General features: G+C 38.7%; 1 protein-coding gene across 1 annotated transcript; it reads right to left on the reverse strand.

The window, feature by feature from the left end:
- Positions 1-2,503: 2,503 nt before the first annotated feature.
- sema3ab (sema domain, immunoglobulin domain (Ig), short basic domain, secreted, (semaphorin) 3Ab) lies at positions 2,504-48,530 on the reverse strand. The gene is made up of 17 exons (XM_053500151.1): positions 47,906-48,530; positions 35,039-35,199; positions 32,498-32,560; positions 27,878-27,997; positions 27,030-27,123; positions 26,432-26,551; positions 25,729-25,871; positions 23,483-23,597; positions 23,322-23,391; positions 23,085-23,229; positions 22,773-22,992; positions 22,145-22,236; positions 21,999-22,040; positions 10,608-10,765; positions 7,786-7,853; positions 6,768-6,913; positions 2,504-5,848 (listed from the first exon to the last, which is right to left on the reverse strand). Exons 1-17 carry the CDS (start codon positions 48,018-48,020, stop codon positions 5,378-5,380), a joined length of 2,343 nt encoding a protein of 780 aa, XP_053356126.1. The 5' UTR covers positions 48,021-48,530; the 3' UTR covers positions 2,504-5,377.
- Between the last annotated feature and the right edge of the window lie 23,559 nt (positions 48,531-72,089).

A 72,089-nucleotide genomic window follows, 5' to 3' on the forward strand; every position in this document is an offset into this window, starting at 1 on the left:
ACATTGTGGATTAAAACCACTTCATCCTGTATTCAGGGTCACGGAGGCCTGGAGCCTATCCCAGGAGACTTGATCCCAGGGCACGAGGCAGGGTACACAATGGACAGGGTGCCAGTCCATCGCAGGGCACACACATACATACTGTACACTCACACGCTTTTACCCCACACTACAGGGCACCATGGGAACACCAATTAACTTAACCTGCATGTCTTTGGACTGTGGGAGGAAACCCATCAAGCACAGGGAGAATATACAGATCCCAGGAGGGAATCGAACCCAGACCCTGGAGGTGCAAGATAACAGTGCTAACCACTAGGCCACTGCTGATGATGATAATGATGTTCACTCTGTGTCATATTCAGACTTATTGTAAGTTGGTACTGACATTGCACACATTAAAATCTAGATTTAGAGGTGAAAATGTTATGGGGGATTTAGCATAAAATGGGCACGCTTTTTAAGAGCATGAAAGTATTGAGCACATTATATGCACACATGATGATTTCATGACCTCAGTTTTGAACTGGTTCAGGATTTAGCACTGTTGCTGTGGGATCGAAGTTTGCATGTTATCCATATGCTTTGTAGGTTTTCTCCGAGATTGACGGTTTCTTCCCACAGTCCAAAGACATGCGTTGTGGGCTATTTTAAGATTGTGTGTATAATTGTGTATGTATTTGCCCCCTAGTACAAGGCATCCCCTACTTAGTGCGTTGATTATGTAACTTCTTTAAAAGTATCTCACACCCTACTCCATTTTTTTTGTGTGTGTGTCGTGCTGTTTTGTCTTGTCATTTGTTTTTTCTTGTGGAAGCTCTGTCACTAAAACAAATTCCTTGTACGTGCAAGCATACTTGGCAATAAAACTCTTTCTGATTCTGATTCTGATTGATCTCTCTGTGACAAGCCTCTGGAAGCCTACAGAGAATAAACAGTATGAAAAATAGATAAATGAATGAACAAATCTTCAAACTTCTTGTCACTATAAGATTAATGACCATTTACGGTTTGCACAGAATACAAAAATAATCATTTCTCTTCAATGACTTTTTCAGCCATTTTTATATTTTTATTCCTGCATAAAATTAACTTTTTTCTGTCCCTTGTAGTACAAAATATTTTTCTAGTTCAACATGCAGGCTTTACTGTATCAGTGATAATGGTTTAGGTAGCCCTATTTAACAGCATACAGTATATACTTATAACAATATATTAAACCACAATTACTAGAATAAATGCTTACTTAAAACTTAGCTTGCTTTTATACAGTATTTATTATATACAGCTGAATTCACCTTTTTTTTAATTTTATGCTTAATCCTAGTGGAATTTACATTGAGAAGTTATAACATTACTAAATTTCAAACATTTGTACTCAGGATTTTGTAGGTTCCCCTTGTGCGAGCTCTCGGCCCTTGGTTTGTGTGGGTATGTGCTGTGTTGTCTGGCACAGCACATTAGCAGCAGATCCTTTGGGTAGAGGGCTGAGGTCTCAGTGGATTGGACCTGTCTGTCTGGCACATCCCATGGGTTCTTGATTGGATCTGGATCTGGTGAGTGTGGAAGCTGTTTCAGAAGCGTTGAGTTTTTTGTCTGCTGGGTCTCATGTGCAGCAGGCTGTGATGCATTGAGTGTTTGCGCTGGGGCCTTTCTATTATGGCCAGCATTGACTTTTTTCAGTATGTACAGTAGTAGTGATGGGAAATTTGGATAATTTTGGTTTTGGTCCGAATATTTAATTTTAGACACTATGCAGTGCATTACACAGCAAACAGAATTAAGTGGTTTGGTCTGCCAGTCCGAGTCGTTTGTTCTTTTAAATCTAATACACTGCATAGCATCTATGGGAATAAGATGCTATGCAGTGACTAGAAGACTAGAAGGTAACTACTTATTTCTGTTTTCTGTTCATTTCCTACAGGAGGTTTTGCTTTATGCTTTGTTCTGTTCATGAACAACCCATCACTAGTGCTGCATTGGCTTTTCTGTGGGATTGGACCGACCAGGCATAGATCAGCCTTGGATGGGTGCCATGATCCTGTTATGTGGTGTTAATGTTATGGCTGATCAGTGTACAGTTAAGGTAGTAATCTACAATTTGACAAATTCATATGTCCTTTCCCCTTTTTTTGTAGGTTCAGTGGAAAAAGTTTATGTGTCAGGGTAGAGGTCAAGCCACAAGTGAAAAAATTGTGAGATCTACTGTATAGAACATAAGAAACCGTGTCAACCATCAGAGCATGAACTGAACACAGAAACATTACTTAACCAACTGTGAAAGTTCCGTCTGAAGCTGTTGATTATTTCTCCCTTGTATAAATATTAATATATCTAATTTGATTCTCTTCCATTGCATTCTAATAAATTGCCATCCAGATTCACAACTTATAAATATGTTCATTAAGTCCTAGTTTTTACCATCATGCCATGCATCATGGTTACAGTATGTTTTCAATATTCTAAAGAATGGTATTTCTAGAAACAAGAACACAGTAGCAAGTTCTTACAAGGGACATTTATTAGAACATTGGAATACATGCCAAAAACGAATAATTTACAGCAGCAATTTTTTTTTCTCTCTCTCTCCCTCTTATACATCCAGTTTTGCCCAACTACAAAGTGTGTCTGTTACTTTCCAAGTTTCATTGATCGTATACTGTTTTAAGTTGTTTTTCTTATTGTACATTGTAATATAGTGATAAATACACAGTGTGACCTCTGAGGTTGCAGGTCAGTGTAGTGTGTACATAATTCTTGTGAGCTACAGTGGGAGAGGGTACTATAGGTAGCAGTACAGCTCTTCGCTAACACTGTATTTGTCACATATCTAAGAGCGGGATTATGTCCACCACAGAGCAAATGTTGATTGCAGGAGTCTGCAGTCGTACTGTATGTGACACAACATTAGTAACTAGCTACTGCAAATGCTGGAGGAACAAATGGGATGATAAGAGCATTCGCATGCAGGTTGTACACACACGTTTTCTGCTTTCTTCCCAAATATTATACAGTATATTCACAGCTACATTCTGGTGTTTTTTACATACTTTTCTTTGTACGTAATTAAAACCAATATAGACTTCAAAAAAAGAGAATATTAAGGCATTTTGCCTTGTCTGTCTTTTCTAAGGTATTTTATAATTTCTGGACTAAAGGGAACTATTAGGAATAGTGGAACATAGTTTTAGCTTAGTCTTCCCAGTGAAAAACCCCATTACTTCATGTTCAGTTCTTCACAATAATACAGTGCAGGCTGAATACAGATTGGGTGTCACTTTAAATTGAAAGCAAAAGGTAACATATAAAATACGCATAAATGTTGGTTTAATGAGGTCTGATTTAGTAATGCTTTACCTTTTTAAAAAAAAAGAAGATTTTTTTTTTGTAAAAAAAAATTAATAAATAAATCACCGTCCAAACATTTAACCCCTGACAGAATAAATTGCACAATTTCAGTAAGGAATAAAATGTGTGCGGTTATAGGAAAGGAATCAGGTAAGGTGTGATATGATGTGGCACAATGTGAAACAGTTAATGTTACCCCCCCTGAAGTTGATTATTATTATTATTATTATGTTTTTATAATTAATGTAACATCATGGTTTTGGTATTTATATATTGTATTATTGTTGTGTTATGGGACAGCTCAGGGCTAGGTTTGGGTTAGTTTTTTTTTAGGTCCAGGTTTAATTCCCACCGAATGCTCAAACCCAAGCTACTGGATGCAGTGCGGGTCTCAGGCCCAGATAAAACGGGACAGTCGCATCAGGAACGGCATCCGGCGAAATAATGTGTCCCAAGTTATCTGTGGTCCTCTGTAGTGACCCCTTGACGGGAACAGCTGTAAACAGTCATTTCTTCACTTGTAACCAGATTTAATCATTTTGAAAAAAAAAAAAAAAAAAAAAAGGCCTTAAGATTTTCCCATGATGAAAAAAACCTAATGAACCTACCAGTCAGATAATGCAAACTGACCTCCCTAAAATTGCTTCGGATTTTTTCCTGTACACTGCTTTACTGATTGTAGCTTTAAATGAGCATATAAAATATCACATATCCCTTTGTGGAAGCGGATTTTTAGCCAAATAGAATTGGGAATTACTTGAAAGCGATGGCCAGGAGTCAAGCTAGAGGAGGGGCTATGCAAATTACCCCACCCCCACAGTTGTGTTTTCATCTTGTCTAGGATGACATCATACCAGCCAGAATGTTGATTGACATCATGACAACCAAGCCAAACCAAATTTGAACGGCACATTTAGGCACATGTATGAACCAAAAAGGGACAAATAAAATATCAGGATATCATTTTCTCTCATATTTTGTCTGTGTAAACACAATATCCGAAAATAATTAAAAAGTGAATTCTGCATGATAAATGCCATTTAAATAACAGCATTTCCTTTTTTTAAAATGTCTAACATTATATAGCGTGTGCACCACATAAATTGTTAAAATGCATTTAAGTGCGTGCATTACTACAGTATAAACCTGTGTTTTTTTTAACAACTTTTACCTATCAGATTCAAGCTTTCGAGAGAATCATGGTATTCATGGTATTATTTATGCACACTGATGGTGGCGTCAGTTCCTGTTGTGCCAGAAAGGTTTACTGAAAATCAAAAAGCAGTTCTGAAAAAGAAAACTGAAGCACAAAATGGTTAGTAGCTTAGAAAACATAGGCTCGAGTGAAAGGATGCAGAGATCCCATTAATAAAATAACTCTATATTATGTAATAATCTTATATATAATTCTGGCAAAGTACAAAATTAAATATTACTCTACAAAATAGCTGAAGGACGTATGCATGTTGGAAAGCTTATTGTGGAAAGGGAAGATCTTGCATATTAGTGTCAGGGCCAAATGCTTTTGGAGAAGTTAAAAGAACGGAGAAGGAAAATAGTGGGTTGGAAAAAGAGGGCACGCTGGATCATCACGGGGAAAAAGTGTTTGACTCAAGTTTTGTTCTGCAGATACATGTGTAGAGGTTTTATGCAGTCTATATGCACAGAAATGTAATCAGTGGTGTTTAGCTGTGTCTTTATTTCTGAAAGACAGAAGCACATCTTCTAGAAGTTCATTTAATTCTGTGTAATATTTACAGAATATTGTCGCTGCGTGTTATTCTCCATTCTGGGTATGAGTGAGTTTTTCCACTGGAGACTCCCAGATTTCGAGTCTGAATGAACAGCTCTGAGTGTGAGTGTGTTTTTCCTCCAACATACACTCTCTCTGCGGGAGGGGTGGAATAATGTATTCACATTTCCTGTGTGTGCCTCTCGGAGTCACAGTCAGTAGAATGCTCAGAGTCATTTCTCTTTATTTGACATTTGCTTGTTTACAGTTCAGCGAGCATGGGGGGGGGGGGGGGGGTCACACACTGCGAGGTGCCCGCGGTGTCTCGTGGGTCCTACGATTGCGCCCTTTCTTGCTCTCCTGCATGAGCTTCCACTTGCTGGAGTTGGATTGGCTGGTGTGAAGAAGCTGAGCAGCGTGTGATTGGCTAGCCTGCAGGTGATGGGCTTTTTGCCTCCGTTGCTTCCTCTCTTTCTTCCAGACTTGCTCACATAGCTGGTCCACACTGTTGGGACCGGGCGGGTCGATCAGAGACAGGAAGTCCTGGTACCACAGCTTGGCGTGTGTGGAGTGGCTGGTGTCCGATGGTGGCCGTTGGATGAGGTCGTCCAGGTGATCAGAGGGGATGATGTGGAGCGTTAGGCGCAGGAGTGTCTGGATGAAACCATGTTCCACTGCATGGCAGTAATACACACCCGAGTCCTTCGGAAGCAGACTTCGGATTAGTAGACCCTGTTCTGTTCCCACCACTCGCTCGTCTGACTTTATCTAAGGACGCACAAATGCACACGCTATTGATTTTTCTCTTTCTTTCATATACAGTACAAAAACTCATATACATAAACATGCAGATCCAGCTCAGTGAAATCTAACGAAAAATTTTTTTTTTTTTTTTTTTAAATAAATAAAAAAATAAACTGTTCACAGAAGGTTGTGACTACTACTGTAGATAACCCTAGACAGAACATTTGGTCTCTCATCATCTATACCGCTTTAACTTGTATACAGGGTCACAGGGGCCTAGAGCCTCTCCGAGGAGACTTAGGGCACGAGGCAGGGAGGACACCCTGGACATCCCAAAGGCACACACACTCACACGCTACAAGCTAGCTACAAGCTATTTGGGAATACCAATTAGCCTAATCTGCATGTCTTGGGAGGAAACCGGATTCCCCGGAGGAAACCCACCAACCATGAGGAGAACATGCGAACTCCATGCACTAAGACGTGTTTAGTCATTCATTTGTGAACTTAAGTGAAGGCAGCGTTTCATGTTAAGTCATACATCACAGTATGCCTAATTCATTTGCTGACTACACAACTGTCAATCTCGTCTCATCATCTATACCGCTTTATCCTGTATACAGGGTTACAGGGGGCCTGGAGCCTATCCTAGGAGACTTAGGGCATGAGGTGAGTTACTGTACACCTTGGACAGGGTGCCATTCCATCGCAGGACACACACACACACACACACACTCATTTACACACTACAGGCAATTTGGACTGTGGGAGGAAACCAAAGTACCCAGAGGAAACCAACCAACCATGAAGAGAACATGCAAACTCTTTGCACACAGACCCAAGGCGAATCAAACCCAGACTCTGGAGCCTTGGTTTTCACCACACTGCTATAAAACAACACCAGACTATGGTATCAACTTTCCATTTTTTTACAAACACATACCTCTTGTTTGCGGTCCTCCCCATGTCTCTGGAACTGCCAGTAGATGAGCGCACGCTGAGATTTGGGGCTGCACTCTAGGAATGAGCTGCTGTTCTCCACTCCATACACTGTCTTATCCAGCAGGGTGCTCTCACCATTTTCCTCATCTAAAAAAAATAAATAAATATTGCATTTCAAGACACATATACCCACAGGGAAAAGGCCATGTAGAGGTCAAAGAGTGAGATCTGTGGCTATGTTGATGGTCTCTCTGTGTGTGTGAATGTGTCCATATTCATTCCAATCACGTTCTCATGCATCTGTAAGAGGCCCTCACGTCCAGCAGAGAGGATATGAGCTGGTAATCCAAACCATGAACTCATAAGGATGCACAGGCACTCAAAACTACACACACACAATCTACTTATTGGTTTTGGATGTTTCATATTTTCATATCAGCGCATCAAAGTAGAATAGTGCTAGGATCTTCTGCCACTGCCCTTACAGGAACATCTCATATATTTCACCTTAATGGTAATCAGATGTTTTTTTCATTTGTGCAATTATGTGAGTGATATGGGATGAGAAACTAAAAACACAGGTGTGTTATGTCATTATGTCATGCCCTAAAGAGCACGTGATGTCATGCATTTCATGTGAATTTTCAGCAACACGTGTACTGTATGGTGCAAAGAGTTTTTTGTAAGGGTGTGGGAAACTAAAACATTTAAGTCTGTGTGGTCTCTGCTCGAGTGTATTTCTGGAGATATAAAGACTTCAGTTGAAGTTAAATATATGCCCTAAACACACAGTTCCGCTCAGTTAAAACTTTATTTCAGACCAAAGGTAATAATTGTGGAGGTTGTGAGCCAATTATGGTTCTCTTAAAGATTTAATGTCCAGCCTAATGAAAATGTAAACTTTACTTTCATTAAGGTAAAGTATATGGTGCATGTCTGATGAGGCGATGAGCAGAGCGCTCTGTGGTTAGTTATAAAATCCTGAAAGAGTGTTGGCATCTTAAATCTGTAGCTCTTACTGTTGTGTTGCAGATCCATGCACTGAGTGAGAGGATCTCCATTCCTGATGTCCTGGCGCCGAGTCCTCCTACACACACACACACACACACACACACATAGGTATGAAAGATGATTAGTGAATGCAGGAGGTGAGCTACACATGTGTAAACATTCACTAAACCCTGGCATTTTGTCTTTGTCAGAGGCCCATAAGACCTTCATCTTTCACAGCTTCACATGCAAAGCAAAATTACATCTAATATTAAGGGTCTGTGTGTGTGTTTATGTGTGTGTGTTTATGTGTGTGTGTACATGAAATGGGGCCTGTTAAACCTCCAGGCGATTTTGTTTCTGTATTATAGCACTACTTTAGTCTTTCTAAAAACATGGCAAGCAACATATGTCTTAAATCTGTCCCGGACTGTTTTATTTTCTTAACTAGAATAAAAAAAATAATAAGTGTTGTATATGGTTACAGTACAAAAGTGTAAACCACTTCAGACAATTAAATTACAATACTAGAATTTTCACATTCAAATTGCACATTTATTTTTGGGTAAAGGCTAATTGAGGAGGAAAGGTCCAAAAAGCAAAGTGCTTAAGTTACACATTCCAAAAGAATGATGGAGGTGTCAGGTATACACCAACAAACATCTTTGCTCACATATTGTACTGTTTAAACCACTTTCATGCTATTTTTATATACCAATAATTATATACTGTATTTAGTGATTATCATTTTCATATTACTGAACCTTGTCTTGAATTATAAAATGATAAAATATAATAAAATAAGATAATATAAGATAAGATGTACAAAATAGATAGCAATTTAGAATAGACAAGACAATTTACAATATGTAAAATGTATACAACAATAATCAGGTAAACAAAATATGCATAAGTAAGCAACTATACAAAACCTAGCCATTATGCTTAAGGCCTGATTTACACATTAATGAAAACTTTTTTTCCCCTTCTTCATTCAGGAATGCAAAAACTGTGCCAAACCAGCAGGCAAAGATATAACCCTGTACCGTAGGTATAAAAGCCTAAAAAACATTGTCTTATTAGTATGTCACACTGTCAAATCAAAGATGCAAAAAAATTTTTTTTTCTTTTTTATGCAGCAACATTGAAAACATTTTTTACAGTTTGTACTGTAAATATGATAAATATCCAAATCCAATATCTAACCTTAAAAGGAATTTCCCAAAAAGTCTGTTTTTAGTGACATAAAACAGAGTATGCGTGTGGAGGAAAGGGAAAAATGCCCAGGAAAACACATTTGTAAAAATAAATATTAGTAATAAAATAAAGAAAAGCAAATCCCATGCATGTATGGATAAGGCCTGAGAGTCAAGGGAAATTGCGCAATATCGTGCATATTGCTGTAAAATGGTCTAGCAATCCGAAGGAAAATATACAAGAAAGTCGACATTTGCTTGGCAGTGCAGGGACTCATTAACGAGCCTAATGGTTAAAGGTAAAAACATTCTTTCTAAGTTCCTTAGAGCAACAAACTTCTTTCTGTCTGTTACTGAATGTGCACCTTTTTTTTTTAGGATAACACAAAGTGAGTGAGAGTTACAGTATAGTACAATATGGCCTATAGTCTTGTCAAGTGTTGAACTGTAAGCCTGTTGGCAGCATACATGTCACACTGATCACAACAGACTGATAAAACCCTTTCAGAATTGACCCTTAAACATCCAAGGACTTGAGACTTTCTAGGAATATACAGTAGGTTACTCCATGCCTTCCTCTATACAGCTTCATATTTGAGCCCAATCACGTCTGTCATCCAGATGATCTCCATGGTGCCTGTAGTACCACCACACACACTCAACAGGAGTTTTGATCTTTCTAAAGTCAAAAACATGGATGGTTCAATCACTCAACAAAAGACCCCACCAGGTCTTTATATTTATTTTCCCGTCCACTCTTAATAACCCTAATCACAGCTGCGTCTCCAGAAGTCTTTTGCAGATGGCACAGGTCACTGTAGTTTCTAAAGTCAGACGTCATTCAGCTATTCTTTAATGACGAATCTTTGGATTTTCCTTTGTATGCATTAATCATAAATAGCTTCTTCTTTTTTTTTTATCTTTGCCCATACTAAAACTGATTTTTTTTTTTTTGGTAATTTATTGGATTTCAGTAATAAACCTGGATTCTTACATTGACATAATATTTTATGTTCCCTTCATAATAAGAACATCTGGATTATAATTTAATAAACAATATACTGTAATTAAAGACTAGAAAAGTGAGTCATTTGAGATGCCGATTAACATTTTCGTGTGAGATCATTTAAAACAGAACATTGAGACTTAACTCGAGCTGCATTCTTGTTCCAAACTCCAGTTGTATTAAATTATATGTCTAGCTTATTTGTACTGAAATTGATTGACATAAAATATTGCACACATCTGGGTATGATTTATCCATTTTTGACATTGTGTTTATTGATTTGAAAAAAAAATCACTGCACCATTTGATTTCAAATGTCACATTTCCTGTTGTTCTGTTCCACCCTGTCGATGCAGGTGTGTTCAAATCCCCCCACAAAAATACCAACTAAGCACTGGAAGGGAAAAAAAATAGGTTTCTGCCCGGTTAAATTAACAATACACTACTGTTAAAGGAACACTAACACTTGAATGAAAACCGAGCTCCGTGTGTAACCTTTTTGTAAGCTTGACTCTGGACATATTCTACAGAACTCTTTCATTGACTTGTTTATGTTCCCCTCCTGCAGAAAAGCAGAGCTGTTCAGCAGCACACTCATACTATAGTTTCAAGGCAGGTTAAACAAGCTGTAATCACCAGCTGGGAGTACCTCTTAGCAGTGGGGAAGTATCGGGAACACTGCGAGCCATCCCAGGCACAGTAGGGATCTCGTGCTAGACAACACTCAGCGCAGGCCTTGCCATAAACGTCACAGCGGTGCAGAGGCATCTGGGAAACGCCGATATTTGAGCCTAAATAGAGCTGTTGCTGTAGAGAGAGAGTACAATTTCTCATGGTTAGTGCAAAAAATGCATATAAACTCTGTCTGTTTGTATCTACCAGTCAAAAGATTGGACACAAGGACAATGCTGGATTTTTCAACACTATAAACTAAAACATATGGCATTGGGTAATTAAGTAACAGCAATTCAGTGATTAATTTAAGACACAATGGTCCACTCTTCCGAAATAGTTCCTGCAAAAACAGTATTGTCAAGTGCATTTCCCATCAAAAATCCCATCAAGCACCATGATGTAACTGGCTCCCATGAAGACTATCCCAGGAAAACGTCTCGGGTTACTTTGCTGTAACCCTGTTCCCTGAAAAAGCGGGAACGAGATGCTGCGCGAAAGCGCTATGGGAAACGATTCCTCGTGACCGGTTGTGAAGCACGTGTGTGTCAAACACGCCAAATATTTTGGCATGTATAACCTCAGGCAGGTGACGTCAACCGATGAGGTGCACCTGGAGGTTATAAATAGGCATAAACCGGAAACACCCTCAGGTCAATTTTGTCTGAAGGATGTCCAGTCACGCATGCAGTGCGGCATTGTAGCGCAGCATCTCGTTCCCGCTTTTTCAGGGAACAGGGTTACAGCAAAGTAACCCGAGACGTTCCCTTTCAAAAGCTACACTCGATGCTGCGCGAAAGCGCTATGGGAACGAGAATACCCACTCCGCCGCACTGCAAGTGTCTGGACCCCCGGGGTTGTGTAGTGTGCGCACAGTACCCCAAGGAGTCTTAGACATCATTCTGGGATTCTGACTCGAGGCCCAGTGAGCCTGGCATCCAACCATGAAGCCTGACAGATGTCCTGCGAAAAGGCAACCTGCCGCATGACGTACTGGAAGCACCTCTTGCCAGAGCGGTTGATGAGGCAAGCTTCCTGGTCGAATGGGCCCTAATCACTAGAGGCGAAGTGTGCAACGCGCCTCCTAGGCTTGGGCACTAGTATTTATAGCCCGACTCGTGTAATAGCAGCTGCCCTTCGGCCACAGCCCCAAGACGTATGAAACCCTGCTCTAATTTACGGCCCTGGCTTAATGCAGAGGTGCGCTGTAAATTGAAGAGCATGAGCTGGACACAGCGACTGAAGTCTTAACTGCTCCGGAGCTAGCGGCGGAGGACAGAAGGCTTCGACTGTGGAAGATAGTTGGGCTGGAGTGTAAAAGGTCCCGAGGGACAGAATTTCTCCTGTATTCCTAGGCTAGAGCGCTAGCATCTTTAACCCAACTCGTCTAATGGCGGCTGCCCTCCGGCTGCGGCCCCAAGACATATGAAATCTGCTCTGATTTACGCCACTGGCTAGTGCGGTGGTGTACTGTAAATCCTAATGAGCATGAACTAGACGCAGTTAATGAAGTCTTACTGCCCCGTAGCTGTAACGGCGGAGAACAGAAGCTTCGAAGACAACTGCAGAAGATAGTTGGGTGAGGATGCGGAATAGCTCTAGCTAGCCAATGGCAAAGCCTAAGCACAATAAAAAGGCTGATGAGGCCCGTGAATAAGCCTGCAACTAAGGGGTGCTTTCCACCAGCCCCATCAGTCAGGACGTAGGCGAGGAGCGGCTACGTATGTTCTGAGTGCACTAGGGCAAAGCCTGAGGTCAACTTTCTTGCAGAAGCTCCAGCACTGAAGCGGTTCGGCAGTGGACTGGGTCTGCATGTTTCGCCATGTCCTAGTGTAGTTTTCCACGCTAGGACATGTTAACCCCCTGACTGCTGGAGGGATTATTTCAGGGCCAGAAATAAAGTCATCGTTTCGGGGCAATTTATGTGCCACACGAGCAGATGACCTCTCCAGATCCCTTGGGCTGGGCGGCCATCTTAGGCCGCACTTCGGCCCCTAAGGGAAAAACGTCTGCCGTTAGCAACTTGCGACGACAGGACGGACCTAGAGTGGGACCCAGGGTCAAGGACGAGGGTCTGCACCACATAAAAAGGGTACGAAGCTCCCGGCGCGTAACCCTCATTACCTCTGGGGATTGGCCCTTGGATGAAATCCCCAGGCACTTAGCCACCACAGAAGCGGTGAAAGTTACTTTCTGCTTAGCTTGAACTCCTTTAGAGTGTTCAGAATAGACTCGACGCGCGCAGGAGACAGCTGTGCCCGCATTGCGGTCGGATCTCACATGACACTCCATGTATGCTTTGTGTAGGAAAGAGAACGCTTTCCGTGGCGTTGGGACTCGATCCTAAAGAAAACGAGGTGAGCTACAATGACATGTTGATGCCAAGGCGCTAGCTCCATGAAGAGGGTACGAAGCTCTCGGCGCGTAACCCCCTGTTGCCTCTCAGTTGCTGGAGGGAGTATTTCAGGGCCAGAAATAGAGTCATCGTTTCGGGGCAATTAATGTGCCACACGAGAAGATGACCTCTCCAGCTCCCTTGGGCTGGGCGGCCATCTAAGGTTGCGCTCCGGCCCCTAAGGGAAAAACGTCTGCCGTTAGCAACTCGCGACGACAGCACGGACCTAGAGTGGGACCCAGAGTCAAGGACGAGGGTCTGAACCACATAGAAAGGGTACGAAGCTCCCGGCGCGTAACCCTTGTTGCCTCTGGGGATTGGCCCTTAGATGAAATCCCCCGGCACTTAGCCACCACTGAAACCACTCTGGGAGCAGTAATGTTACCACCTGGCCTAGCTTATACTCTTTTGGAGTGCTGTATGGAATTCGGCGCACGCAGGAAACAGCTGTGCCGGCCTTGCGCTCGGATTCCGCATGACACTCAAGCTCATATCTCGTGCAGGAAGGAGAACGCTTTTGGGCGTTAGAACTCTGCCCTGAAGAGAAAGATAGGTGAGCTAGGGCGACGTGTTGGCGCCGGATGGCTTCGTCTGGGAGGGGAACATGCGCTATGGCCCCCTTTGCCAGCCAGCCTGTGATTTGAATTAACAGAGGTGCTCACTGTGGTTTCACGGAGGTGGAAAACCCACGCCGTAGAAACACAATGGCTGAATCCTGTAGTCCAGGAGACATGCTTGGCAGTAGCTTTCACGCTGCCAGCTTCTCCAAAGGGGCGGTAGCTTTTTGCTCAGCTAGGCAGAGGAGTGGTGGTGATGGTGGTGGCTGTTAGGTGTTTGGTGTCCTGAAAACACGACAGGAGGGAACCGAGCACCTAACACTTTGTTGGAAACCGCTGTCTCCCGAAACACCAGTGGCGGCGGGAATTGAACACCGGTCTCCTGAGAGTGGTGGTCTTTTATAGTGCCTCGTGCTTAAAGAGACATAGCTGGCAGTAGGTTGCCCGCTGCCAGCCTCTCTAAAAAAAGTGCACGAACTTCGGCACTCCGTCACGGTCCTGAGGCCTTTCTCCTCTCATCTAACATGGTCCTCAGGTCTGTTCTCCTCGTGACGGCTCGTAAAGTGCGGCGAGCTCCACCCCGATCTCCACGCGGAGGTGCTCGGCTCGCCACACTCTCCCTCTGAACCTCCCGCCTCTGGGAGGCCAGAGCTGGTCGGAGCTGGGTGGCCGACAACTCCGCCTGTTGAGCACGGCGGGGAAGGAACCTCACAAAGGCTTCCTCATGGAGTTTTGCATCTCGAAACTTGTTCATGACGGTTGTGACAGCGTCACCGAACAGTCCGGAAGGCGAGATAGGGGCGTCAAGAAGGAACGCACGGTCCCTGTCTTTGATGCCCGTGAGATTAAGCCACAGATGTCTCTCTGTAGCCACCAAGGCAGCCATGGAGCGGCCAATAGCACGGGCCGTCTGCTTGGTTGCCCTAAGAGACAGGTCTGTGGCTCGGCGTAACTCCAAAAACGCCGCTTCGTTAGCAACCCCGCGAGTGCTCAAGTCATTTAGCAAGTCAGCCTGGTATGCCTGTAGGACCGCCATGGTGTGCAGAGCAGAACCAGCTTGACCTGCTGCCTGAAAAGCCTTCCCCACCAGCGAAGATGTCAATCTGCACGGCTTGGAGGGGAGCATGGGCTTTTCCAGGGAGGATGACGACCCAGGAGAGAGATAGCCCGCAAGCGTCTCTTCTATCTGGGGCATCATTATATAACCACGTGTATTTGCACCCACGACATTAGAATACATCGATGTCGTTGGCACAAACACACGGGATGAGTATGGCTTCTCCCATGAACGGGTTAATTCGTCATGGAGATCGCCAAAGAAGGGGAGGGAGCGCCGATGAGGCTCCTCCCTCCGGCCACCTGACAGAAACCTGTCATCTAATTTCGACCGCTTGGGGGAGTCTTGCTCCCGCGGCCATTCGAGGTGTAGGCGCTCGACAGCGCGTGTCACTACCTCCAATAGCTCCTGAAACGCCTGCTCCTCTCTGGAGGGGCGCTCCGAAGCGACAGTTTCCAGGTCCGCGGAAGCGAGAGAGGAAATTTCTTCAGCTACTTCACAAGAGGCGCCGGCGCGCGCTTGAGAAGTAAGCGGCAACGGTACGCGATTCGGCGAAAGAGCAAGAGAAAGAGAAAACTCGCTCTGCTGTACTTCCGCCAAATCAACACGCGAGCCCCAGGAACGCGCTGCGGCTCGTAGTTCCGATTTAAAGAAGGCGAGCCGAGCACGAAGGACTTTAATAGGGAGGAGATCGCAATGCTCACATCCTCCCTCAAGCCCGAGGACAGCGTGGTTTTCCCCCAAACACTCAACACAATAAGTGTGGAAATCGCCATCCGGGAGACTCCTCTCACACGGATAAACGCATTTCCTGCAAGAATCAGCCATGGTAAGTAAATAAATAGATTTTATTACTTCCCTGAAAGTCTGCTACACACCGCACACACCACAAGACGGATCCTGAAGAGAAAATGATCTGAGGGTGTTTCCGGTTTATGCCTATTTATAACCTCCAGGTGCACCTCATCGGTTGACGTCACCTGCCTGAGGTTATACATGCCAAAATATTTGGCGTGTTTGACACACACGTGCTTCACAACCGGTCACGAGGAATCGTTTCCCATAGCGCTTTCGCGCAGCATCGAGTGTAGCTTTTGAAAGGGAACAGCATCAACTGTTCAAAGTTAATAATTGCAAAGTTTGGATGCCTGTTTTTCAATGTGGAAAGAAATAAAAATCTGGAAAGACCATGGAATTAGAAGATGCATCCAATTTTTTGACTGGTAGTTGTGTAGATGCACTACAGTATATGGACAAAAGTATTTGTCAGTGAATTCAATCAAGACCCTTATTCCCAGTTTAGGCAATCTTGGTGCTTCAGCATACCAATTCTATGCTTTCAACTTTGTGGCAACAGTTTGGTGAAGGCCCGTTTCTATTCCAACATGACCCCAGTGCACAAAGCAAGGACTATAAAGACATGGTCTGATGAGTTCAGTGTAAAAGAACTTGACTGGCCTCAACCCGATCGAGCACCTTTTGGATGAACTGAAACGCCATGTAAGCCAGGCTTGCATGTCCAACATCACTGTCTGACCTCATAAATGATGGAAGGTTGCCAGAAACAGAACCACTGCAAAATCTTGTAGACCGCCTTCCAAGAAAAGTGGCAAAAGGGGTCCAACTCCATATTAAAGTAGTTGTATTTGGATACAATGTCATTGCAGGTTTAGCCAAATACTTTTGTCCATACTGTATAGGTAGATACTGTACACAGAGCTTTATCAAGCTTTTATATAAGCAAATGTAAGAATACACATGAAACCTATCAGATTCAGTGTGGATATATGTTATTAATATTGTATGTGGCAGATATCCACACTAAGTCTGGTAGGTTTCATGTGGATTCTTGCATTTGCTTATGCAATAGCTTATGGTAATGTTGTTTTAAAGAGGCTTTAAGAATTCTATGTACTGTTCAATAATGAACCAAGCCAACCTCTCAGTGTCAGCTTGATTATTCACCTCATGCAGGAGAATTTACAGCTGCAAAAACCCACTCTCTAACCGTGTGTGTGTGTGTGTGTGTGTGTGAGAGAGAGAGAGAGAGAGAGAGACAGAGAGAGAGAGAGAGAGAGAGAGAACTAAAAACTTTCTCTTTCAGTTTTATTGAGGTACAGTACAAGGGGAATTTTATAATCAGGGTGCCATTTGTTTTCCACTGAAATTACACTTACTGTATAATGAGGTACATAATGAAAGGGCATTTTGATGACACATGAAAAAAAAGTTTTAAATGTTAAAATGGCTTAAAGAATTATTAAGTCTAATTATTATTAATTGAATATATTAATAGAAACTAAAAAACTATTTAGAAAAAAAAACATGCAATTTCTACCTGAAATGAGTTCAATAAATAATACATTCTGAATGGTTTAATGCATGTTTTCTTTAAAAATGATTGATACAAAAATAAAACTTAATTTCTAAGTGTTGCAGGGGTTAAATAACACCAAACCATGAAGTCAAGCCAAACACAGTGAACCTTTACCCCATGGAGAGAGGGTTATATATTGAAGGAGGGGCTGTGCTGAGTATTTCCCATATGGAAATGTACTATATAGACATATATAAGAAACTGATGTATATTTATTAAAAATAATTATATTAATGTTCCATATACTTTGTATACTCTATGGATATATGCATGTCAATTTATAACATTTCTGTATGGGTTTATTGGTATACGTCAGATACAGCAGAGTTCCCTTTCAAAGGCTACACTCGATGCTGCATGAAAACGCTATGGGAAACATCTTGTCATGTTGCCGGTTGTGAAGCATGTGTGTATCAAACACGCCAAATTTTGGCTTATATAACCTCGGTCGGGTGACGTCATCTGATGAGACGCACCTGCAGGTTATAAATAGGAGTGAACCGGAAACATTCCTCAGATCTTTTGTCTTCACTGACCTTGTTGTGTATGCGTGTGTGTTTAAACCAGAAAAAAAAAAAAAAAAAAAAAATCATTAGACGGCAGGTTCTGTCGGGTGGCCCGGGGGCGGAGCCTCAACAATGCTCTCTCCCTTTTTCTTAGCAATCTCCATATGAGTTAACCCTTTCATGGAGTAAGCTGTATCTATTCTGTGTTTTCCTGCCATCTACTTTATTTATTTGTTTAAATATAGTTGAGGTGGAAGCACGGGGTTATATGATGACGACCAGATAGAAGAGACGCTTCCAGGCTATCTCTCTCCTGGGACATCATCCTCCCTGAAAAGCTAATACTTCCTTTCAAGCTGTGTAGACTTTTATCTTCCCTGGAGGGAAAAGCTTTTCAGGCAGCAGGTCTGGTTGGTGCTCCATTGCACACCATGACGGTTTTGCAGGTCTACCAGGCTGACCTGCTGAGAGACTTGAGTACTGGCGGGGCTCTTCAAGATAGGACGTTCTGAAATAACGCCTGGCCACAGACTTATGGCTTGAATCTCAGCGGCATCAAGCATAGGATCGCGCATTCCTCCTTGATGCCCCTATTTCGCCTTCCGGCCTGTTTGGCGATGTCGTTAACTTGTTCGCCACTAGGTTCATGAGGCAAAGTTATATGAACAAGCCTTCGGAAATTCCTTCCCCGCCTGCTCAGGAGTCGGGACTGTCGGCCACCCAGTCTCAACCGAGTCTGACGCTTGCAAGGCGTGAAACACAAGGAGAGTGTTTTTGAGCCGGACACCCCCTCGTAAAGATGGGGTGCGTCGTGCCTGCACTTCGCAATCCGCCTCAAAAGAGCTCAGACTGGCATATTGTCTTCTTCACAAAGAAGCCCTGAGGTTCATGTGCCCAGGACCATGGGGGTGGCCCCCCAATGGGGAGAGACACGCAGAATTCCTTTTGAGAATGAAGTGTTCTCCCTGGCACCCCAGGAGGTCGGTGTTTTTGCTCCGCCACCACTGGTGTTTCGGGCAACACCAGTCTCCAATAAAGTGTTAGCTCTTCGTTTTTTCCTGCCATGTTTCAGGATGCCGAACATCTAACATTGCCCTCCCGTTTAACCAAGCCGCCGAGACTTTTGCCCCTTTCAGAGAAACTGGCAGCGTGGAAACTACTGCCAAGCATATCTCCTTGGGTACTAAGCACTGTAGAGAGAAACTACAGGATGCAGTTCTCACATCACCCTCCGTGTTTCAACGGCGTGGTCTCCACTTCCATGAAACCCGGAAAGTGCGCATCTGCTGACAGAAGTTGCTGGGAAATGGGGCCATGGAACATGTTCCCCCTACCAGACAGTGAGTCAGGCTACTACAGTCGGTATTTCTTGGTTCCCAAGAGGAACGGGGGGCTACGTCCAATTTTTTGATTTTTGCGGGCTGTTCCGCCATCTAAAATAAATAAATACAGCTTCAAAATATTGACTGTCAAAGTGATTGCTCTCAAGTCCTACCAAGCGATTGACTTGGGACAATCGATTGAAGGACGCTTACTTCATATAGAAATATTGCCACAACACAGGAGGTTCCTAAGGTCGCTTTCGGGGGCAAAGCGTACCAGTATCGAGTCCTTCCATTTGGTCTAGCTCTCTTACCCGCACATATATGAAATGCATGGATCTAGTTCTGGCGCTTACGACTCCAGGGCATCCGTATTTGAATTACATAGACGACTGGCTGGCCCAGTCTCAGTAGCTAGCGCTTTGACATCAGCATGTCATCCTAGCTCATCTTTGTTTCTTAGGATTGAGACCCAACGCCATGAAAAGCGTGCTCTTTCCTGTTCAGAGGACAACATATTGGGTGTCACATGGGATTCGATCGTAAGCGGGCACAGCTGTCTCCCGCTCGTGTTGAATCCATTCTCAACACCCTCAAGGAAATCAAGCTAGACCGGAAAGTGACCATCACTTTCATAGATCTTAGCTCTTATGGCAGCTGTATCCACGGTGACACCTTTGGGTCTTCTGCACATGAGAGCATTTTAGTTGTGGCTAAAAACCAGGGGATTTCACTCTAGGGCCAATCCCCAATAAAGGTTACGCGCCAGGTGATTCGTACCCTTCCTATGTGGTGTAGACCCCGGTTTCTGACTTTGGGTCCCACTCTAAGTTCGTCTTGTCGTCGCAGATGCTAACGACAGATGCTTCCCTTATGGGCTGGGGTGCGGTCTTAGATGACCGTCCAGCCCAAGGGAGCTGGAGAGGCCATCTTCTTGCGCGGCACATCAATTGCCTCGAAATGATGGCTCTATTTCTGGCCCTAAAGCACTTCCTCCAGCAGTTGGGAGGCTACCATGTCCTAGTGCGGGTGGACAACACTATGGCAGTCTCATATATCAATCGCCAGGGCGGACTGTGCTCGCGCCGCTAAATAGCTAGCGCACCAGGTTCCTGTCCCTCAGGGCGAATTACATTCCAGGGCATATGAATGTGGGAGCAGTTGTTCTGTCCAGTCAATCTCTGACACACGGGGAATGGAAACCCCACCCCAAAATAGTCAGTCAATCTGGGAGAGATTTCAGGTAGAAGAGGTGGACCTCTTTGCCTCGCAAGATCAGCAAATGTCCCCTTTACTACTCTCTGACTCTTCCAGCTACCCCGGGTCTGGACGCCGTGGCACGTACATGGCCCTGGTTACGCCTTTATGCGCTTTCCTGATAGCTCTGCTCCCGGGAGTCTTGGCGAGGGTCCATCAACAGTGTTTGCGCCTCTTATTGATAGTGCCCTGTTGGCCGACCAGAGTGTGGTTCTCGGATCTAGTATCCCTCTTCAACGGCTCACCATGGGTGATTCCAATGAGGTGGGATCTTCTGTCTCAGGCGCAGGGGACGATATTTCATCCCTGGCCCGAGTTTTGGAACCTTCACGTTCAGTCCCTGAACGGGACCAACTAAGTCAAGCTGGTCTTTCAGCCAGCGTAATTAAGACTTTTCTAAGTGCTAGGGCTCCCTCCCCTAGAAGAGCTTATGCCCTCAAATGGAATGGATTTAAAAGTTGGTGCATAACGAAGCAGGTAGACCCAGTCCACTGCCGAAATGTTTCAGTGCTGGCGTCTCTGCAAGAAAAATTGTCCTCGGGCTTGTGCCCTAGTACCCTCAGGACGTACGTAACTGCTATTTCAGCCTGCCACGTCCTGATTGGTGGGGTTACTGTGACACGGTCCCTTTTGTGGGTTTTATCTATCGTGCTCGAAGAGCCAATTGACACCCTTCTTTTTGAACCACTAAAGTCAGCGCCTCAGGTTTCTGACCTTTAAGATGGTTTTTCTAATGGCCGTTACCTCTTTGAGAGGTTTGGAGATCTGTCAGTCTCCCCATCCTGCCTAGACTTCACCCCTGGGCTAGTCAGGGCCATTTGGCATCCTCACTGAACTATCTTCCGAAAGTTCCATTCTCAACATGCACCCTATTGTTTTTGAAGCCTTCTGTTCTCCGCCTTTTACAGCTTCGGAGCAGGAGAGACTTACTGTGTCCAGTACGTGCTCTTCAGACTTACATCCACCGCATCAGCCAGTGGCATAAGTCAGAGCAGCCTTTACATGTTTTGGGGCCGCAACCGGGGGGGCGGCCGCCACTACACTGGGTGAGAGATGCTATTGCCCTCTCCTATGAGGCGCGTGGGTTCACTTCGCCTCTAGGAACCAGGGCTCATTTAACCAGGGGGATCGCCTCATCTACTGCACTAGCAGGAGGTATTCCCCTGCAGCAAGTGTGTGATGCGGCGGCGTGGTCCTTTCCGCACACATTTGTTAGATTTTATAATCTGGATGTTCATGCCACTCCGGGCTCACAGGTCCTCGAGTCAGCTTCCCAGATATAGTTCTGAGACCTTCTCGGCTTTGTGCGCACACGCTACACAACCTTGGGGTCCAGACACTTGCAGTGCGGCGGCGTTGGTATTCTCGTTCCCATAGCGTTTTCACGCAGCATCGAGTGTAGCCTTTGAAAGGGAACGTCTCGGGTTACTTTGCTGTAACCCTGTTCCCTGAAAAGGCGGGAACGAGATGCTGCGTCCCAATGCCGCACTGCCTAAGTGACCGGACGTCCGTTCAGACAAATCAATCTGAGGAATGTTTCCGGTTCACTCCTATTTATAACCTGCAGGTGCGTCTCATCAGATGACGTCACCCGACCGAGGTTATATAAGCCAAAATTTGGCGTGTTTGATACACACATGCTTCACAACCGGCAACATGACAAGATGTTTCCCATAGCGTTTTCACGCAGCATCTCGTTCCCGCCTTTTCAGGGAACAGGGTTACAGCAAAGTAACCCGAGACGTTCTCTCACTCCTGTCTGCAGAGCTCTCATGTAACTTTGAGACCAACTCAGAATTCTTCCCTTCAGACACATTCTGTCAAACCCACTTACTACTTTTTAAGGTTACATTTGCAGATTATGTGATTAGGGATTTTACATCATGATAAGCCTTACCTGTTTGGTGGAAAGCTCCATGGCAGTTATAGCTGATGGTTCCTGTAAGAAATAATACACTACTCAGGAAATTGAATAATATTTTACATATAATAAAGATCATGTCATATAAGTGGGATATGGTGTAATGCAGAGATTTTTCATACCCTAAACACAGTCATCTCTTCCAGTAAAACTTCCTCAAGGTCATGCCAAGTGCCTCTGGGAATTGAGACCACCTTAAGCACGGTGCCAATATCTGGAGGGATAATAAATAACCTGTTAATAAATACCATTTTACTGGATGATTATTTTACTGGATGATTATCATATACTGAGTACAAACTACAGTCAAGATATTGAGACTAATATGTATTGGATTTTGTTCATACTACAATAAAGGATACTGTACATAGTACTTGATATATTACTTAAATGCCATAATACAACATTATGTACTAAATACCATACCATACCATACAATACCATATTTGTACATACACTCATACCCATACAATATTGTACTATATTATACTATACTATACTAAACTATACCATACAACAACATACTATATATATATGAAATATTCTATTCCATACTATATTGTGCCAAATATATATATATATATATATATATATATATATATATATATATATATGGTAGGGTAGGGTATGTATGTATGTATGTATGTATGTATGTATATTTAAGTATGTATATAATTGTACTTTTCCACACAATACGAGCCTTTGATCATTGTCACCATGATTATGACACTGCCATGTATCTATACAAACCTGTGCCAATAAACATGACATCATATTGGCCATCTTCTGCCTCCACTCGGTCCACGACGATCTGTGTGAACTGGTAATCCACGTCAGTCTTAATAATGATTGGACGGTTGTTAAGGGGAAGAACAGGGTTATACATGGCTGGATGGCTTCGGACAAAAGTGATAACATCATCAGGAAGATCCTTTGTGGACTCAAACCCTCCAAAGGTTTTGCTTGGACACTTTCATAAGAACAGAAACAGGAGATAATGATCAGTGCATTTCCCGGGCTCTCCTTATGTGCCAATTTAATTATAAAGCAAAGCTGTCTCACTGTGCCAGGGCGTGGATACGGCACTCTGCCTAGAAAGGGCACCCACTGGTAGTTGGGTCCATCTCGGTGCGCATAGGGACCCAAAAACACTCTCCTTACATCAGCCATGCTGTACATACATACTGCTGAGCCTTTAAAGATATTACTGTAAACAAGCACATACAGAAATCATTGTAAGTAATTGCGGTTAAAGTCAGTAATACCTTGATATTATATACGAACAATGTTATTAAATACCTGGACGTTGTGAACACCGCATAGATGATCGGATTCTTGGAATCCTTTGAGCTCATCAGAAAAACATCCTCTGAAATGAACAAAAACAAGAATTGAATTTTACAATTTAACAACATTTTCCCATTCCCCCAATCATGCATACAGTCATAGAGACAACTTACGCAGCTCATCAAAGTGTGTGTCAATGCCATTGAGGCCTGGGACTGAACAGATGAGCCGAGCTTTCAGGAAGGTGGTCCACTTATTCACCAAACTCCTGTGACCTCCGAAGTCATTCTGTAAATAACACAAACATGTTCACTGTAAAGACCTAAATACAGAGCCATTGGTCAGCATTCTGTTCTGTATTTTGAGTTATTGGCCACTTTAGAAATCACCTTATGCCAAATAATCTATCAGTCACTCACTCACCCTAATTGTCTAAAGCCTAAAGCCTATCTTAGGATACTTAGGGCATGAGGAGGTGTACACACTGACCAGGGTGCCAATCCTCACAGGGCAGACACACACACACACTCATTCACACACTCATTCAATTTGAATCTAAGGGCAATTTGCAAACGCCAAAAAATGTCTTTGGACTATTTGGTGGGAATCAAACCCGGACCCTCAAGGTGTGAGGCGACAGTGCTAAGCACTAAGCCAATGTGTTCTTATATAAATTCGAAGCAAAGGCTGAATTGATTAGCACTTAATTAAATAGATTTGAAATTAACATCATAAACATTAAGATGGCAAGTCAACCTAATTATAGTAGCTCTATGCTCTGTGGTTTATAATTAAACTTATAACAATATCCATTATTTAATATAAATTGCAAATACAGCAATGATCTTTTTGTAAAATATTTTATCTTTGTTTTAGTGTTAGCTAAAGGGGAATTTTAAACGTGTACAAAACGTTATATACATTTTGGAACAATTTTACTTTTGGGGGGTTATTTGGACTTTGTATGCAATCAAAATGATTTTGAAGTAAAACACGCTAGATGTCAAAAATTTTAGCTTTAATCTAAACAGTGTGACAAAAGTGTGACATTAACCTTTGAGGAATTAAAGTCATTTTCTTACACAGAAACACACAAACCCCATTTTTGGGTTAACAGAGGCCAAATGTGTATGAAAATGGCTGTACTGTAATTTTCATAATTTACATTATAGTTAGGGTCAGGCTTAATGTACAGTATTATGGAGCTATTACATGTATATAAATAGCAAAAACCCGACATTAACAATTGCTTTATCTTTTCTTTTTTTTTCTTCTTTATCCTTGCTTACATTGACGTTTTTCTAAGCAGGATTTATTGGGATTGTTGTGATAATTATAACATAATTCTTTTGTGATTAGAAAATAGCTTTTTTCCCCACTGTAAATCCCACATACTATCACATTCCATTTGTCCAAGATGGGGCCCTGCTTTTAGATGTAATCTCACATTGACATCTGTAAGCAGTAAGGTCTGGCATGCCCAGATAATGTTTATATTAGCAGTACTTCCCGTAATAAGAGTATGCATGCATTGTTTGTGTGAGAAATTGCAATTAAAATTAAAGCTGTACGTAAAAAAAAAAAAAAAAAAAAAAGGCCAATGTCAGCATTTATAACATGTCAGTTGGAGGACCCACGACTTAAATTTGCTGCACGGTGCCCTACTGTCTCATCCAAGGTGTTTTTCTGCATCACACCCAGTGTTCCCTGGATAAGCCTCTGTTCCCCGGTGACCCTGACAAGCGTAAAGTGCTTACTGTAGATGAATGAATTCGAAGCGTCGAGAGGTGAACCGAACTGAAGTTGCAAAAGCACAAAACTTTCTCTGGCATCTTGAAATAATGAGACAATTGTGTGTGTGCTGGTGCGGAGTGGATTCCAGTCATGCCAGAATGCCAAGCGGCACATAATTGTGAACACCTTTCTCCCGCTCGCCGCTCTAGAGTTCCACTTCAACCAAGTGCAAATGCAAGTCGAACGTTAGCCACAGAGGGGCCTTTGTTTCGCGCTTGCCGATGACTCCGGTGACATTTCAATCTCTCTTCGGCTTCGTGGTGGGCGGCAAGATTAGGATGCAAGAAAAACACACACGTCGCCAAAGAAACTTGGCTTCTCAATCTCCCATGCCTACTGTGTGTGTGTATGTGTGTGTGTGTGCGTATATACATAAAAGCAAACGGGTATGCATGTGCATTAGGGCTGCACAATTCTTGCTAAGATCACAATTCTCTCCATGGGAAATGATTCTTTCATAAAAAAGATCACCTGCATGAATGAATCGAGATCCTGATTTATTTATTTATTTTTGCTTAATCGTGCAGCTCTTATGTGCATGCATGTGCGTATATAGTAAGATATCTACTGTAAGCCGTTTTTAATGTGCATGTTTGCAGATCTGTGAATTTCGAAGTCATCTTACTTTACACATCTGTCCGATCCTGGCGTGTGTAGCTTTGCCGGTTTGTTCTCCGTCTATGGCGTTCTCTCTGAAGAATGTATAGATCTTGTCGTCTTCAGGATTGTCGCTCTCTGGAATGAGGTGGACGCTTACGAACCTTGGTTCTGCACACACACACACACACACACGAAATTTTGCATAATGTAGAGCAGATTCTATAGAAATTGGTATTTGCTCGATCAGGAGTTAAGGACACCAGGATGTGATGTAATGGCAAATTAATCAGTAAGGCGGTCATGTGACGCAGCTTTCATCATAAATTCTATTATTTTTCAGTAACAACATTTTGATTTATGTAAGCAACAAATTCAATTGCATTCATAAAGAAGAACATAATTTATTTTTATCAGATTACATATATATTAAATGCTATGGAATGTCAGTTCTTATTATCACATACTTGATAACAGCTATTAAGAGTCTCTTGTTTGTTTTTTTTAAAGTTGACGCAAAAATTCCAATAACGAAAATGTCAGTGTGAGTGTAAAAAAAAAAAGAAAAACTAGAATAAAAGTAACTTGACACTTCTGACCAATCAGAGTCACCAATCCAACAGTGTTTCTGCGGTATTGCTAAGATTATTTACCGTATTAATTAATATTAACCCATACTGTACCACTCACAGCTTATTATTCAGTTAAACAGCTTAAAGCATGTGCCTCACCATTGAGCCACCGGGAATCATGCTGCTCCGTTCTGATTGGATGATGCTTTCCTAATGTTCGGAAAACAGCAAAGTCTCGTCCCATGAAGTCGGCTGCCGTCCCAGAATACAGCTCACCATCTGTCAATCATATTGCGCTAAAGGTCAAAAAAGGGTTATGGCAGAGAGATAGAGGAATGACTGATCTCAGGTGAACACTCAACTCGGCTCGATGGTCGTCACTTGAATATGATTTCATGGAAAGTGTTGTGGAAAAAAGATCCTGTGGTGAAGAAAGTGTGTGTGTACATGTGTGTGTGTGTGTGTGTGTGTGTGTGTGTGTGCGCATGCATGGATGTGTGTAAGTGACCTTTAATCTGAGATGAGAGATTTAACAGAAGAATGCGCTGCAGGGAGAGTACAAAGACAAGAACAGTCTGATCTTTTCATCCTCTTAGAAAGACTGTTAATCAGAGGTATTGGGTTTCTATTGAAAAATAGCCCACATTCACACACACGTTGCATGCACGCACACACACACACACACACACACACACACGCCAGGAGCACTTATAGTTTCTACCTCTGCCTTGTGTGTAACACATAAACATACACTCACCAATAAGTAGAGAAGCAGTCATGAGTTTTGGGTCGTATGGGCTTTTCCCGCGGCCGTTCTCAAAGTTTGCCGCTTCTAGTCTGAAGATGTTGTCCTACACACACACACACACACACACACACACACACACACACACACACACACACACACACACACAACCACAGCAATAATAAGCAAAATATTTCAAGAGCTCACTAGACAGTCAGATTTTAGAAAGCTAGAAAGTAAGTACATTTACCGGCCATTTTATTAGGTACACCTGGTATTATGTGCCATGATTGGACATTTCTAAATCCTGCCTATTTGAAAGTGCACAGTGTTTTTTAAGTGTATATATCACACAGGATGTTCTTTTTAATATTCACCAGTGTCCAATATCTAACGAGTATAAAGATTTTGTAGTTTATATCTAGTTATACAGTATATATATATATATATATATATATATATATATATATATATATATATATATATATATAGTATGTATAGTATGGTATTATGGCAGAATAGTCCATCTAATTTTTTTTTGTGAGATTTTATTTGATTTAAAAAAATTATAATTTTAGATACTTTGATTTATTTAAAACTTGCACGTAAGTGTTACTGTCTGGGGTAAAAGTTTCTGTCTTCCTACTCACCCTTGTGTAATTCATTTTATAATATTTAGAAATATGTCACAAATCAGGCCACTTAAATTCTCACCACATCAATCAGAATGCTTTTTTATATACATGAAATTTGCTGAAGTCGTGATACATAAGTAAAAGAAAAACTCGGACCACCAGGAAATGAGATGTCATTACATCCTTTAATTTATATAGAAAATAAGTAATCAGGGGCATATTTACCTCTGGCCGTTTGCCCACCTCCACATAAGCACAGGCAGGATGGAAGGCTCCAGTTCCACATGCGTACAGGTGAGTCTGATTAAATGCCTGCAATACTTTTATGAAATTTGAGCACTCTTTCTGCAGGGAGAGAGGGAGAGAGAGAGAGAGAGAGAGAGAGAGAGAGAGGTTTGACCAGCTGGATTAACAGTTGGATGTTGTATGAGTATGTAATTGATGGTTTGTCTGCACACACACACACACACACACACACACACACACACACACAAACAAGTACAGAAGGATAAGCAGTCAAGTGTATGTAGCCCTTCACATCAAATCATTCACATTTCAGGTGATTTCAGATTGGCATGTTTTCAGATTCTTGCGTCAATAAGCTCCATTTTAATGGACAGTTTATTACTATATCATGTCCTGTTGCTGAAATGTGGCCAGTGTAAGTTTGTTTAACTAGATAAAACCTTATTTTTGGAATATTTAAATGGCCATTCTGTGATGAACCCTCAGGCTACAACCATTTTGACACCAGGATTTTCCAGTTACCCCTAAAAATAACATCACCAGCAGTGCAGATTTATAGTAAAAAAATGCATGTTTGTCTCACGCAATGGGAGTAACCAGAACCAGCTTGCAGTGACATACAGTAAGAAAACTTTTTTAAGTTAAAAGGAAGAAAGTTTGTACATGGAGTCAAAATTTAACCTTTTGCAGCAAATCAGCAGCGAATAGTGGCATTAGAATATGTCAGTCATTATTCATCTCCAGATGTTCACTAGAAAGTCAAGCATTAATGGTCAAAGGGTATTAAGTGTGAGCATATTGTGAGACCCAGGATAGGCAAAGAAAACTTTATAGGCACTGCAATAAAAAGGGTGAGACATGGGCAATTCTACAATTACAATTACAAAACCTTATCACATAAGTCCCGCTATCTAAGGTTCTGTAGAGTAAAGAACAGCAATACAGAACCATATCTATTTTTGCACTTGCTCAGCATTCTGGACAATTCTAAGTTTGTCTGCTGTTATAGACGGATATAGATGTATCTTTCATGTGTCAAATATACAGTAGTGAGATATACAGACTCTGTGCACTGTTGTGCCAAATTAACATACAGTAAATACATACAAACATTATACACAGTGGTACAGCGGAGAGAAAAAATGACTTTAAAAATATTAATAATAATGTTATAACAGCTGCATGTGTAGATCATCAACAAGAGCCATCTTGGAGCGAGCATAAAGAGGTCCCGTGTGTGTGTGTGTGTGTGTGTGTGTGTGTGTGTGCGTGTCTAAGCACGCCTGACAGTTACTCAGCACGAAAAAGCTTTTGAGCAAAACACACACAGGCCTGTAAAATGTTGGACATACAAGCATTTTTTCTAGCCATGCCAGTAAAACAGTGCTGTGGAACACCTGATGCTAGCAGAAGAGGACTACTGTACACGCCACTTATTCACTGTATCTTGTTGATCTATGACAGTTCACTGTCTCTTATCTGACATTTTTATGGATTAGGTCAAGTTTGGCCCTAGTGGGATGTGAAGGTACTACAGGTGGACCTCAAGAGACTATTTAAAAGAATGAAATTTTAGTTTTTTAAGAATAAAAGTTTAGTTTTTCAAAATTTTAAGTATGATTAAAATAACCACAAAATATTTATGCATAAATATTTATAAAATATTAAAATAATTGCAAGATTTAAATATTGTGCCATTCTTCATTTAACTTACTGTAGTTTTAAACTGGGCAAAAAATAGGTATTAAAAATTAATTCTGTCTTTTGGGAAACAGTTATTAATTGATACTTTATATTGTCATATAAAAACATTGGACCAAACTATATATGATATAGATTTTTCTTGTACAGTAAGACAAGTCCACTCAAATTCACAATCAAGATGTAACGCATAATTTAACTAATAAATTTGGTAACAATGTTTAATTACTTTTGTTTATCTAAAACATACAGTACTAGTGGATCGACTTCATACAAGTAACATAGAAAACATGTGTAACCCCACTTTTTACTAATTCAGGTTATGATTAAACGTTATTGTATTGTATCCACCATGACTTTGACAAGGATAATGCGGCTTCCCAATAGGAAGGAAAAACCTTCCTTAGTAATTTAAAGAGCTCCTGAGATCACTGGAGAAAATCAAAAGCCAAAAGTTAACATAAAAAATCTAAAACGTCTGCTTATCCAATTACATCAGCCAGTTTAACTCACATAAATGGCACATGTACCTGTTATAGAATTTTATCAACCCATTTCTTATTATGCCTTTTTCTACAACCATCATGAATAAAATTTGCATAAATTCTAATAAAGATTTTTTTTTCACTGAGCACCTAAGCCTCACTATAACGATCCACTTTAAGGTCAAGTCATCTCATGCAAATTCAGATGGATTTGCAAATGTAAGAGCGTTTTGCATAACACAGTGGCTCATTTGTTATGACTTTGTGAGTGGGCTCTTCTTGTGCACCTTTATACCATGTGGTTGATCTCCTTCTTGAGCGTCAGATGAGTGGATCCTTCATGAGGGCAGCTGCTCTGTGTTTTCAGCAGCTCTTCAATAGCCACAAACTTGACATTGTTCCACTTCAAGGAGTAACAAGCTTCAGTCAGACGTTCTCTTTTATCAGTGCCCTCTTCACACAAAAGCCATCTTTCATCAAGAACCCTCTAATCACAGTCATTGTGTTTACATCAAAATCCCACACACAAAATTGTACTGCTATTCATTTATATACTATTAGAAGTTTACTAAGCTCAAAGTTTCATTGTGGTGGTGATGGGGGAGGAGGAGGGAGCAGGACTGTGCTGTGGTTCTTGGTTTCTTTGGAGAGCCTCAGGCATTATCTCCGATGGAATTTAGATGAGACGGAGTGATAGTTATATGCGGAAGTGGTGTAAACTCCTGGATGGTGCTGAGCTTGTGAAGGGTCATGTCTCAACTGAACTTTACAGTTACAGTCGAATGCTTGCAGCTTGGATGTTTTTCTTATGCAAATAAAGACTGGTATTTATTTTTTATTCTGATTTTTGGTGCATTCAATTTTTATGCTTTATTTATAGTTCATGATGGTCTGAAGCCAATCCCAAATAGGTATGATTTAGGAATACACTCTAGAAACTTTACCCATTTTTCCATACCACTCATACTGTGGAGCTATGGAGCTTATTACAGGAAGCTCATGGCACAAGATGAAGAGCACTTTTTATAGAGTGCCAACCTACAGTATTGCAGCAAACAGGCCCCTGCACACTCACCAAACAATTATACACTACAGCAATAAGTTTACTTCACACTGTGCTACGAGGAAACCCATAAAACATGCAAGCTCCATGCACACAGACTGGAGGTGAGATTTAAACACCCAACGCTGAAGGTGCATGACAAGAGTGCTAACCGCTGAGCCACCTGAAAAGTAATTATGGCCTTGAATTTAAATAAATTCTAATTTCCTGTCTAGTAATTATTTTTGAGCATTAATAGTCATATTTAAAATCTTATTATTATTATTATTATTATTATTATTATTAGTATTAGTATTATAATTGTTGTTGTTGTTGTTGTTATTATTATGTTAACATAATATTCAATATATAATAATTTTATTATTAATAATAATATTATCGTTGTTATTATTATTATTAATGCTATATTTATATTATTAATAATAATAATAATAATAATAATAATAATAATAATAATAATAATAATAATAATAGTTGTTTAACTTGGTATACATGTTTGGTAATATAATGAATATCAAATATGTATGCATATTAATAATAATGTAAAAACATTAAATACGTGTAATAGATTTGGGAGATTTGGATGTTTTCAGATCTACCACATTTCCCTGTGGCTGAAGCACACTTTTTTCTATAGAGCATCTATACAATACAGGCTGTGTGATGTTGCTAAAATCAGCGAATCTAACTTACAAAGAGCAACCAAAAATAATAACACCACATAACATTAACATATTAACACTGATTATCAATTATACACCAGTTAACTAGTGACAGAACTGGACTTCAAACTCCCTAGATCCCAATCTATCAAGCATACAGTAGGATGCATCAGACGTACAAGTCCGATCCATGGAGGCTCCACCCCACAATCCATAACACCCCCAGAGGTCCTGTGCAGCCAAACCCTGAGGGGCCAAGGCCACCTGGGTGGCACAAGGGAAACCCAAACAATAACTTAAACCATTAAAACAGTGGAAAACAGCATTGTTGGTGTTTTTAGTGATTAGAACTTTGTTTTAGTCTACTACCCTAAGAACTCTACAACTTACTAAGGAGACACACACACAAAAAAAAATCTTTAATAGGGACTGTGAGTTATGTTTCTTACAATTAATATTAATTTTGCATGTGACCTTATACAGCAGGGGTGTTCAAATCCAGTTCTGAAATTTCAATCTCCACTATAGTTTATAATTCATCAACCGAAACACGCCCATCCAACCTGGCAATTAACAGATTAACTGAATAAACTGTGTTAAAGCAGAAAAACGTGCTGGACTCTGGCCCTGCAGCACTACATTTGAACATTCTTGCATTACAGCAAGTATATGATATCAACAAACTCACCTGTACATCCTTTCCAGCCCACCTACACTCATCCCGGTGTGATGAAGATGGAGGCCAAGGTATCTATCAAAACAAATCGAACAGAACAACAAAGAGGGAAAAAAATGTTATTACACACTTTTTATATGCCCAGTCATAGTTAAGCAACTGCAGAGGTAATAAATAATGTAAGTGTGTGTGTGTGTGTGTGTGTGTGTGTGCGTGTGCGTGTGTGTGTGTGCATGCAAGAACAGCATTGGGTTTCTGCCTCTGAGTCTAATACGCTTTCCATGTGAAGGTGAAATCTATCAGGCTGGTTTTAAGTCTCCCAGTAGAGAAGAACAGACCAGTGCTTAGTAATCCAACCTGCTTCCTGCCTTATGGCTGTGAAAGAATGAGACGTTGTTTAATTTAATAAACTTTAGCCAGGTGCAGGTGTTTGAGCTAAGCAAAGGAGTGAAGATAAATTCAGGACATGACCTGATGATTCTTAAGAAGTTTTCTTCTTCTTTTTTTTTTTACTTGCGAATTTGAAGCAGCATGTCTATGCACACTCAGACACAACCCTATTTTTCTTCTCATGATACAGGGTACCGAGAGAAGATAAAGCGATAAGAAAGGAATGAGGATAACATTGAAGTCTGAGGATAATTTGATACGATAAGTCACTTTTTAGATTAAAATGGCCATATCAGTTATAGTTAGGCTACATCTCAACCTCAACACTCTCAGGTATTCGGTTATGCCCAACATCATGGCTTGTTTTACAATTAAGGCAACTTGAGATTAAAAGCAAACATGAGTCTAGGTTGATGTTAGGACCAGGGTGAGAACAGTGAAAGGAAAAGTGGTCTTACAGGTTCTTTATCCCTATAAAACCATCCGGATGAAATTCAGCACAACACTGCTACTTAACAATGCTTCTCCTTATTGAGAGAAAAATGAGCCAACTGGCTGCAGCGAGCCACGATTTGTCAAAGTAGACAAGATTACCTTCTTGTAGCTGAATTTGTATTGCACACATGACCTTTAAAGATATATCTAATATGTATGGACCATCTCTACTGTATATATAATGGTACATGGGATTTTATTAAATATACATTTATTATGATTTATTACTTTAAGTCTGTTTTATTATGTCCTCCTTATTTTATGATTCTTTTTACCTACTTTTAAATGGTTAAGATGGCAGAGTTTCTGGAGTATATCCGAAAACATGTGATGTGTTGAAACACCATAAGTGCAAATACACCCACACACAAATTTACACATTCATTTACACCTAGGAGCAATTGAACATTAACCTACTGGTATTGATGATGTACAATAGGATGAAACCCATACAAAAATGCAAACTATACAAGGACAGTAACCAGAGTTTATGATAGAACAGATATTCCAAAATCTCATCATATATAGCTACAGTACTGGTCAAAAGTCATAAGCCTCATATTTTCCTTCCAAAGAGCCAGGCTTTCTTGTATTTTTAATGCAGTCTTGAGAAATAGTTTTCCAGGCTTCCTGAAGGACTTTTTTGGCTTTTATGTTTGGCAAGGTTTTGCTTTCATTTTAGTCCAGTCCCTGTAACTGACCAGTTTCAGGGGAAGTTTTTTGTTATCATAATGCCAGTGACCTATAAATCATTCAAGCAATAAAAAAGGCATGAACCAATCCCAATCAGGTTGGTGATTAGTGTACTGGTGAAGCTGAAGGCTAAGTGGTTTAACAGTCGAAATGGGAAATGAGGTTGCTGCAAGAGTTGCTTAATGAACAACCAATTTTTTTATTGTATCTTTAGACATTTTGTAGCTTGCAATAAAGCATGTGCTCCCATTTCATTAATTTCAACTTCATCATTTAATTGTGTTTCATATAAAAAATAAAGAGTGGCCAAAGTAATTTGCAAGGGACTGTAGCTCAAATCCACCTAATTATCCATTATTTATACCATTATGAAATAAGGGTTTAGAAAAACTAAGTATCCTGTTACGTCTAGTATGTAAAATGATCACAAGCACACTGCCTCCACGGCTGTTTATTACACTAAACGTATTTCACCAACAATTATTACACTTAATATTACTACATTCAAAAACTTAAGAATAAGAAATTTTCCAGCTTTTATTTATCACACAACAACTACTAGGCAAGGATTTCGAAAAGGAAGTGATTCTCAAAAAACAGCCTCTACAAACTGCTGCTCATGTTGCATCACGGACAGCTTAACACACTCGGAGGAAATTGCTATCCCTGTTCTGCATACATAAGCTAACAGATTGGCTAGTCTTGCTCTGAGTGATAGACGCGCAGTCTTAGAGCAAGGCCAATTTCGCTCTCTTGACTCCAGATGGCTGTTGTTTCGTCTGATTCAAACTCACAACCTCCCAACACTATTCTACACTTTTTTTTGTTGTTGTTGTTCTTGTTGCTCCACTCAAAAGGTTTTCCACATCTAAAATATTGCTTGTACAACAAATACTTTTCAAAATTCTGTCAAAACCAAACCCTTAGACATAGAGTTTCAAAATTAAGCAAGAGTACAATCTTTAGTGTCCTTACCAGTTGCTGGTCCATGTTGATGTCTATCAGGTTGAATGACAGGAGATGGTCCTTCGCTCCCACAAAAAGCCGACCTTTCTCTTCGTCTAGTAAAAAGGTGTGGTAAGCCGAGCTGTTGGCCAGTCCATTAAAAGTAAACAAGTTGTTCGACTCCAACATTTCTGTGGGAAAGAGAAGAGACTTTGTTTTATTACTAATAAAGAATTATAGTAGAAATATTCACAATGGCTATCAGTTCTAAGGAAACTGTTTAACCAAAGTCTGCTCATCTTACTCCACTGTTTGTATCATATCATTACAGCCATTAAGTTTGAAAGGCCATTGTTCATATGTGTAGACATTTTCCAACCACATGTCACCACTAAGGTTTCCGTGTTCGGCGGCCAGGCTGCTTCAGGGCAGAAGGAGTCTTAATAAACAAATGATCTGGCTAGGTTGCAGAACACTTCTGCACGGTAGCTAACTCTCTTCTTTTACTGCTGATGATGAGTGTGACGTGTGAGTGTGGTTTTGGCTATAATAAAGCTGAGACCACTGGTTCGGTTCCTTCTCTTTCCATTTCCTTTCTGTCTCTATTACATATCACACAAACACACAAAAGGAAAAACGAGATCAGCTTGTCTTTGGTGCTGTCTGTGTCACTTCACTTATGCTTGGTGAAGCCAAGAATTATACTGTATATGTACAACCATGTGTCCTCTGAAAGATCAGTGGCAGGGTAAGTTAGGGTCACAGTCAGGGCAGTTCTGACATTTGGGGACCCTTGGACAAGCTTTACCATAAAAGTGTGGAGCTTTAACAAGAGCAAATACAGACTTGAATATAACTAGCAGCAAAAAAAAAAACAAAAAAAAAAAAACTTCTATAATACTTAGGTAGAAAAGCTTTAAAAAATAGTGTTAATATTGGGGAATTTGAAGGAAAATAAGACAGAAAACGGGTATATAATCAGGGAAATATATATATATATATATATATATATATATATATATATATATATATATATATATATATATATATAAATCACAAATTTAATAATTAGAATATTAAAAAAAATTGAAAATACATAGCTAAAATAATAGTAAATAAAAATATAAAATAGACTGAAACAAACTTAAGGAAATTAATATATGTAGCTACATAGTATACATAGCATATGAATTAATCAATAAATTAATAATTAAAATTTTTAAAAGTAAGAAAGTAAATTGCTAATTAAAAAAAACAATAAATATTTTTGAAAATTAGAAAATACATATGAGATTAGCAAACAAATTTAAACTTACATAGCTAGAAATTGTTGAAACTTTAGCACCAAATTAGCTATGCAGAAGATCAAAACATACATCATTTGTTATTTAAGAAAGAAAAAATAAGTTGCTAGAATAATAGAAATGTTGAAATCCATGGCTGGATTAGCATAACAGTACATAACTAGATTACTGTTTAATTAGAAAATACTAAGCTAGAGAAGCACAAAATCAAATAAATAGCTATATTACAGTATATAGCTAGACAAATAAAAAAATGTATAGCTAGAATATAAAATAAAAAATAATATCTAGATGATTAGTCAAACTATGTATTTTTATGCATAATATGGATGGTTTAGATCATATTTTTTTGCCAAAGTTTGTTGTGAAATGTTTATTATGTTATTCTTGTTTAAGTTTATTAATTTTTGTCTCTGCCATCTGTGTCTTCTGAAATCTTTATGAATACACCTTGTTTTAAAGTCAATCTTAATTCAAAAGACTTTGACCTTGAAGATGTCCCACTGAGGCACAACACACACATGACTCATGAGTAACACCTTGGGAATCAAAAAAACAAAAAAAATGAGGCTAAGCAAACAACACTTCCATCACTACACCTGGAACCCCTGCTGTTCAAGCTTATGGCATCCATCACTTTGGGTTATGATTGTTTATGGTGTGTATGATGGAAGTGCGGAGCAATAAAATGAAAATCTCAGGCCTCAAATGTTTTCTGCCATATTGAATTACTAATTGGTTCAGTAACATCAGCCATCATATAGTTTACAAAATAACACTCAAGGTATTAATGGACCTGTGTAGCTATTTTAAGGTAGAAAAAAGAAAGAAAAAAAAAGGAAATGTAATCCGGGAAATATGAAATGCTAAAAGCGTCCAACTGGAGGTGAGAATGCCCCGGCTGTAGGAGCCAGAGCAGGAAAAGTGGCGAAAGAAAGCCCTAATTACAGACTGGAAATGAGACTTTTCCCTGCAGCCACCCTAAAACACTTTAAAACTGTGTCCCAGAGCAACATTAGCATTGAGTGACACGTGTTAGACACCTTAACCTGTTATTACAGCCTGTGGGTCCGCTCGTATGTGCGAAAAGCTGAATTGGGCTGTGACTACAAGCCCGCTCTTAACATACCACAGCTCCATCTCTCTCACACATCAGCTGCGGGTATTACTACATACAGGCAGCTGGCTAGTCGCAACACAGGGCTAACGCTACATCAAATCATTTCCGCTCTACATATATACTGTAGCTAAGGAAACATGAACACATGATGTATTAAACATTTAAAAACACATTATTTGATTAAATATATCTGTGGTAAAGAACTAGAACCTTTTCTCAAACTTATGGATTAAACTACTGTGGTTTCTACCTGCCTGTCCTGCTGTTTATCCTGAGCATCACACTAGATATGGGATCTTAAATCTTGTTTTACTCGCATACCTCAAAGTTATTTCATTTAGTAATTAGCTCTGTCACATTGCACCTCCAGGATCCAGGGTGTGATTCCCACCCATCCCATTCCATTAAAGGAAGGCCAGAGTTTTAGACATAAAGGAGGCAGGCTGACCATGCGTCAGGTTTACTGAGAACACGTTCTACCTTAATGGTATCCAGGCACTAGTGAAACCCTGGGATAAGTGCATGAGTGTAGCAAAGGATTATATAGGTAAATAAAGTGAGTTTTTCTCTCATAACTGTGTCCAGTTATTCTGCACAATCAAAAATCCCAGTTTGACTTGAACACCCCTTGTAGTCTAAAGTGTTTTCACTGCAAGTGCAATTTACAGCACAGGTACAGCAGCCATGTAGTAAAATTTACTATCCGCACAAGCCCACTAAATTCCTTTAGTAGAGTTCTGACCCACACGCTGGGAAACATTGTCAGGAATCCGTCCCTTCTGCATGACCACTAAAACCATTCACTCACTAAAAGTGTTTCAGGACAAGAATTTAAAGACTCTCAAACTGACTCTATATAAAATGAATTTATTTGAACATGCCTTAACTATGCACTGACACACACACACACACACACACACACACACACACACACACACACACATACATTCCTAAACTATGAGTATGCGATGAAGTGTGAATGTGTGTGTGTGTGTGTGTGTGTGTGTGTGTGTGTGTGTGTGTGTGTGTGTAGTACTGTACACTCAAAACCATGCGCTTGTATCCTATTAGTTTAATGGCTCTTCCTATGTAAGGACACTGAAAATAGGAGAGAGGACATGTGTGTGCGTGTGTGTGTGTGTGTGTGTGTGTGTGTGTGTGTGTGTGTGTGTGTGTGTGATGTCTCGATCAAAAGCGATATGTGATACAAGAGTCTCTTTGTATGTTGAAGTGCTGCTTACATAATGCCCTTATAGCTCAGTGTAAAAAGCTCTACTTGAAGTTTTATCATGTCTGATAATGAGTGTATTCACACACATGATATGCCTTTTATGCCTGAATAAGTGTGTGTGTGTGTGTGTGTGTGTGTGTGTGTGTGTGTGTGTGTGTGTGTGTGTGTGTGTTGTCCCCATTATAAACCCTTCCAGTGTACCTTTACAGCAACATTTAATGACAAATCTCAGTGAGTATTTGTGTGCCGTATTTTATTTGCTGGTGTATTTTGCTGAAACCCAGCAGTGTATCTTCAAGTGAAAACATACAGGTTACAGCATACCATTAGGATATCATCAGTGTGCCTGATTCCTTTGTGTGTGTCTTTTGATTTAGTTCAGTACAGTAAGTCTATAGTGAAGCTCATCTGTTATCATGACACATTAGGGTGAGGCTGATGCAGGAAAGTTTCCAGTCTATTAAAGCAATAAAACCCACTTCCTGTCCATGTACAGTATTTATCTGTCTGATGATTACCCAACAATAGTTTGAGTAACAGATGCTTTTATAATGACTAATACTGGTGACATTGATAATAGACATAAAAAACACACACACAAACACTGGAATTATTGTTCCATTAATAATAATTCACTTATTTTATATACAGTAATTATAATATAATTGATAATGTTATATAATATAATTCTTAAATATCAGTCACACTAATGCATTTTCCATGCATTCTTAACAAACTCCATATTGTAAAACCAACATATTGTTAATTCTCCTAATTAATTTGATAAAAAAAAATAAACGTGTTACATGATCATTTTTTCTATTTTCTACCATAAAATTTTTTTCTGGATATGTGAAATTAAATTGTCTAACTGCAACAACTTACCTAACCTAAACTGATTAAGTTGATTGAATTTCTATAAATATAGGATATAATAAATATAATTTCTGTGTAATCATTTCCTTCAGCATGTAGTCTTCTTTTTTAGGAAAAAAGCGAGAGATTTCTTTCTTTCGTTTGCTCAGATTGATATGCATATCGGGACTTAGGGACACCCCGGATATTGCAGGGTCATTGCAGGGACATTGCAGGGCACACACACACACACACATACACACACACACACTACAGGCATTTAGGAATGGCAATTAGCCTACACTGCATGTTTTTGGACTGCGGGAGGAAACGAGTACCTGAAGGAAACCCAGCGATTATTGGGAGAATATGCAAACTTCTGGAGGATTGGTCAAACATTGCCATACTGTAAACACACTCCTAAACCTTGTGGAAAGCCTTACCAGAAAAGTTAAAGCTGTTATAGCTGCAAAGGGTGGGACAACTTCATATTAAACCTTATGAATTATGAACTTGATGTTACTGAAGTTCATATGCATGTGAAGATAGGCGAGTGAATAAATATATACTTTCAGGTATACTTTCAGTAATATATTACTTTTCAGGTTTGATTATCTTACATACAGTACGCATGTACTGACACAGTAGAACGTCCAGACAATGTTTTAAATTTATGGTCATTTAGTTTCCTTTATTTCAGTTAATAAATCTACTACAAATTTAAAGAACATGAAATATAAGATGACACAAAACCCTACATGAGTAGCTTTTTTAATTACACATGATAAAATCTAAAGGCTCACTGTAATAACGTTTACTTTGCTTAAATTCGATCATAATAAGATTAAATTTTATTTCAATTCTACATTTGTACTGTAATTTTTAGTACTTTAATTAAGAACTCATTTAACTACAATGTTTTACTTGATTTTATCACGTGAAGCTCTAAAGAAGCTGCGGGTCATTCATTCTTAGGAAAATGAACTAAGTCCTGCGGCTTCGGTTTTAGTTACATAGCGCCACTCAGCGGTAACAGCCAGCAAACGCACAAACCCAAATGCTGCCACCGTGGGCCATGGCGGTAAAAACATTATTCCATTTGACTACCTACTGTATCTACTGTGATATGAATGTGTCCTCACTGATCAAAACGAAAAAAAATTGTGCTCGGAAATTTTTAAGAACATTATTGTGCCGTGGTTTATACAAAAATGATTAAAGGACAAAAAGCAGAAAATGTTAGCACTCGTTTTAATTCAATTCAATTCAATTCAATTCAATTTTGTTTGTATAGCGCTTTTAACAATTGGCATTGTACCAAAGCAGCTTTACACAATCAAAAGAATTATTTAAGTTTGTATGGAATTTGAATATGTATGAATCAAAATGGTCAGATAGTCCTTGTTTTACACAGACACACACAAACACACACACACACACACACACACACACACACACACACACACACACACACACACACACACACACATAACTAAACAAATATTAAACATTTATACAGATTTAGTACCTCTTACTAAAGCTGGAATAAAAGCCCATAAAATATTAGTTTTTTGCAACTATGACTTTATGAAATTTTAGTAAACCGGGTTCAGATTTTTTTTCTCAGCACAATAAATGGAACAGGAGACCAACTTTGGAAATTTCTATACAAAACCTTACCATATCAGATCTTTTATAGGTAGCTTACATGAATGTGGCGTTAGATTAAAAGAGAATTTTGTGGTTTTTTTAGCTTTTATGATCGCTTTTTATGATGAATCGTACAGTACAAGAAAAGGCATGATTTTATTAATTTTTAGTACATTGATACATTTTTTTTTTATTATTTGTTTTTTTTTTTCTAGTCAGTCTTTAAGCTGTAACCTAAACACTGTCCTTCTGCAACCTCCTGGTTCAGCAAACTCCCCACAACACCTAATACTGAAATACAGCATCACACAGAAACATATAGGGTTAGTATGAAAAGTACAGTCTCTCTCTCTCTCTCTCTCTCTCTCACTCACACACACACACACACACACACACAACACAGAGCTATTGTTATGAAAAACATCAAAGCGGAGAGAGGACAGATGGAGTCAGAGGAATAGTCCCATCTGAGAGTGATAAAAATAAACTCCTCTACCCTACATACATCCTGCCCTCCCTCCCTGTGTGTGTGTGTATACGGAAAACTATCATTATTGTTGTCTCTTTGCTATCGCCCTATTAAGACAGTTGAGTACATGCACCTGTGTTTCCTCAACTTTCCATGGATAGCTAGCCCTTTTCAACACCTTGCAACAGCATGTAGCCAGGCTATATCCTGTATAATATTATATCATATATAATATGGTATATCACATAGCTAACGAATTCCATTCATTCAGAATGACATAAAAAGTGACATTAAGAGTTAAGATTAATCAGCTTAATTTTGTATAATGTACAAGATGTAGTTTATAATAATGTTATAATGCAACTTTTGCAAAAGTAGTTAACTTTATCTTTCTTTTATCATACACAATATAAGAAAAAAAATCATAACTATGCATGCTGCATGGTGTGCATAATGATGCACACAGGAAAATATTTATGACATCAACATCAGTATGAAGTAAGGGATTTACCAAAATCCATTACAAAGTCCACAACAACTTGCCAGGGATTACACATTTTGTAATAATCAAATCGCAACATAATACATATAGTAATGTCATGGAACATCTGTGACACAAATTAGGTTTAGAACAGATAAATTCCAAATTATAAATGCTATAAACTTGTTATGTTAGAGAGAGATCAAGAAAAGTGAAACCCACAATCTTGAGCTCTTTCCTGTGTTACCAGTGCTGACCTATACAACTTTACATCTAAATGTCGCCAAGCACTGACCCTGAAATTTCTATCAAATAAGAGACAAATAAACAGCTCTAAAATAAAAAAGCATGAATCTAAACCCAGCTCACATTAATGTCCGAGTCTAGATGTCATGGAAAATCTATCCACACCATCAGGCCATGTAAGGATTCAAGAGTGTGCTACATTAGTAAACTAAGAACTGCATTAAAAATATCTAATTTCTTAATTTATTGCATGAGTGGATTAAATAGAGCAGAATTATTTTTAGTTTAACAGATCAGTCATTAAATTAAAACCACTGAAAAGAGACCTAGATAGCATTGATTATCTCAATACAGTGGACTCGGTCAAGGAGTTGGATTTATTAGGCATCAAGTGAACAGTACATTCTCGAAGCTATGGTGTTGGACAAAAGAAAAAATGGGTAAGCATTAAAATCTGCATGACTTTAGCAAGAGTTAAATTGTGATGGCTAAATGACTGGGTCACAGTCTTGTGTGGTGTATCAATGATGTAGTGGGTACCACCTAGAAAAAGTAGTAAAAGGAAAGGGAACTGCAACAAAGTCATGACTCCCCATTGCTTATTGTTAGATTTGAGCATTAAAAGCTATACTATCTGGTGTGATCGCACAGAAGAGCAGACAATTTAATGCTGGCATCAGAACTGGATCAGCGATGAAAGACGATCCATCCATCGATGAATCACGATTTCTTTTACATCATTTGAGTGGCCGAGTGCATGTGTGTCTGTTATTTGGGGAAGGGACGCACTATGAGAGGAAGGTGAGCTGATACAGACCCATCTACCTAAACATTGTTGCGGAAAAAGTACACCCCTTCATGGCAATGGCGTTCCCGTATGCCAGTGGTGTCTTTTGAAGGTTGCAGGCTTTGAGGTCAGGCTTTAAATGCATTGATCTAGATTTAAACATTTCAAGATTTCAATCTGATCAAGAATCTGTGGGATGTGCTGGATAAACAGGTTTGGTGGTGTTTGTTGGAGACTCCACCTGGCAACGTACAGGACTTAAGGGATATGCTGCTAGCATTTGGCTGCCAGATACCACAGCACACTTTTAGGGCTCATGTGAAGTCCATGCCTTGATGGGTCAGGGCTGGTTTGGTAGTACAAAGAGAACCAAACAAAAGAACAAAAAAATGGTCAGGTGATTTTAATATTATGATTGATTCGTGTATAAAAGTGCAAAAATCATTGGTCAAGTATGGACAGCGGTTATCAAGTAAATGGACGTAATTCGAATCTTCTAATATTGATATTGTACAATAACAAGAATCCAAAGGTGGGTGCAAAGTTTTACAGGTTGTTCCCCTCACAGCCACCTCCTGTCAATCCATGTGTATTTTATCTAATTTACCCAGTCTACCTCTGTAGGAATCTCTGTGTGAACTGGTTCAGGTACAGTATCAGTGTCACATCTACAGTAATACCAATAAAGTGTACGGAGTTCAAATTCTCTGGCTGTAATAGAAGAATATTTTTTTTTATTATTATTTTGAAGGATGAAGAGGCTGAAAGTGTAAAGTTAAAATAATCTTTACTATTTCATCACAAAATTATAGCACTCTCATCTATTCATGAGACACACACACACACACACACACACACACATGTTTCTGTGTTGATACTGTCAGGCAACATTGGTTGATGTTTATATAAGGGTGTTAATGTTATTCTGCCCTGGGCTCAAAGGGGGTGTAAAACTGCCCACCCACACACACACCCACACACACACTCTCACTCTTTTATCATCCAGGCCTACTGGTCCGGTCAGGACTTCCTCATGGGTGGTACCAGTGTTCCAACATTCACCATCACCCATAACGCCAAGGGCAGCTTTCCCTCTGTGATGATGGAAATAAAGTCTGGGGAGCAGCGTGTATGCATGATTGAGCCTGGAGCCTATCCCATTCTCCTCTTCCTATGATCATTTGGAAATGGTACTGTAGATAATGAACATGTGACTTATTCCAAAAAAGAAAAATCATAGGTGTAGTTGTAGTTAATCATAATGTATTCGGTCGGTGTAGTTACAGTGGACTGTGAACAGTTGTCAAGTTTCAGTGATATCACACAAAATAGCCCTCTGATTATGCAACCCCCTACATAATCCCTGAAACTGATAGTGGAAATGTGTAGCACATTCCTGAGCAGCACTACTGTACATATTGTAAAAATAGTGTAAAACCTGTCTCAGCTATAGACTGCATGAACAAGTGTTCACAGGCATGGGCATAGTTTCCACTGGGGACATGTCCCCCCCCAACCCCCACACCCCTAAACCCTGTCCCTGGTTTTTAACTTAGCTCGGGGTTGTGGGGAATTTATTCATTTTTTATTTTTGCAAAATATGCTAAACACTTCTGCTGCTCAGCCAGGTTGATACTTCCTTAGTGTTAGGATAAGAATTATAATATGCCAAGTCAGCACTTTGTGCCGAGTAACAAATTAACGACGATATGCGCCATTACTGTCTGAATGCCATTATGGTGAAGACAAAGGGGCAATAAGTTTTGTGTGAAACATTCAAAATGGTCGAGCAGAAAGGGAATCATTTATTCTAATGGTTTGTAAATGATACATTCTAATAATTTAGCGATACAGTCAGTGCAATAAGGAAAAAAGTTTTTAAAAAAGGGTCAACCAAGGGTCCCTATGTGATGAATTCCACAATTTAGTGGTCTATTTCTCTCCTCAGTAATGTTCCTCCCTGCATGCATTTTTATTCTCATTGAATAGAGAAATTCCAAAGTGGTTTGACGATATCAATGAACTAAACCAAACATGGCATGTACCTTTGTGTAATGGCATTGTAGAAATATTACTTATAATAATAATAATAATAATAATAATAATAATAATAATAATAATTATTATTATTATTATTATTATTATTATTATTATTATTATTATTATTATCTTAATGCCAGCAACACAGCATAGATAAATGACTATTAACTAATTAACGAATTATTAATATTATATTATTATTTTTTTATTTTATTTTTTGCTTATAGTATGCCTTGCATACAGTATGTGTGTTAATGAAGGGGCTTCAGACTTTAAACTTTTTTTTCTGGTTTTGGGATATGTCATGTAAAGCAAAACATATCATTATTACTATCAGTATATATTATAATTAGTTATCATTATTATTACTTCTATAAATGAGCAGACTATTTTTGGGACATAGAAACAACCGACAACAACAATAAAGATGTTTTTTGTATAGTTGGTTTAAATTAACTAAATTTCAGTTCACCATATTGTGCCTACTCTGTACAGCACAATTCTAAGCCCTGTATGTTAAAAATAATAATATTGCAAAAAGCAATAATAGATAAAATGAGTTTTAAGCGCTAGGAGCAGGTTTTAAGTTGATTTGGGGAACGACCTTTTTGGGAACATGTTTGTTTTTCACAAATAATTTAAGGAAAAACATGTAACAGTGCAATGTTTCTGTACCTCAGTGTTAATGTAGAGCTAGATTTTTAACGGGGTTCTCCAAATATAGTACAGTAATCTCAGAATGTCTAATGATGACAGATTTTTTTGTAACTGTTACATCATCAAAGGCTATTATCTCTGTTTGTTCTTTGTAGAACTGCACAAAAAGGGTTTTACTTAGATCCTTACAACATACTGTAAAAAAAAAAAATGTTTAAAGTTTTTTCATGTTTTCCATCCCAAAAAACACAGAATTTTAATGGAGATGTTACTTGGAATTTATGACAAGTTTCCCCTGGAGAAAACCCACAGAATGCTTAAGGCTTTTCATTAAGGGTTCTTCACTCAGTCTAGACTATATCGAACACTAACACAAGTTTTTGCTTTGGGAAAAGGTTTTGGGTAGAATCCTAAAAACAAAAAAATCTATTCTTTAAGTCTTAGAACAGACAATGTATGATGTACTGAGGAATAATCGAACAGACAGGAATCCAAAGAAAAAAAAATTCCCCCCTATGTTATAGATGCCCAGAATTTACATGAGGAAATATCATACGGTGGTATATTTCAGTATTTGTGTGTGTGCGTGTGTACTCAAAATAAAATCTGACACTTTTTTAATAACAAGTTTGATTCATGTGGATCATATTGAACATGTGCACATGTCTGACACACACATATGTACACACACATGCACACGCACACACACCCAAACACACACAGGTTTATTTCTATGCTGAGTACAGAAAGGTGCCTGTAGGTGTCAGTATTCGTTGCCTCTTAGACATTACCGTTTCAACAGCGTCTGTCAGGCGCGCAGCTTTACAGAGTGCATAAAGAAGTAATTTTCCACTACCTAGCTAATGAGGAGCTGTCAGGAAACTGACAAAAATAATGTCACTTTTCTTCTTTTCTTCCTGCCTTTATTGTCATCTTGCCATCCTATCTCTCGTTATCTACCTTTTTTTTTCAGTCAGTTTATTTTGCTCAACCGTAACATAGAAAGTGATGTGTGAGAACGAAGGGAGAAGTTTGACGTCACTAAATTGAACAACGGAAATGAAAACAAAATGTCTTAATTAGTCATCCGTGCTAGAGTTATGAGCTTGTCACACGTGCCCAACACCAGCAGTCTTATCATGGGGGCACAAAAGAGCAGACATTCTGGGTTGTAATTGGTGTATTCTGTGTTATAAATGAGGTGCAATGAAAAAAAAAAAACTGTCAGCTATCAGTTATCCATGGTGCATGCGATAAAGGTGAGGAAGATCAGTGCATTGTGTTTGGAGCTCACGGGAAAATAATAAGAGCTGAATTATATATGCAAAAACAAGCCAAAGTGCAGTTTATAAGCATTTCAGTCTGACTGCAGTTCTATTCATGTTTCACACACACTGAGCACACGTGTACCTGAGTACGCTTATTAAAGCAGCGCACGATAAAAGAGCACAGTCGTAAATCTTGAATAACTGTTCATGTGTTTTTGCTGTATTGAAAAAAGATGTGCAGAGAAATTTAACACACAGTGAAAGAGCCTTGTCTGACTTTGGACTAACATAAATATATTTTGGAGAAAATGTGAAACTTTAGCAATAGATTATTACTTCAAGAAGCAGAAGAACAAAAAACAACCAAGTGATCGTATCCGCTTTGGAAGAAAATCACGAAAGCTTGAGCTGCAAAAGATGACGTTTCAGAACAAATCAAGCTGGACTAATATAATATACCACATACTGTAAAATATCATATTTCAAAGTTTATTATACATTACATAATAATTATATACTGTATATACTAGACATAGCATTTTAAGCGTCTGTATACAATTAACAGTACAATTATAATTTTTATACTAAGTAAATTAGCACAATTATAATAATTTTACATGTGTGAAAGAAGAATCTTTAAACTTCTGTACTTTAATTGCACAGCCATAGATATAGACCTAGAAGGTGAATTTCAAAATGTACCTTAGTTAAAGTCAGTTTTGCACCTGAGCTTGACGTATGAAACCAGCAGAACATGCAGCAGCAGTAGTGGACGTTAAGAGCTCTCACCTTTGTAGGAGAGTTTGAGTCGGGGCACGTTGCTTTTGGCTCGCTGAGCATCGGCTCCTCTCTGCGGTGTCCAGAGCCCGCACAGCAGCACTGCCATCCCCCAGACGTAGTCCATGATGAACCCAAAGATACACAGCTACTAAGTGAGGTCCAGATCTTCAGAGCAGCACCTGAGGATGGAGCAGGTGTATGGATGTGTGTAGAGTCAGCGTGTAAGCCGTACAACGATCACATCCCTCTTGGTGAACTGGTCAGCCCAGGCAGAAGGAACCTGACCACCAGGAAAGGATCTCAAGACACTTCACTTGTATGATGTGTGTATGCGTATCTGTATGTGTCCGCTCTTTTCTAAGCTCTCAGACTGTTTCTCTACTTGTTCCCCTTGCCTTGATTTCTTTTCCCTCTTTTTTTGTCCTGATCCGTGTAAAAGTAGCACCTCAGCTGAAAGCACGCTGAGACAAAAGTGAACTTAAGCTTACTAAAGCTCTTAACACTTCTACTAGCTCCCTCACATGCATTCATACAAACACCGGACCCTGTAAGGCTCAGTGCGCACAAACACACACTCACACTCACACACACACACACACAAGTCCACAGTGCACGTAGCCGAAGAGAGAGTGAAGCCAAGTGAGAAAGCCTGGCCAAGTGAGCAAGAGAGGGAGGGATAGAGCAGGGGGAAGGGGGACGGGCTGGAAGGAGAGGATCCTGTAGGTAGATTTCTCTTTTTACCGCCTGACACAACAGATCCTCCACCCATCTGAGCACACGCACACACACACACACAAACACACACATTCTGTCACATCACTTTTTCTTAGTGTTATTTACTGAAATACTTAGTTGTAACTCCCATGTTTCTGAATATATTACACATGCAGTCTTACTCTCCTCCTCTGTGTATTGTATGTACTGTACTTAAAAGGACAAAAATAAGTTTTGTTAAGTAACAGGATGAAATAATAATATTCTTAAAACATTCTACAGAGCGCATTAAGCTTAGTTTTAAATAATGTGTTAAATAATTATTAATAATGTGTTAAAAACTGTAAAATAATTAAGGACAGTGTGATGCATTTATTATTTTTCCCTAGGTGGTTGCTGGAGTGTTTTATATTCACCTACACCACAGCAATAAACACATACAAATAAAATGATAATAATAATAATAATAATAATAATAATTATTATTATTATTATTATTATTATTATTATTATTATTATTATAAATAATATTTTTTCTTCTTCTTCTTCTTAATAATAATAATAATAATAATAATAATAATAATAATGTTTTCTCCATTTTCTTCTTCTTAATAATTATAATAATAGTGTGTGTGTGTGTGTGTGTGTGTGTGTGTGTGTGTGTGTGTGTGTGTGTGTGTGTGTGTGTGCGTGTGTGTGTGTGTGTTAAAGTTGCAATAGGATGATTTCCTGGAGTATTTTATATTCATGTACTCCACAGCAATTTGCCGAAGCTAAACACAAAAAAAATATTAATTATTTTTTTATATATTTATTTAAAATCAAATAATAATAATAATAATAATAATAATAATAATAATAATAATGTGCGGCTAGCTAAAATATGTTTTATCTATTTGTTTGTTTGTTTGTTTTCTTGATTAATAAATACAACAGTGGGATCCAGTCAAACAATTAATTAATTTCTGACTGGACAAGGCAGGGGCATTCCATGAGTGGATGAATGATGTCCTCCCACAACCCCCGTTCAGACTCACTGCATGTTGAATAAACTACTGTACTGAATTGTAAATTCCATTGATTCAGTGCGAGCTAGCTGGACAATTTTAAACTGTTACACTTGACAATTATCTAGTCATCATTAAGCAGAATTTATGACTTAACATAAAACGCTGCCTTCACTCGAGTCTACAAATGAATAACCAAACAGATTCTCAATCAACTTCGGTAAGCAGTGAAGAACGTGTCTAAACCCATAAAAACAATGTTTTGGAGAGAGATCTAAAACTAAATTTATTTACTATAGATTAGGACTAAATCATATTACTCAAACATAAAAACGCAGTCTGGTGTCTCCAAAAAAATTTTGCTGGTAGTACTGTAGAACTGATGTATAAAAGCAATGTGTCGCTCATGATCGTTGGGTTGTTATCAGATATACCTATGCTACATCCTTGATCATTTTAGGCCATATTATTTATTTTGGAAGGAGAGGTCTATATAAATATATGAAACTTGGGGGACATTTCGATAAAATTAAATAATATTATTATAGAATAACATTTTCGGGCAAAAGCTTAAATTCAATTCATTCCAACCGAAGTGGCATGACAGAAAAGACTTCCATCAGGACATTGTGGCTGGAAGCCAAGGGTGCAAAATTGGACATGCTGTCTATAGCAGGAGAGAGAGTAACACAATTTACACAATATCCTTATGTTATGTAACATACAGTAGCGATTGTCTGTTTTGCTACTTAGCATGAGTATATTGTGCATTTAAAGGAAGCACATATCAGCATTTATTCTTCATGGCTTGTAGCTGTTTAGTCATTGCAATTCATCAAGCATCATCAAGATATATTTAAAAAAAGAGTGCTGTGGTAGACAAAGGTAAATGTGCCTAATAAAAACATGACACACACCACCATGCCACCAGCTCCTAGCGGTCACTAAAGTGTTAAAAATTGTTGCAAAGTTAAAACCTCCAACAGTGTGTACAACTTTTCAACATTTACAACCCTTTCAAATCATTACTGAAGTGTATTGTTCTTGCTCTATAAATAAAACCGTGATCATTTGCTCCGTTAGTCTGCTTACTTGTGTCCTGTCTCCATGCACTGCTTCTGGTCTAAACCAGACATAGATCCTTCTGCTCGGCTCAGCGCAACCCTCACCCCAGACGCTTATTTTTAGCCTGCCGCGCGCAAGAGGTGAAGACAGCAAGAAGGAGTGAGAGTAAGAGAGGTGTGTCTTATCTCTTAAAAATGTTCATGTTCAAAACCATTAACAGTGGATATAATTAAACATGTTTAAAAAGTAAGAGATAGGAAATAGAAAAGCTCTATGTTCACTGTGTCACTGAGTGTCTTACAGCTGCTACTGGTTAACACATCTCCTGACACGTTATCAGCAGATTTACCACGTATAGACAAACAGCACAAGACAATAAGTCATACTTATTGCCTAAGCCGTGCACTCATAACACAATTTGCTGTTTTTTCTTTTCCTATAACTGCCCTGCCGCCCCAGTGGAGTGAACTATTGCACACTGATCCTGACCTCCAGGTCAGCAGTTTCCTCCTCATATTTCCATTTGGCAGTGCCTGAGCGCTGCAGGAATACTTGAGTAATTGGGTTTTAATATGGTGTGACACATGAACACTTCTAAAAGTGTGTGCTATTGACAGCATCGATCCTTCAGCAGTGAGCTCTAGAAGAGTAAAGAGCAAGACAGAAAACTGCAAACATCACACAGTTACTACCAAACAGCAGTCCCCTTGAGAGCCAACAGCTTAGCATGTGTGAATATATACATCGTGTGTCATGGAAAAGCACTGAAAGACAGAATTTAGCTCAGTTAGTATTATTATTATTATTATTATTATTATTATTATTATTAATAATAATAATAATAATAATATTTTCACAAAAGATCTGGACTTCTGAAAGTGTGGGTTTGTTATTGAATAAAAGCGACTATTTAAAGTTAATAAAGAGCTGTGGATGGAGATGTTTGACTTTTGTTTTTTCATCAGCATCACTCTCATGGTGAAACATGGAGCCACTGATGTGTGGAACAATGAAGGGAGAAACAAGCAAAAATAGACTAGCCATAGTCCAAATATAGATCTGCTTTTAGGAGTGTTTACAGATAAAGTAAAATGAGTCTTATAACATGGCATAAAGGATTCAACAGAAATCACGCACATAGTGAGAAAAAAATGTTTCGGGATTAGCTCTGTCTACAAAAAAGTACTATATTACTCATTACTAACTTATTAAGACTTCATTATTATCTGGCAAGTAGGGTGGAAGTGGAACTTCTCTGATGATCATCATGCACAAGTTGCCAAATGGTTTTGACATTTTCTGGATGTTGAGCTTGTTGAAGGTTTTCATGACCTCTCGTCATCTTCCAGTGATGTTCTTCTGCTCTTGAAGTGCATGGGCCACTTAGAACACCTTGACCAAGTTATTGCAGCATCTCCGTAAACTTGCCAAATCATGTCAAACCTCTTTGTGCAAATTTTTCCAGTTTCCCACAGAATTTCACGTTCGATCTTTCTTTTAACTTGCTGTTTATGATAAGTTTGCAGACATGGTAATGCACATGGTTAGAATAGCACCAGTTGCACAGCTCACAATATACACAGGGGTGCCATAAGTATATCAATATTAAAAAAAAATAAAAAGTTACATTCAGACTTTAGTGTACTGTGTGTGTGCTCCCTGATCATGAGACATACAAAGAGCAGTTACTTAAACTGCCTTAGTCAGGTTAATTATAAGAAAATGCATTGGTGAGATAAAGTGATTCTGTAAATTTTTCAACTTTCCTATCTTTTTTTCTTATTCATTGATTAATTCATTGGTTTGTTGGCTTGAGATTTCCTATTAGACTTTAATATGAAGAACATCTTCTGCCCACAAGCCGCCGTCTGCATCCCTCCATTGACCAAATAAAACCACAAATAAGTTATTGTTCACCAGCAATTACACATAATAACAGCTTGTAGTCTCATGAGGCATAAACACGGTGCTGACTGACTAAATGAGTCTACATAGCCATCTTTCTCCATGACCCCAGACCTCTAACGTTACATTAGGAACATTAAAGCAGTGAACTGTCTCCAAGGCAGCAAGGCGTCACACAGCCCATCCAAGTCTGTTCCCAGAAATTCTGCTGTGCTGTGATCAGATGACTGAGCTCTAGGCTTTCTCTGTATGCATCTCCTGAAGTTGAACTGCTTTGCCTACTAGGATACATAGAATATTGAAGAGCTAAAAGTGAAATGGACAATGAAAGAATTGATAGTTTATAGTTTATAGCATTATTTTGTAATGGTAAAAAGCCAGTAATATAATTACCCAAACTGCATAAATTTGATCAAACATTTATAAACTAAACAGACAAAAGACTATTAAATTAGTCATAGATTTTCTGTTTATGTTACTACCATGTTACTTAAATGAAATTGAATATTTTAGCCAATCTTCATTGGACAGAACTATATTTGGTGCAAAATTACCCAGCTACCTGGAGTAGCAATCAGAATTAGCCATTGGCTTATGTCAGCTCCAACCACAAAAAAAAAACAGTATCCTTAAAATCCTGTCCTTGGTACATAAAAAAAGAAAAACAAGACTACATTTATGATGTTTTTTATGTTTAATGGAATAAAATTCCATAACCAGATAAATAAGACAAATGTAATGTGATATTGCATGGCTTCACTAGCGATACTTTACCAGCTCACCCCAAATAGACTTACTGCCATAAGATCAGGCTCCTAGGCATAACTCTAATACATCTTAGATACGGTTTTTACTTTTAAAGGAATTCAAGATTGTACGTGTTCATCCAGAAACACTTTTCTAAATTCTGTGTGTGTGTGTGTGTGTGTGTGTGTAAACCACTTGTTAACTGACTCGTCGTCTTAGTAAATAAAATCCTTTAAAGTGCTAAGGGCAAGCCAGAGCTAATTCCACCTGAAAGCCCTCTTAGATATGGAAATACAGGCTGGAGAGGTTTTGCACATTCAGCAGAGAGGAAAGGCGTTAGCGGTGTGAAAGGCTGAGATGAGAGAAATGCTCATTACTCTTGTAGAGTAAACTGGTCTGATCCCTTTAATCTGCTAAAACCTTACTGTTAAACATGACAAAATGTACCGTGAAGCCGTGAATGGGCTTCTTGTACACCTTTTTCCTCTTTTTTCTTTACCTGTTTTTTTTTTGTGGATTATACATATTGTCTGTTACGTTTGTGCATTATGGACAGAAAACTCTTAAAAGCTGATATATGCCGTGTCCGTGATAGTTGATAGTGTGGCAGTGTATTCATATAAACTTTTTGACAATTGATAGATAATAATGTAAAAAGAAAGAAAGAAAAAGAAAAAAGAATGAAAGAATTTCATTTGATGCTTTAAAAGACATTATCATTTCTTCTTTCTTCTTCTCTTCTCTCCTCTCCTCACTACTCCATTATAACTGCTATGTCTTATTTCATTTTTATGTCCTATAAAACTGAAACTTGTCATCAAACTCTAAATTAAAACTCAAATCTCTAAATTAAGCTTTATGAACTTAGACACATTACACAGGTAATAAAATACAGCATTAGCAATGGGGTACTGCTAGAAATGAACATGCTTCTGTTCTCTCTCTCTCTCTCTCTCTCTCTGTCTCTCTCTCTTTCTCTCTCTTTTTCTCTCTGTATTAAAGGAATAAAGGGAAGGCAGATGCATTTATCCTACATTGTGAAGTTAACCATACAGCAACTTTTTTTTTTGCTCTTTCTTATTAACATCTGCATGTAGAAGAAAGCATGACCTTTGGTAAAAAAAAAAAAAAAAAAAAAAAAAACAGAGATTAGCTCCAAGGTTCTCTACCCTCTTTACCGCAAAGAGCAAAGGCTCGTCTTGGTTTCATTTAAAAACCTCCGAGGTCAATAGGAAACCACTCAGCACTTGCTCAGCCAATGTATTCAAGGCTCACCCACACATAATACCCACCACCGTATATACACCTATAGACACAAAAAAACAGACTCATACACAGCCATATGCCCAGTGAGCTACTCACTTCCTCTAGGCCCTGCCTTCTCCATTCTTCATCTCTCTAGTTCAATGCCCACTCAAACCACCCATTGTTTGGGTGGAGAAGAGACATTGTGTCAAAGAGTTTGGGGAAAATAAACTCGTAAATGAGAGTGTTGAGGTCAGCTATTAATCTAAAGCCCACTCAGACCTCTGCCTTCTGTTTAAAGTCTTAAAAATTGTGAAATTGTGATTTTTCTTATTTCTTTTTTTTTCTTTTTTTTTTTATATAAAAAAATAATTAAAATCACCATAGTATTGTGCGAGAAAGTGAGCCACAAAGTCTCTACCTGCTGTCACTGCAGGCACGGGAGATGGGCCGGCCGATTTCTCATAGCCACGGGTATTGGGTTTCTCTCTGCAATGAGGACAGATGCACTGGCTCTCTCCAGACACGAACAAAGCATAATTTCCACTCTGATGGAACCCAGCTGTAGAAGCATCAGCCATCCTCAAAAAGGAAAATGGTGTGGATTTAAGAGAGATAAGGTGTGTACCTTTCCTTTACTAGACCTTAATCTCCACCACATCCTTTAGAGTTTGCCAAGAAAAGCCACAGCACCTAATAACACAGTAATATCTCTTCCTGTGCAGCTTTTTTTCTCCATGCCTTAATATATTCTTTAAATATGACATGCGGAAATTGGTCTCCTTTATGACAATTCAACGATACCAAAAAAAAAAAAAACCTCATAAATAGAACAATATATGGTTATAAGATATATATGAATGATATAAAATTCTGGGATGTGCACACATGCCTCAGGGTTTGACTAATATTTTTAATGCATATGGCCAAAATGACAATAGGAGATTTCTCTATAAGCTGAGAAGGCCACACTCACTATGCAGTATTAATGAACACACACCCTCTGCACTATGAGTCATTTTCTTTTTTGTCATAAAAAATAGATGGCAAAATAAAGTGAAACACCACAAAGCTATGAATAAATTACTCAGGGCAATGTCTGCTCCTGCATGGGATAGTATGCAGGTCCCACCCTTCCCTAGAGTTCAAGTGGAATCACTGTGAAAGTTAACCCACTGAGTCATTTATTCGGAAAATCATATTTCATCAGTACTGCACAGGCAATGCAGGAGTCAAAAATCTGACTGCAGGTTCAGGTATTTATATAGAAATTATATGAATAAATACCAGAAACATTTTGTTCACACTTCCTTCAGATTACACATTTTAAATGCAGCTCAACAAGTTAGTCTGTTCTGGATGATAATAAATTTTGACCATAAAATATTATAATAATCTGTGTATCAGTATTTACAATTAAAAATGTGATTCTTTTATCAATATATTTCAATTAAGCATAGAATTTACACTCAAGTAAATGTATCATTTTTACCCTTATGTTAAACTCATTAAATAGATTATGTAATAATAATAATAATAATAATAATAATTATAATAACAATAATAATAATAAGTGTAATCATATTTCCTCTCAACAGACATTTTCATTGGTTCCAATCAATGAATACAAAATAAATGTAAATCAATTGAAATGTTATTAAATAAATATATTATATATATAATATATATATAATATTAAATTAATTAATTATCATTAAATACATATATGATGTACACAACAGAGACATATTCAAAGAGTATTGTGTGTGCAAATTATCATCCAACTAGATACTACATTATAAAGCCATGATTATGACAATAGGAATATAATATAAATGGCACTTTGGTTGCATTCTAGAACTCTTTTTATTAGAAAGATATTTTGAAGAATATAAAGTGGATGTAAACTGCTTGATGCCATTGTGATTAATGTTATTATGAGGAAAGCATTCTAACACAAGCGCAGAATCCAGTATGACCAGAATGACTTCCTTACAGACCTAATGTTTGCTGACGTTAGCTCCATTCTTGCCGAAACTAAAGCTCAAGTTATTGGCATCCTATTCCAGCATAGCCATCATCACCAAATGCAGATAAGACCAAAGTTATGACCAAAGATAGATCTCTTAACAAGGTCCAAATCAAGCAGGTTAAAAAATTCAAATATCTGGGTTCGCCTGTGCAGGAGAAATTTGTGGCACCAACAACAGAGATCAAAACAGAATCAGTCTAGCATTGGTAGCGTTTGCATCACTCAAATGGTACTTCTGGAAAAAGACCAATATTACAACCAAAACCAAAGTTCGCCTCTTCTGGACCTAAATACTGCCAATTCTTCTGAAACATAAACTCTGCTCAAAGCAAAAATGAACAAGATCGCCAGATACTAGGCGTGTCTTTACTGGACCATCACCGAAACGAGACGATTTGAATCTGGTGTGACCATTAACCAGCAGTCAAAGACTGAATCCGGACAAGCAGACTCTGATGGTTTGGCCATGTCTGCAGAATAAAAACTAATAGGCTAACATACAACACCATGTCAAGAGAGCGGCCATACCACTGGAGGGTTCAATGAGCAGGACCAAATAAAACTTGCATCATACTAATTGAAAATATCTGCAGAGCCAACAACTGATTATTGATGAGGCCAAGTGCAAGGCTGCAGACTGACAAGAGTGCAAGACGAATGATGTTCGGAATCCACCTGCACCCACAGCATCAAATTGGCTTAGAGGATGACCTGATCTGCCGACCGATGCCTAGGGATCAAAGAAAAACAAAAAGAAGGAGTACTAAACTATGAAATTAAATCATGTATAAATAGTAGACCATTTTAGAGGGGCTGTTGCTCCAAGAGGGCAAATGAGCAGGTGATTGGACAACCTTAGCCCTATTGTGTGTATGTCCATGCCTTTCTGTATTCAGTATTCAAACATGACTGAGTGCATTTCATCTAGGAATTCCTTTTTTTTTTTAATATAGGAAAAAAAAACATTGAAGGAAAATGATTTTTAAAATACGGCGTGATTTAATGTGTAAGCTTTATAATAGAAACTGACATGTACATATACTGTATCATAAGGACAAATAGCAACTTGATATGTATAGCAGAAAAAAAAAGCTTTTTAGGCATTTATGACATGCTGTGATTGATGATGACTTCCACCTCCGCCCATTTGGCCCATATTTTACACTAAGAAAGTGAACATGGGTGTTTTTGTTTTTTTGATGATGTAGAGTGTTGACAGTTTTGTTTTATTATGGCTTAAGAAAACATTTTATATGATTCAATATATTTTAAATAAAAAAGGATAAAAATGTTCTATTAGTTAACGTCTGTTGGTTTGACTTAAAGATAAAGAGATGGGGTTTAATCCATGCTACAGTGTGAAGAGAGTAACACTATATATATTTTAAAATAGTTGATAAACGAATAAATGAAGAAATTCTACATTAAATTGCTTAATAGTAAAATAAAATATGAAATGTAGCCATGTTGAAAGTTGACATTCCTCAAATGCCATATTAAACTGCACTTCTCAGGCAGCAGATTACATGTTACAATGGTAATACTGCTCAATTTTAAAGTGTACCACTTAATGTTCTCATCTACTCTTCTCTAGGTAAGATTATAACAGATTATTTAAGCACCAGAGACCTTGAGGAATTGAATATGACAGTGGGAAAGAGCTAAAAAACTGACGTTACCCACTACCCAGCATGTAAGGTAATACCTTCGAAAGTAGACATAACAATAAACTTTACCAAAGCCAAAACGAAAGGGCTTCAACCTTCCCCCATTCCTATTTAAATGAAAGTTTTACAACCACTCTTCTGTCTCATTTAGGGCCCTAAACTGTCATCGTTCAACGTCACATCCATGACACTAACATTTTCTTCAATCAGATGAGTGATTATGTCTAGTAATTTGTTTAAAGTTACTTGTGTAGAAATGATTCTTCCAAAAAATTTGCACAAGTACCTCTTTGTGCCGAACAGAGCCACACTGGTAAATCAGGTTGATAGAATTTTTTCAAATTCAAAGTAAGAATGCTGAGTAAAGGTAAATGAGATGAGATTACTATTTGGCAGGAACTGATTCAAGGCTGGCCATCTCATTAAATCCCTTTTAAGTTGCATGAAGGAAAAGTGCCTGTAGACTTTGATCAGCAGTTGGATGTAGTTGGTGTTGGGTATCTGCCATAAAACTCTTAGATGTGAATATAGGGTCTATGAGTCCTCATGAATAATGCCATGAATAATACTTGGTAACATGACAACATAACTAACTTCAAGAGAATGAAAAAAAACCAAGTGGCTGATGAGTGAACGACTCTTTACAGATGCTTAGTGTCAGAACTTTCCGTCTGAGTAATAAAAACTACTGATTCTTTAGATTTCTTCCAAATAAGCAAAATAATTGTGAACGTGTACAAAGCCTCCATATCAACAATTTCAAAAGATATCAAATGATATTTTTTTTTGTTTACTTATGTGGAATCTCTGGGAAAGCTATTAGTATACCAATGATAACATTTAAATGAACACATTAATATAAACATTGCAGTCAATCGACGGCCCAAGCTTCACTTATTGAAAACCAATCAACACATTGTGACACATTTAAATAGAGAACTGTTAATTTATCATTCATATTTTCCAAATTTTATAATCAAATAATTTACTAGTGGAAGAAAATACTAAAATATGCCTCGGCTAAAACTGCTTTTTAACCAACAATGGGTTCTTACTTGATAAAACAACTCCCTGTTTGTTTTATACTTGATGCATGACTTTGCATGTATGTGCTGCCAGAATATTTAAACCGACATTTACTAAGTAGCACATCAAAACAATACAGCCCTGTCTGCTAAACTTCCAATCACAAAATGTTTATCGATTTTATGCAAGGTGACAGTTTCAGACATGAAGCAGGCAGTCCGAAAAACTTTCTACCCTGATGGTATCCAAGCGTACTCTGAGATACAGTATGTACATTAGTGTAGCAGGGTATAATATAGAGAAATAAACAGGGAGTTTTTATTCTTATAACTGTGCATTGTTATTCTTCAAAATAAAAGTCCCAGTTTAACTTGGAGTTCCCTCTTAAAGTTTAAACACTAACTGTAATTGAAAATATGCTTAGTATGTTAAATGCACAGTAAAAGATTAGAATAGGACGCCATTTAAATAACAATAAAAAAAATAAAAATCTTTTTTAAACCGAAGTAGACGGAGGGAAAACTTAATCGAACAAAAAAAATGAACAAACAAACAAAAATGTATAAATAAATAAACAAACAAACAAATAAATAAATGTTCTCTATTTAATACAATGTGGCTTATTCAAAAGTAAGTCCTAGTAACTCTTTATAATTGTAGCTCAGAGATTCATTAGTATGTCTTAAAATTTCTAACATTAATTTGTGAAATAAAAAAAACAGTAAATAAATACAAATGGTGCATTTTTTACTTTTGTAAATCGATATATAGCTTTATATATTTTAGTGTCTTCTCTACTTCAACTATCTTTTTACTCAATCATTTTCCATACCACACACACACACACACACACACACACACACACACACACACACAATGGGCAATTTGGGGATGCCAATGAGCCTAATCTGCATGCTTTTGGACTGTGGGAGGAAAAACAACATCTGGAAGAAACCCACAATGCACGGGGAGAACATGCAAACTCAGACCTGAGGCAGGAATTAAACCCTCAACACTGGAGGTGCGAGGCCACAGTGCTAACCACTACTGTGCTGCCCACATGAAACTCACAAAATTGCCATCTTAAGTGCCTCATAGTATAAAAGAACACCACTCTACTATTACTCTACTAAGAAAAGCTAAAATAAATAAAGCACAATAGGCTGGGGGTCATTCGGAAGAGAAATAACAACTCAAATAATAAATAAAGAGAAGCCGAATAGGAGTAAAGCTTTATTGTCATGCCATATATTATTGGTATAGAGTGCATATATAGTAAAAGTATATGTTAATATGAACTGGAAATGTCTAATAATTTATATATTAACAGTTTGCAAATATTTTTTGTTGTTGTTGTTGTTGTTGTTGTTATTGTACTTGCCTGAGATATTTTAATGAAAGTCTTTGGTTTTAATATTCATTTAAGCTCAGAATCAAACAGTTAATTGTGTAGGTAGCACCACAGGCATTTATGCAACCTTCTAAAGATTTATAAGCTTCATATCAGAGAGCAGCCAATGCCCAAACCCCAGCCCCTGGATGCAGTGCCAGTCCCAAGCCTGGATAAAATGAGGGTTGCATCAGGAAGGGCATCCGGCATAAAACCGGCGCCAAGTTGTGCGCGGATTGGATGATCCTCTGTGCCCACCACTCGATGGTAGCAGCCGAAAGATTAACAACAACAACATTAGACAACTTTCTTAAGCACACATAAAAAATAAAAGCCTTTAATTATTTGTTGTATCCCATGAGATCTCAATCTCAATGAACAATAGTAATGCACCTCCTATTCATATCTGTTTTTGTTTCCATACAAAGCACGTCAACTCAACATTCCAAATAAGTGGCCAAAAAGTTTGTGAACCCCTGACCGTCATACTCTTATATGAGTTATTCTCAAACTCTTGCGACGCATTTTGAAGTACACAATGCTTTGAAAGTATCAGTGTACATTATTTTGCTTTACTGTTATTAAAAGACTCTAAAGTCTCCTTTAAAAGACTCCTCCAGAAGCTGGAGAGCTATTCCTCAAGAATAATATTTAAAAATTACAAGAAAGTCTGGCTCTTTAAAAGCAAAATATGAAGAAATGACACAAAACTTTTCACAGTACTGTAGGTTGGTGTGGGAGAACTTTAGTGGCCTTTGCACTCTAGGCCTTGTCATCAACCCTGACATCAGGCTTTCGACCCGTCTGACATTCTGACACCCAGGCATTCTCACCTGACTGCACTAATTCTCTTGTAACTGAATGAGCACAAATGTACATACCCGTGCTTTAAAATACAGTGGACGTCTTACTCAGAAAAGTAGAGGTTTTTATAGCAATAAGGGGGGAAACCAAGCTGAAATAAGAAATAATTTGTCTTCATATCTAATAATATATAAAATGTGCACACATGAGCTCATCGTTTTTTATCACTAAATGTAAGCATATAAATCATCAGCCTTCTGGGTATGTGGCAAAAGAAAAAAGGTGAAGTTACACAGATCATGGGATTTATATAAGTGCTATTAAAAAGTGTGTGAACCAAACTATCATCGAATAATCACTTCAAGGCCTTGGCTATTAGTAGAGTGATAGATGAGTAAGAGGAGTGTAGTGAAAGTTACCAGACAGTAAGAAGAAAGTGGGCTAAAATAAATGCTAATTGAAAGTGATTGTGTTTGAGTAGGCAGTGCTGAGTTATGGATAAGTACAGCTGGGCAGCCTTTTAGCACATTCCAACAAACTGTGTCTTTCAGCAGCAGCTCACGACTATCTCAGAGAGAGAGAGAGAGAGAGAGAGAGAGAGAGAGAGAGATAGGAAAGACATGGGGGGTTGAGGTGGAGTTCCGCTTAGCTCTCGTATTTTCATTTTCACATTTTCTTCATTCTTTTTAGAGCACAAAAATAGTCAGGAATGTCTTACAGCTGCTACGCAGACTCAGACCAATCCAAATCATATGCCACACATATTACACACATATACACCATGTCTGCATTATTCAATGCCAATCTTTTCGATAATGACTGTAGCATTGTTGAAGCAGGCAGTCAAATTATTTCCACACATCTTTATCAAAGACAGAGTGCAGTCTGTCTAAAGGACTGCTGATTTGCTCTGATGCGTATCATTCGCCCATTTTCCTATAGGCTTTGTATCAGTATTCCCAGTGCGCACATCTTGTTTCTTTCAGCACTTCTGTGCCACCTCATTGTGCCTTCAGGCAGACTGCTTAAACAGACATCACAAAATCACCACTAATCAGACCAGAGGAAATTGCACCTTGCTTTAATTTACTGCGTGATCCGGGCAAATATTTAACTGAGTATGGCATTGAGCTCAGTCAGGCCAGGTGTTGACTTATGCGCAGAAATATGCTCAAAAGTGTGAGGGGGGGGGAGGACAAGGAGAATAGAAACAGTGGAAGGAGGCTTATCTGTGTGGATAAAAACCTTTATATATATATATATATATATAAATATTTTTTTTTCTTTTTATCCACATTGGATTGACATATGATCCACAAGTTCTGGTGCAGGTTTTACACCACATGCCTTTCCTGTTACAATGCTCCTCTTTTTCGAGCTTGAAACAAGTACTACATGCAGGATTGGATTATATATGATGGGTCTTCCCCAAAGACCCAACAATGAGAATCTGGCCAGTGGGATACCACTTATCCTGTACAGGGTCGCAAAATCATGAAGCTTTTGGTACAAGGTAGGGTACACCCTGAACAGGGTGCCAGTCCATTGCAGGGCATACATGCACATAAACACATGCACACCCACACACAATACACACTCATTCACACACAATATGGGCAATTTAGGAAGGCCAGTTAACCTACTCTTAGGCTGTGGGAGAAAACCACCAAAGTATGCAGAGGAAACCCATCAAGCATGAGCAGAACATGCAAATTCCACCCACATATACCCAAGACCGTTATCTAACCCACGACCCATTGCCAACCAACACACCACTGTGCCCCATTTTATTCCTTATAAAGGAATGTGTGCCTGAAAATGCTCTACCTTTTGAGAAGTCTGTGCTACAGATAGAATAGAGCATTAAAAATAAAATTAAAAACTATTTTGTTTTAAATAGGCAGTATCCGTTGATTGGTTCAGAGATCAAGCACACATAATTTCTATTACATTACATTCCAGTGTCTTAGCTTGCATGCCATAGGTCAGTTTAACATCTTACTTCTACAGAACCAAAAGTCATCCACAACCCAAATTGCACATTGGGTTCATGTCCTGAGGTTGGGGCGATGATGGTTGAGTCATAAGACTTTCTCGTTGCAATCAAACCAGATTAGTGTTTGCTTGGAGCTGGACTGTAATCACCTCACTCAAATGTTATTAGACCAATTCTTTGTTCTGTACCCAAGTGTGATTGATGTGTTGCCACTTGCCCAAACAAACTGCATCGAGCTCATTGAACTAAATGTGACCAAAACAACTGTTATGAGACCGTTGAGATCTGTTCAAAGTGGTAGTGATTCGGTGCCAGTGAATTAGTTGCAGTAAGTATGCTATTTGACCTGAATAAAAATTTGGATTAATCAACAAAAATATGTTGGAGGTATACCTGTTTTTTTACTGAGCACCAGCTCCATGTTCTTCGCACTTGGGTGCTTTTTGTGATATTTACATACAGGCCAAAGATTTATTTAACATCTTGAGTCATCATATTTCTGACCAATCAAAGAAAGAGTATTACGAGCATTTTTTTTGTCTTATATTCCTACATTGTTAATGTAATCATTTGCAGTGTGAACCAAAACCAGGCCAACAATACCATTTCATTCTGATTTAGACCCTGCAAAAATGCTAAGAGCATCAAAGCAGATTAAAAAAAGGTAATTTTTTGGTAAATTTACCAAAACGTTTGGGATTGTCAAGTTGAACATCAAAGTTATCTATTAGCCCACTTAACCTGGCTAAGCTGGCAGATATGATCCAACTTGCTTTTTAACTTGAAAGCATTCACCATGTAATATCAACCAAATAGCATGGAAGACTGACTGACTACACAGGAGAAAGCGGCGGAATTTGGCTTTAAACAAAACAATAACATCTAGACGATGGAGGAGCGATCAGCATGTGACACATGTATAACTATCCTGGCTCATGCCTGACTGCCAAAAGCCCTCTTAACCAGAAGGGTAAGAGTGCTAACACACACACCCACACACACATCTCTCTGATTACAGTGTTGATAAGTGAAAACACTTTCTCCATGGGTAGAGGCTCAGAGGAAGAAAGGAATGCAATGAGAGAATAAGACAGCTTCCGCTGGCTCTTCTCATCAGGGCCAGAGACTCACTCACACACACTGAGCTGTCTCTTTGATACCCAACCACAAGCTCATGCCACATTACGTAGCATAGCGTTGGTGTTGCCAGCATGTGCTCCGGTGCCAGTCGGAGAAAAGACTTATTCATTGGGAGAGAGAACTTTCCCAACAAAACTGTCAATCCTCCATGTCAGGAGGCTCCGTGCAGTCTTGTGCAATCCAGTGATAGTTTAAGGTTGCTTGCATAAATATATAAGTTTAGTATTGTAAAGTGTAAGTTGTAAGTGCGCACCCATGCCACAGGGACCAAAGTCCAGTCTGCCCTGCCCGATCCTACAGAAAAGCCAATGCAGCACAACTTGCCAAAAAAGTCAATGCTCGCCATGACAGAAAGGCATCAGAACACCCAGTGTTGCCATGCACCGGGCACCAGCAGGCAAAGTGCCCAAGCAAGTCTGCCGACCAAGTCTCCAATCCAATCCGATCTCAGTAACAAATTAGGGTAAGGAGAAAAACACTACAGAGTAAAGTAACAACACTTAAATATCCCTTTTGGTACAACTGCTTTGATAATATACAGGCAACAGATTCATGCAAGAACAAGTGATCGCCAGAAACCTCTTCTTTTTTATAATAAAGGTAAAATGAGAACCAAGCAGACATTCAAAAGGCATTGGTGAAACAGCATTAACACAAAGAACAATAAGCAATGAACTGCACCACAATCGCTTCTGTTCCTACACAAAACTGCACATCTAAAATCATTTAGATAAATCATAAATCTTCTAAAAAAAAACCTCATCTAGGCTTAGAAAACAAAAAACACATAGAACTCACTGGCAGTTGTTCAGTACATCATATATAGGGAAAGAAAAGTGGTATGTATGATACAAGTGTGAGTAAAAAGGTGGAAGCATGATGATTCTTTGCAAAGGTTACAAGGGCATTACTGTACACATCACTGAAGAAACCATGACTGTGCCAGGGTGTATTGGAGCAGTGTTTCTCAACCTTATTCCTGGAGAATCACTGCCCTGAATACAGTATTATAGTGTTTTCTCTGCGCTACACACCCCTTTAATTAAGAAAAGGTTATAAAGGCCATAAAACTAAATTTGGCAGGAAGATGGACATTTCAACAAGATGACAACCTGCAACATATAACAACAAATCCTTTTAGATACCTATCTTAAAAAGTAGAAAGAAGTGCATAGCCTAGCTAATTTATTTAATTCAATTATGGCGATGGTAATGTTTTGAATCTATTATTTGGGAATGGAAGACTATTTTCCAAGAGTAATGGGCCAAAATTAGATGACAATGCTGCCAAAACCTAATCACTCTTTCTCGTAGATGTCTTAAAGGTGTCACTGCCAACAGCGGAATTGCTGTACTAATGTTCTGTCTGAAGAAAGTCACTTCAAAGTCAATAGATATTATGTGTGTCTATTTAAAGTAAATACAGTATATGCACTGTAAGCAGATTAAATAACGAAAAACAAAGTGTCAGATCTACAGTTTGGAAACTACTCACTGACTTTAACATATACTTATTCACTCACTCACTCACTCACTTGCTCACTCACACACTCATTGTCTATGCCACTTTATCCTGTATACAGGGTCACTGGGGGCCTGGAACCTATCCCGGGAGACTTAAGGCATAAGGCAGGGTACACCCTGGATGAGGTGCCAATTTATCGCAGGGCAATTTTAAGGTATACTTTTAAAGTGAAAATCTAGCTACTGTACTTTTTAACATAATAAATAAAACTCCAAAGTTGAACACTTTGTTACAGTGGTTAATATCATAATTCACAAGTATCAGTGTCACCTGCTGATACTGTGCATACAGACTTAATACTGTATTGTACTGTGCATACAGACTTAATACTGTAACCCTGGCTGGCAATACAGTTATTCCGAGTTCTAAGAGCTCGATTCCGCTCCCAAAGCTTGTCCGTATGTCCAATTTGTTCATAAGTCCAACGAACATTGTGTAGGCACTAGGATATTAACACAATTGGCCAAACACAGTATAAAATCTACAAGTTCCATGTTCTTGTCCTTGTTCTTTTGAATCTTTTATCTCTATAGTTCTTGCTTGGCACTTCTTAGCAGTACCAGCTTCCTCGCCGCTGATTTTACACTTGCTTCCTGAAACCCTTGGAGGCACACTGAATGCATGTGACAATGTATATTGAGCATGTTATCTAACTTCTATTCTAATGCAAAGTTCCTAACTTGAATGTTCGTATGCAGGGGACTGTATGTGCCATCAGTAAGAAAATTATTTATGAAAAGCTCTAATTAAATAGTTGTATTATGTGCTGTGGCATGGGAGATTTATTTTACGGTTGTAAAGGTGTCACGTTTTAATAAGTTTAAAATCCTATAGCTTAGAACTATGAGGTAGAGAGAAAGACGGTGCTTGTTGGGGTACAGGAGCTGAACATGAGCTCCCAAACACTAAATGCTATTAGGGAACTGTGTACTGGTTTTAAAACCAAAGGACTAGTTATTTTTTTTTACTTAGACTTTAGTGTATAGCAAAGGTTGTAATGCTATACAGACAAGTTTAATTTAGTTTAAATAAATTCTTCACTAGTTGTGATTAGTTTAAGGAATTGCTCAAATGTACTTGGAGCATATTCATTATCGGTGCACAAAAAAGCTTAATAACCTTAGTAACCTATTATACTTTCCTCTATATCTTTAAATAAGGATGATTTTCTGAATTTGAAACAACATACAATTGCAAACCTTTTCACACGCCATTTCAGCTTTAAGTAGTTTGGAACGTCAATCGAATGCTGGCAGGAATCTGTGTGTGTGTGTGTGTGTGTGTGTGTGTGTGTGTGTGTGTGTGTGTGTGTGTATGTGTGTGTGTGTGTGTGTGTGTGTGTGTGTGTGTGTGTGTGTGTTTGTGATGGACTGAAGAAGGACTCTAAAAGTGTCTGTCTCTGGACTGGCTGATCTCCCATAGTTATACAAAACATCCTCAAAACCCAAGAGCTCCAGAGGGGCACACACACACTTCACAAAGAGGAGCAAGCTTAATGTGATCACTTTCAAGTGAAGAGGTTTAAATTCCCCAAATCCCAAAAGCATCAACACAAATATGTAACAACCTATTGTATATCCTATATTTCGCCAGTTTCATACTCAGTTTGGGGCGACCTGGTGTTCTTTATTGATGTCAATTGGTGTGTAATATTTTTCAAAAGGTTTTGAATAACTTGTTAGTGAGTGTGTGATTAAACAGTTCAGACAATCTGTCCTCTTTTTCTAATTACTAAGTGGCAAGATATACTCTGCTGTGGTGTTGAATAATGCATTGGCGAGATTGTGTTCCTGTTGGAGTGTTTTGTGTAGTGCTCTTGTTTGCTTCGGGCTAATGAATTTCCCTAAGAGAGGAGTGTCTTTGCCTGGAAAGAAATCGGTCATGGTGCACTTCTATTGTCTTGAAGTCTCACGCTAAAGAGTGGATGAACTGAACATGCACACAACTGAGCATTTAACTAATGCACAGACTTCTCATCAACTTTTTTTTTCTTTTTGTGTGCTCTTAAACTTTTTTGTTGCTTTTGTTCTTTGGTGTTTTTGCATGTACAATTCCACATTATGAATTCCGATGGATTTTATTTGGTCAAGTGCGTTTTATTTCATCGACATTCATTTCAGATTGAAAAAAGAACCTTTTATGTAATGAAATTAAATTTCTTTTGTACCGTACAGTGCTTTCTTACTGCTTAAGTTTCCCTCTGTGGTGGGTTGGAGCAAGACATGCGAATGAAAATGCGTGATGAGATTGTTCTTCTAACAAGGATGTCTGACATGTCAGTACTCTTATCTAAATTAAACCGTACATTCGTTACTCTTATCTTAATTTGCCTTAGGAGCGTTCAGCACATTTAAGTAATGAAGTGTTCTTAATGAACTCTGAGTTTGCCTAATTAAGACATCAGTCCTTTGTTTTAGAAGTGCACACTGTTAAAGAACGATTAAGCAAGCTTCCAGAACGTATAAGCTTTTAAAAATGAATGAGAAATGCATAAATCTGTATTATCTAATCAGACATTCGAAATAATTTTATGTAACTCTGCATCTTCTCTAGTCAATGTAGAAATTACATATATAGTATATTTGGTGGTGTAGCACATAAGACTGTTTTTGATCTCACTAGGTGTGGAGTAATTTGAAGATAGACAAACTAGCTTTACAGATGATGAAAAGCTGATGGGAATGAGGAGCTCCAAAAACATGCTTGGATCAACTGGAGGGTGCGCTGGGGGAGAGGCGGGTCATTCAGGGTGAGAGCAGACACTAAAACACCCTCAGGCCTCAGCCCATGACCCGAGCTTTAGGAACCACTCAACCCAGTCTGACCTTCTCAACACAGCACGGGGGTGGAGGTGGATGGGGAAGTGGAGGTGGAGGTGCATTTCTAAGTGTCAGAACCAGAACACTCCCACGCTGAATGCCCCCAGTCAAAGGACGATCTCATCCTCACACACAGTGTGCAAACAAAGAAGCTCTAACAGACTATAAAACTATAGCTATAGCACTGTGGCTTACCGAAGCATTCAGGGACATTGTATACATCGTTCATACATACACAAGCTGTAGTTTTTCCATAGACCTGGGTAATACTTTTGATTCTGGGCCGCGTTCACCCATCAACTTCATAGTATTACATTACAAAGTAATTCTGCATTAAAACAGTATGAGGCTGTGTGTGTAATTTACATATTTTATATACTCATAAACTTTAGATGGGTTCTCTGTTGAGTATGGTTCATCTAAATAATTCTTTCTAATGGCATCCTTATCTTTTTTTTTTTGTCATACTTGGCTCATCAGGGACAAAACAAAAATGTATTCCTTTTTTTTCCCTTTTTTACTACATTCTTATAATTTCTTTTTCCATGTTTTTAATTCTGTAAAGAGACAATGACTATTATTAAAATACAAGCAAATCATATCAATAAAACTGAATTAAATAGATTTTTTACATGTTAATATACTGTACAGTAATAATATATATATACTGTACTACCATTTAATCTTGTTTTTCAATTTTCATTGTTTTTTCATTTGGATTGTTATGTTTTATTTGTTTTTTATTTATTAACTTATTGTTTTTATTTTATGTTTTATTTTATTTTCAACATTTTATATATTTTGTAGATATTTTATTAATTATTATTTTTTTTTATTGTATTTTTATGTTTTTTTGTTCTCATCATTCTCATGCTTTTTCTTGGTTATATACATTTGGACATTAACATTATTGCCTCTCATATCATATTCATACCTTATATTATTATTTTTTTTATTATAACTTTTTTAATGTGATTGTTAAGCATTTTGAGCTGCCTTTTACATTTGAACGGTCAAACACACATTTTTTTTTTGTCATACTTACAAGACATAATTACACTCTTTCCAGGTCATCAATCAACTTTTATTTTTAATACTTTACATCTTATTGCTCTAACAGTTACAGTAGATTGCTGAGAGAAGCTGTGAGCGCGATGAGGTTTGGTGTTATAGTTGCAGTCACATCTTAGGCAGAAGCCATTTGTTCAGGCACATTGTCAACTAGGTAGAGTCGAAACCTAAGACAGGGTTGGATCTCTCACGATGACCTTGCTGATAAAATTAGGCTTAAGGGCTTCCTTGTAGAAACAATGTGCTTAAAATTCCATACATCAGAGCAAATAAGGAAAGGAAGTCCATGACACAGGGTGACCGATTACAGAAACAGGTTTGTGGAGCTCATATTACACAATGAAAAAAAAATTGCAAAAGAGGTTCCCGTACTGGATTGTAAATTGTGTTAGTTCCATGTAAATCATTCGAAAGCCAAAAATCACTACTTAGTAATTTTGTCACATTCGTGCCTTTAAGTATAAATATGCATATTGTATGTGGTTATGTCAAAAGTTCTGGAACGTTCTGGTGCATTACCTGCACTGAATACACTTTTGTGATCATAAATAAGGCATGACGGCGCAGCAGAGACCAGGCAGGCGAGCCTGTATAATGTCCGACCACTAACACAAACAAATGATTGAAATATCTGGCTGTCAGCGAGCATTTCAAAGCAATTTTCCTTCCTGACAGAAGCCACATTAGTCGTTAGCTTCTTGCTCAGTCACAGAACACAGAGGCGCCTGAGAAAGGGAAACTGGTAGCACATTTTCTGCTACAATCCAGAGCGCTTTTCCTGTCAGGCTGCAATTGCCCATGTGTCCAACTACCGTGTGCCATTTAGGAAAAGTGGAGACAATTACCTGAAATAGTTTAAGTGACTCCATGCGTACCACGCTCATAAATAATGTTAATAAATCTGCAGGTTTAAGTCGCCCTCTGAATTATACCGCAAGTCTTGAAAATTGCGTACATACTGCTGTTTCACAAAATGCTATGAAATCAATTCTGAGTAAGTCAAAACAAAGAGATATAGAGTCCATACTGTGACAGGGTCCAGAACAGAACTTTCTCTTTCTTTTCCAAGTTTCCAGCTTCATACAGTGCTGTGTTCTCTCCATTAGGACAACTGCAAACTGCTGTCCTTGTCTCTCAGATTAGCCACACGCTTCTTCCTGTCAAAGCAGCTGGATGTCAGCTTTGTGTTTACATTAAGACAGAAAGAGAGACATTAGAAGAGCTGGAGAAACAGTCTTGATAGAGACCTGTCAGTCAGTCTGAGTAATATAGACTGAGATTTAAACATACTAACAGCTTGTTGAAGGATCTGAGATCACATAAAGGCATTTTTCGTCTTATAGCACAGCATTATTAAATGCTTATTACTGATTGCTCAGAAGGTAATGCGTCATTTTCTAGAACCGCAGCTCTAATAGAAGTGCTGGCTATAATTTAAATCACAGTTTTCCATTAATGCACTAATTCTGTAGTAGCAGATAATTCGCAGGCAGCCACATAATCTTGACAAAATGCCTCATAAATGGAGACGTAAATCTGTAAAAAAACAATTAAATGGTGCAAACGTTTTAAAGGAGGCCGTACATGTCCATGAATGACAATCCCGGCCCGAGGTGGCTCAGAGCCCGTTGCAATCTTTCCAGTGAACATTCATCGAGTGGAATGCCTGATCCTTGAAAACTGCCTGATAGCTCGTTGCCAGCGTGCGAAAGAGACACATCTGTCTGTGGGAAAGGAACACACAAAAACTACTTGCAAATTACAGAAACTCAGCGGGAAGTTACTGCTCCATCCTGAACGATGTGCTAACGCTTACTTCACTTTACTGTACTGTATGTCGGGCCACATCACACCACTGCATCATTAATTATTTTCCTAAATCAACTCATTCTGTTGTGTCTTATTCCGTGCTTATAGATGTCCCAAAGGAGGCTAGGAGCACAACAAAATGTTACAAATTATTTAGACAATTAATTAGGAAAGCATGCTAAATTGAAGTTGCCTTAGGTCTATACACGTAAGTAATTTCTAGACACCTAC

This window comes from Clarias gariepinus, chromosome 7, assembly GCF_024256425.1.
Source record: "Clarias gariepinus isolate MV-2021 ecotype Netherlands chromosome 7, CGAR_prim_01v2, whole genome shotgun sequence".
Lineage (NCBI taxonomy): Eukaryota > Metazoa > Chordata > Actinopteri > Siluriformes > Clariidae > Clarias > Clarias gariepinus.

Bases quoted from the DNA above. Each gene is read 5' to 3' on its own strand.
- sema3ab (XM_053500151.1), bottom strand. From the start codon at position 48,020: ATGGACTACGTCTGGGGGATGGCAGTGCTGCTGTGCGGGCTCTGGACA. The intron at 35,200-47,905 runs GTGAGAGCTCTT...TCTTTCCCACAG, and splicing joins ACTCAAACTCTCCTACAAAG to AAATGTTGGAGTCGAACAAC. The intron at 7,854-10,607 runs GTACTCCCAGCT...GTGTGTGTGTAG, and splicing joins TACTTCCCCACTGCTAAGAG to GAGGACTCGGCGCCAGGACA.